This window comes from Gordionus sp. m RMFG-2023, chromosome 3, assembly GCF_954871325.1.
Source record: "Gordionus sp. m RMFG-2023 chromosome 3, tfGorSpeb1-WG-v2, whole genome shotgun sequence".
Lineage (NCBI taxonomy): Eukaryota > Metazoa > Nematomorpha > Gordioida > Chordodea > Parachordodidae > Gordionus > Gordionus sp. m RMFG-2023.
Genome location: NC_088777.1, coordinates 18,717,357 through 18,789,445, shown reverse-complemented (window position 1 = coordinate 18,789,445; position 72,089 = coordinate 18,717,357). Strand labels below are relative to the sequence as shown.

At 26.7% G+C, this 72,089-nt stretch overlaps 2 protein-coding genes across 2 annotated transcripts; one reads left to right on the top strand and one right to left on the bottom strand.

The window, feature by feature from the left end:
* The first annotated feature begins 42,473 nt into the window (after positions 1-42,473).
* Positions 42,474-61,410, top strand: LOC135926346 (DDRGK domain-containing protein 1-like). Its single transcript, XM_065462189.1, has 7 exons — positions 42,474-42,624; positions 42,667-42,798; positions 42,838-42,992; positions 43,161-43,262; positions 43,306-43,428; positions 44,505-44,600; positions 60,704-61,410. The coding sequence occupies exons 1-7, from the start codon at positions 42,510-42,512 to the stop codon at positions 60,899-60,901; spliced, it is 921 nt and encodes a 306-aa protein (XP_065318261.1). The 5' UTR covers positions 42,474-42,509; the 3' UTR covers positions 60,902-61,410.
* Positions 61,411-62,880: 1,470 nt separating this feature from the next.
* On the bottom strand, positions 62,881-63,413 carry LOC135926782 (uncharacterized). The gene is made up of 2 exons (XM_065462714.1): positions 63,179-63,413; positions 62,881-63,068 (listed from the first exon to the last, which is right to left on the bottom strand). Exons 1-2 carry the CDS (start codon positions 63,411-63,413, stop codon positions 62,881-62,883), a joined length of 423 nt encoding a protein of 140 aa, XP_065318786.1.
* Between the last annotated feature and the right edge of the window lie 8,676 nt (positions 63,414-72,089).

Genomic DNA, 72,089 nt, shown 5'->3' with positions numbered 1-72,089 from the left:
ATTATTACTTGAAAACAAGCTTTTATCAATATTTAACTAGACCCAATTGTTTACTAATGTTTATTAAACTCGATTACCAAATTAATTAATCAAGGAGGCTAGGTCAAATATCGAAAGCAAATAAATCAATACGATAGATCTATATAGGCAATTTTATAAGTAAACATTAGAAACGATTAATTATAATCATAATCTAAAATAAAACAACCAAAATTTTAGTTATTAGCTTTATTGTTCAATTTTTTAAATTGCAGAGATATAATAGTTTTAAAATAGGGGATATATATCCCACCTAGCCAATGGTGTACCAACTAGCCTCTTATTGTTAAATCATTTTTTAAACAAACTTTCTAAAAAAATCTTTTGATAACATTGTGATGGTTTACTTTTGAATAGATTTTTAGTTTAAATCAAAGTATATTTAGGGCTATGTGCAGGCTATTGTTGCGGATTGCTAGTGTGGTAAATAGTACCATGGTAAAAATCCATTTTAAGACCCATAATATATATTTTTTTATTTTGAAGCTAACCCTACCCCATATATGTGTTTATAGAAATCAAGCAGATGAGACAAATAATATATATCATAAAATAAATTTGAAAAATTGTGAAATTTAGCATTGTACATTTAAAGCAAGATCTGATCAAAGTCGGGCTTTCACCTATTTTTAACCAACCTCACTCAATTTTAAATATCATTTTATTGTGAAACTATTTACCAATATGGTGTTCTGAAACAATAATCTTATGCGCAGCTTTTACTGTATAAATCTCAGAAGTGATTAAACATTCGCAGTGTTATTAAATAATTTAAACAAATTGGGGGCTAGACAATGACTAAAGTTAGAAACTAGACAGCATATAATTATTTACTAAATAACTACCAAATTTTATAAATTATTATTTAAATATATATTAATCCAATCCTATATCAGGCGATAACCATAAACCTAACCTTGTCCAATATTGGTTTTAAAAAAAACCTCCGAATCGAACCATTACCTTCAGTCTGAGCTATAGCCATTCAAAATATGACGTTTTTGTATATGCTAGATTTATCATATAGATTAAATAGATTTAACTCTAGGCATATATTATTACTAAATATCACTTGACTAAAGATAGAAATTGATATCTCACATAGGCATTGGTGGCTAAAACTAATAACGGACCTTGACATGAGTTTCTATATTATTATTAGTTGTAAGAATATTTTATGAGTTATAGTTTCAAATCACTAATCGAACAAATTCATTTGTTGTTTTTTTATAGAAGTGACCTCAACTACATTACTAAAAGTAGCGCATCTTGATGAATATTTTTTTTAACTGTTTAAATAAATAAGTATTTTGTAATATTATCTCGGAACAATTTTCCTTTTAATTATTTATAAATAATAGTATGATTAGGTTGTATTTTATGTTTTCAAAATACGTTTATAATGATATTTGGAATTTGCTATAATTTATTTTAAATTAATAAAATACAATCCTATCCTTAATTTTCTATTTCTATAAAATCATCACAAGAATCACCTCTATTTAAAAAGTATGCGAAAAAATGCTAGTAATTTACGAGTAAATAATACTATAGGCCAGATTGTTAACAGTCCTTTATAAAAGAGGCTAGATCCCGCTTACCATTTCAAACGGAGCTAGCTCCCGCTACTGAGTTCTTACAAGGAGCAAGCTCCTGCTATAAATTTAAAAAAAAGGAGCACCACTTTTTAGCCGCTCCTTTGATTTTACTATTTAATTAATATATACATAAAAACAAAATTATATTTTTACATATTTATATTATTTTAATCAAAGAAAATAATGAAATTTTTATTTGCTTTTAGTAATAAATTTTATAAATTTGAATCTGACTAGTAGACATGTTTCTGTTAAGCAATACTAAACACGCGCTCAACTGGAGTGCTAAAGAGAAGAGGGATATTGTATTTTTTAGAATATTTTTCAAATCCTTTATAATTATCAAATACATATTTTGTAGTATTGTTTGTTAAGAAATAATCGTAGAGTTTATTTTTTTGACAAAACAATCTTCTAAATCATTAAAGGATATTTTTGGTGTAATTGTAGATATTGTTCGGAATTTATTTTTCCATTATTCGAATGCAGGATGAATAATAGCAGCAATGATATCACTATTATAAATAGTTGAAAATCTTCAGTAAAGTTTAAAAATATAGAATTTATTTAAAAGTATATAATATATCTTTATAACATTATAAACCTTTTATCAAATCCGCGTGTAAAGACTCTATAAGAGATTGGCGAACTCTAAATCTGCCAAATCATTTAATTTTGAAATGAGTCTGAAAAATAGTTGGAGTTAAAAATGATGAAAATCTTGCACTTTTAGCCTAATATTTTATCTAAACAATACCATGGAAATTATAATATAAATTCCTTCTTGTGGTTTTCTGACTTATCAAATATTTTTCCAATTTTTTAATTGTAATATCAGCCATATTTGTTAACAGGTCAAAATTTGGTTACAAATAATTTTTCGCATTATACTGGTTATGACACTCTTAAATACTAAAGCACAAAACATTGTATATAATTTTAGTTGTTTTACAATTGTTCAGCCACTTTAACTGAGATGATATAGAGACTTTTAATATTCAAAAAAAGGTGAAATGAAAATAGCAATAGGAAAATCCAAAACACATAATCCAAATTTTTATCCCAAAATTTTTCGTGACCCCCCACCCATCTTTTGAAATCCTGGATACTAGTCTTTGTTAAATCTTATTCAAGTAAATTCAAAAATATATATCAAATACAGGTTTAATAGTCTATTATATGCTTTAAAGTTAGTTTTTACCCTTCAGACTGGGAAAATTTAACAAATTGACCGAAAATCTAAATTTAACTATATGGATCTCATCTTGGATCAGGCAGTTATACTTTTAATTTTCCAAAATGAAATTCAAAATTTAGTCACGATTTTTTAAATTTATAACTATAATTAATTGGCTTTCACTAAGGAGGGAGGGTGAAATATTTATCTCTGAAAAATTTGTGGAGTAAGATTATATAAATACATTTTTAATTTTCAAATTTTTTTATTTAACCCGAACTGGTTTCAAATTAAAAAATTATCTTAATTATACTATTTTATCAACGCTTTTCTAAAATAATGCCATGAAAATTTATAAATATTTTTAATTTGTTTTCCTTCAAAAAGTCAGCTATTATTTAAAATTTAGCTAGTTGCTCGCTATTTGTATTTATCTGACAATAAGATATTCGTATCAAAAGATTTTTTAAATTTAATTGTAAAACACATTTTCAAGATAAAGTATCATTGTCTAATCGGGATTTTCCAATCAAGGTATTTGAAGCGATTAATTTATATTTTTACGTATCCAAAATAGTCTCCTATGTTTATATAGCGGACCACATAGCAAATAATTTATAATCAAAACCTCTTTTTTTAGATTAACCCAACTGATCATTTCGGTCTTTCTCTTTAACCTTTAGTTTAGCTAAAAATATAAACGTAAAAATTGAACCAATTAAAATATGAACGCGAGATATTTTAATAACCAACCAGACACCAATGCTTTTGAACTACAGAGATTATTTTAAATGGTGTTGTAGATTCATATAGATTCTAAGTAAATAATTTGTTTTTATGCTCAATATTTATTAAAATAAAATAGCACTCTCAAAGATAACCTTTTAAATTTGGCATTAACTGCTTGGTAATCTTCGACTATGGTAGAAGCGTTTTTACCCAAATTCCTAACACCCTATTAAATTTTTGAACCTATTAAATATTTTCTTAAATGCTCTCATCGAATCCATATTTGGAGTATATTCAACTATCACTAAATACTTAATGCAGGGGGGCGTCGCTAGCCTTTACAATCTCAGGGGGCTCAAATAAAAAAAATTTATTGGGGGCGAAGCCCCCATATTCTTCAATTGCGGGGCTTCGGCCCTCTTTTATATTAATATATTATACATTTTTAAAATTTGTTAACTCTGAACAATTATTCTGAATATATTTTGTCATTTAGTATATTATGCATACAAAATAAACTGGCATATAAATAATTAAAACAATACAAGACTTTCTAAAAATAATATTTTTTAATACAAAATCTATTTATTACAGTATAAAATATTTTCGATTGCTGATATAAAAAAAATTTGCTTCAAAGGTTAATTTATTCATACATATGCCTCAATTGATAATAGTTTTTAAAACCCAAATAACTCTGTTACCATTTTAGACAATGTTTTATAGAATGGACTAATAAAAAAAATTTTATATGTCTACACCAAATTAACAATTTTTAAAGAAGAGAGTATAAACGACCAATATAAATCATAAAACTATGTGGTGGTTAGAACTTCCTCTTAGATGTGATGGAAGCTAGATAAGTAATAGAGAAAATTATTGTGAGATATTAAATTTCTAAAAGATTATCTTCTTAATGATATATAACGACTACACAGTTGACCATTATTGTTTATCTAAAATATGCAATATAAGCTCTCAGCAACTGTAATAATAATCTTAAATTACATAGCAACACAAATTATAGATGCTGGTTAATTTGCAGTCATAGCTATGACACTCACGATGTAACTAATATCAGAATTTATCATGTTGGATAAATTGATAAAATAAAAACACCAAAAATCTTTGGAAGAAATAATTATGCAAATATATTGAAGCCTTGAGTTATTTACACGGCAAGGATGCCATATTAGAAATGAAACATTTTCTAACTATAAAATAAGGACCAGAATGATATAATGAAACAATTAAGATTTTATATATTGTCGCACCTCTAGTTGGTATATTATATCTTAAAATAATAGAAGTTTGTAATAATATCAAAAATATACTTGTATGAAAATATAACTCAAAACTGTTTTAAAAAAAAACACGTAAAAAATTAGAAGAATGGATATCTAATATATTACATCCATTGTAGGATGAATAATAAAATGTTTTATTTTTAAAATTATTTATATAAGATAGATGGCGTTAAATATTTAAATGCAAATTATCACAATATTTATTATCAAAAGCATTTATTAGTAAAATTTATTATAATAGTAACTGTAATATATCATGCAACTGTCAAATACGTCTATAAAAGTGGCATTTTATCTAATATTTTATAACCAACTGTATATAATAGAGGATTGTAAATTTTTATAAAGAAATCTCATATACTTATTTGGACCTTGAATATTTTTAGGAATAGGTGTTACATGTTAGTAACTATATATTTTTTTTATCGATATATTCGTATTGTATTAATATACTTTTTATTTTAGATAATGAAGGTTTAAGGCTATCGTTTGATTGATATATTATATTATGTAAATTGGATAATGTTATTTTATATGATATATATTACATGATTGATTTACCTTGGATATAAAAAAAGATCTTATATTATAAAAATCATCAGTTAACTTTTTATAAATAAAATTTGTTTTAAATAAAATTCTTATTCCCTATTACTAATTATTCCTTAAATTCTCTCAAGATCGACATCTAATATTCTATTCTTTACAAGACTTTTCCCCTCTTGTCAACAATAGGATGATAATTAAATTTAAAAATAAATATACAGTTGATTAGTCATTTTGAACTCGGCTAATTACAATATTAAATTTGTTAATTTTCAATAAATAAATGATTATATTTATTTAATTAGGGTTATATAATAATTTAACTTCAACTGTTAATGCTAAATTAATATTTAGTGAGTGTTATTGATATTCTATTTTTAACACAGAATTAGATTGCAAGCTGAAATAGTGAAAATATAATTTATATGTATTAATCTAATCTAATATTTAAAATTTCATTTATAAAATATTAATTTTTAAATAATAAAATAAATTTATATATTACTTAATAATTTTAAAATAAATCGTTCAGGGGGCAATCAAAAAATTTATTTTTAGTTCAAGGGGTTAAGATTCCATTAAAAATTTTTTTTTTGATTGCTATTCAAATTTTTCAGGGGGCTCGAGCCCCTGCGTCCCCCCCCCCCCCATAGTGACGCCACTAACTTATTATAGTAGTGGTTACTAGCAGTTGGAAGGATTACCGACGTTGACCTCTTGTCAGATGAATAATTAAGAATTTCCATAGGCCATCGAATTGGATGTGATATTGTTTACAAACATACATGAACAAAATATAAAAAGTTTATTGACCTCAAGGGGGATATGTTTAATTGAATATGCAAGGTAACTAGGAATTTTCCCCTGAGTGGTACCGGATGGAGGTATTTTTTGGAAAATTTAAATATTGGCTAAAATTACTAGTATACAAACTCTTAATGCTGGTTCAATATCACATAATTTGTTAGAAAGAATTTTCAGGAATTGTAAATACTTTTGATATACAGATACCCATTTAAATGTGAATTAGTTAAATGCAGTATTTTTTTGCAAAAAAATTGACCAATTTGAAAATATTGCTTGAATAAGTTTTTCTTATAAAATGAAAATTTGAATATAATTACAAGTTAATTTTAAATACGATATATAAAAAATATCGCATAATTCATAATACTGGATAGAGAAAAAAACGAGTTATTTACCCCAACACTTCGAAGTTAAAAATTTTATAAAATAATTAATGTTAAAAATATTCTAATAATGCATATTCAAGTTCTTATTATATTTTACAAATTTTGCATGGTGCCATCCAAATTTATCTACAATCTAATCAAAATATTTTTCTATAAAATAATCAGAATACTAATTAAGTTAATGATATTTAGAACTTAACCAGGACACTTTATATTATATGTCTACAGTTACACATTTAAAATAGTATATTATATAAAGCTATTTTAAAGATTTCATCTGGGGGTCTAAACCGAACCTTAAACTCCGAATCAAGATTTTTGAATCAAGCAAACACTGAGCAGGAAATAATTTTTAATTTATCCAACTCAGACCCTGGAAAAGATGTTGATTTAAATTCAGTTCATACAGATAAGATTTATAAATAATGCAAAGGAACATAATATTGCAATTTTTCCGTTTCTTGTTGTTTGTATTTTATTAAAATTTGCATTTTTACAGCCAATTTTCAGTGCATGGCAAACTCTTCAATTAATATTTATAACAATTTTTTAAGATCACTTATAATAAAAATAAATAAAATTTATTTAAAAATATTTTACATTATTAAAAGGTAGATAAAAAAAATACTATTGTAAAATTTTAGAAAATTTTAATTTTAAAAAAATCACTTTGAACATAATAAGCCATAATTAAGACTAAAGCTCTTTCTCTTTCAAAATCTTAAGCGCAGAAGATTTTTAGAACTTTGAAATAGTTTTTTTATTTTATTATAGTTCCACATAAAAAGAAATATTATAGAAATTGAAAAATGAACCAAATTGGTCTTGGCGAATGTTCCTAATACTAACCATAACCACGCCCTCTAAATTTACAAATGTCATTCATAATATTCTTAATCCTCTTTTATAACTTATAAAAGTTGCCAGATTATAAAATTAGGTTAGAAATGTCTTAGAATATTTTTATTGATATTTTTTTAATTATTTATATATTTAAACAAAAAAGTTTGCAATTATTTTTCGCTACTTTTTGCATGCTAAATAAAAAATATTTTTCCCTGAAAAAATTAAAATGCTTTATGTTTTTTAAAATCTTTTCTTTTTCAGCGTTTAATTTTCATTTTTTATACAATAATAGCTTAAATTTTACTAAGAGGGGAACCCTATAACCAATTTGACTGGGTCTCTCTACCAAATTCTTATATCATATTGAGAAACATAAATGTCTGGTATGAAATAAAAATGTGAATGACAATATAAATTTAGATCTCTGATAATTAAACAAATAATATTTTGGATTAATTTTTATCGCCTTTAACCTATCTCTGGGTAAGCGATAGATAATTCCCTGGAAAACCTCCTTCAATTGATCTGGAACCCGGTAAAAATAAAAATGGGGAAAAATCCCTCAATTTTATTAATTTTATTAGTTCAATCATTAGATTAATAATATTATATACCTTAATTTTAATTCATCTTCCAAAAGAATTAAAGTATCTATACTTTTAGGATTTGATACGAAGAGTAGAATTCAACCACTGATTTAATTGCAGAATTATTATATCACATTTTTAATTTAAAGAAAATATTTAATATATAGTTTGTTCATCATTTTTAATAATTTTATTTGAAAAAAATATTTCAAACGATAATTTTTTATAAAACATTTTTTGATCATAAAAATCTAATTATATAATATATTGATTTATTTCTAAAAAGAAATATCTTACCATAAAAATATTAACTTTACAAATATATCTATTCTTACCATTTTTTCGATGTTTAGTTTTTTGTATATATAATATACTGAGCACTGAGGTTAAAGTATATTTAAAATATGCACATTTTATAAGATTTTGTAGTTAAAATAAAGTTTTTGAATATGTCGATATTTTTTTTCGAGATTTAAAAAATTTGAATTTTTGAATAAAAATGTCTTTGTAATAGGATGTAATTATTAAAGAATAAGTTTTTTTGAAATAAATTTATTAATTAACGGATATAAACCGTGGTTTAAATTTATTTCTTTAGATCGATAAAATGATTATACAATAATTTAAAACCACAATATACATGTCACTTATTAAATAAGCCAAGCAATTATTATTGTCAATCAACAACTGATCTTCTTAGAAGATAAATTTACTGGAGCTCATGACTTTTAAAAAGTTTGGAGAGAAGACCCCCCTCCCCGCCTAATGAAGATAAAGATTTCCTTCCATTTTGATAAGATACATTTCTTCTTTCAATCATCAGATAATTTCAAAGAAAAACTGGTCACAAAATAATAAACAATCCAAGCTTATCAAGAACACTTTGGATTCCAATTTCTAATGGTTCTCTAGCCTCTGTAGATGTCACATTCTTGACAAGCTAAAACTAAAACACCCTGAGGGCATTTCTTAATCCAATCTTCCTAATTCGCACCCTTTAGAATTTACTGAAATTGATATCCTAAATGCAATTAATCTGATTGATAAAAATTCCTCATGTGACCTCAATGATCTCCGCCATATAAATTTGCAATTCCTACTTAAACCATCAGTGTCCTAGTTCCTACCTTAAAGAAAATTCTTATTGGTAAAACGACCATCTCAATATTCTTTGGAGCGAGTAAAATATACTACTTAGTCCCAAATTATATACAACTACTTACTGAGACTCAACCTAGATAAATGTGAAAGCTCTTTCTCGTAGATCCCACTCTCCCTTTTAAGATTTCCTTCAAGATCATCGATCATAAATAATAAATTTGCTTTGGATCTACAGTTAGTGGTCCTAAAACTATTCTCTCATTTTTAAATAGGGGAGATCAAGGATGGCTGGGACACTTTTCGTCCAAACCTAAATAAATTTTAATAACTATACTTATTTAAAAATTGAATCTGAAAGATATTTTTTTGGCTCGACCATACCATACTCTGGTTGGGACACCTATATGTGACAGTTGGTCCACACATGGTCTCTAAATATATTTAAAAAAAATTTGATATTGTTATATTACTAGAAGCTTTAAAGGATATTAATTTATTGATGTAAGAACATTAAAATAAATTATTATTTAAAGTATATTAAAAATTAATATTTTAGATTGATAAATATTTATTGAAAATTAGACCTTTGTTTTAACCTAAATAAAAATAGTGGATTAACGTTCCCTGTACTCAACTCGGTTTCCCCTACACTTTAACTACTGTTGGACCTAAGGAACTTATTAACAAAACTTACTGCTCATAATGCCTTCTCTTAATAAATAACTTTCTTTGCATCCCAAAATTAATACGGGCTTTACAAGTCTTTTAATGTACCGATCTCAATTAAATCATGAAACAAGAAGTATACATTGAAGAAATTCCAAACCTAAAATATACATCTCTTTCTTGACTACGATTTTCACTTCTTTCCAAAATAGTGGAATTCATTTTTTATTTTATCCTTTAATCGCATCTTTCCTATCTTCAAGGCTTTTAACCAAATCTTTAATTGCCAAGTAAAAATTTTGATGTTAAACACGCTTTTAGGGATATAAAATATTTAGAAAATAAGGAATTTTTTTTAGCTCTAACTTAAACTATTCCGACATCATTTTCATTTGGTCTATTTGTGTGTTACATTTTTTTTAAATATGGCCCATAGTTCTTAGGTTTTGTCCTCACAATTTTCTTTGTAATGAGTTGATGGACATAAAGAAAAGGGTATAGCATAAATTTTAAAAATTCAAGAGAAAAAATTACCCAAATCTTAAATAAGGAAAGTTAATTATAGAAAAAGATAAAATAAATATTTTTATAAAATCATATCCCATTCAATTTTAAAGGATATTCTTGTTTTTTCCCTCACCCGATAGTTGCTTTGATTTACAAATCCAATAAATAGGTTAAGTAAAAGTTATTAATAAATGAGAAAGCGTTATTGGAAAGTTGTAAAAAAAAAATCTTAATAACAGTCTGATGGAAAAATGTTATTTAAATAAAAAATATCAAATAAAATTTAATCTAAGGATATTAGATGCCTTTTTATAAGAATGCAAATAAAAAATAAAATGATTTCTTGATAAAATGTGTATTCTTTTAATTTGAGAAGCAAATATCATGAATCGATAGTGGAGATTCAATAATTTCATGCCAGCTTTTTACCTTAACGGCTTTTGGCTATATTTATGAAAAGTTGTAATAAATAATTATTAACAGTCTGATGGAAAAATGTTATTTAAATAAAATATCAAATAAAATTTAATCTAAGGATATTAGCTGTCATTGTTTTCATAAGAATGCAAAAAAAAAATAATTCCTTGATAAATGTGTATTCTTTTAATTTGAGGAGCAAATATCATGAATCGATAGTGGAGATTCAATAACTTCATGACAGCTTTTTACCTTAACGGCTTTTGGCTATACTTATGGAAAGTTGTAATAAAAAAAATCTTAATTATTAACAGTCTGATGGAAAAATGTTATTTAAATAAAAAAAACAAATAAAATTTAATCTAAGGATATTAGATGCCATAGTTTTCATAAGATTGCAAAAAAAAAATGATTCCTTGATAAAATGTGTATTCTTAAAATTTGAGAAACAAATATCATGAATCGATAGTGGAGATTCAATAACTTCATGCCAGCTTTTCACCATAACGGCTTTTGGCTATACTTATCTTTTACATGGTTTTCATTGCAGTTAGTTTAGGTTTACAACTTTTACTGTGTTACATAGTTTTCTTTGTAATTTTTCACACTTCTTCTCATCGTTTAGTTCATCTTAAGATTTTCAATACAGTAATTAATTTAAAAGGTTATTTATTTATTTATACTTATCATTTTAAAAAATTATTATAATTCATTTTTAATTTTTTGGGGGAAAGGAGGGGACGGAAATTTGCCGGATCTTATAAATAAGATTTTAAGCTAATAAAAAATTTCTATACAAACCCCCCCCCCCCTTGAAAAAAAATATATACATAATACCACTGTAAAAAAGAATTTGAAATAAAAATAAGTAAAAGTTAATAATTAAAATAACGACTATAACTTATTTATTTTATTGAATTTTTTTAGAAAAAATAAAAACCAAAATTATATTTTTAAGCTTACAATAAGTGGACCTAAAGACTCCAATAAAAATTATTGGAAAACTCCAATCTAATAGTGCCCTACACCCTCCCTGAGCAAAATCTCGGCCATGCCTATGTGGGAGGCAGAGGGGATGTTAATTTTATATTTTTGCTAAAAATTAAAATGATATAAAATTTTGCAAATTATTTATAAACGGTATTTGAAGCTATAAATATCATTCACGGTTGAGTTGAATCCAGTTTGTAATTAATATGAACAAATTTTGAAATGGTCATTAAATATATAAATTTTAAATTTTAAATTTTAAATTGCTAAATTATTTTTAGAATTATTATAATAAATAACACGGCAAAAAAATCAATAATTCTTTGTTAAGCGGTATCTTAAATGTTTCTGATTATATGATACTCTAACTATAAATTTTAATTGCATACAATATTTTTTTTAGATAAGTTTATATACACAAGAGAATGACAATTAAAAAATAAATTAAACCAAAAAATATAACATCTTATAAAAGTTCTCAAAGAGCTAATCATAAGTTTAGATTAACCTTTTTTGGTTCAAATAAAATGCAAATAAAATTGGTAAAATGCAATCGAGGAATAAAATAATAAGAATTGTTACCTTCAAAGACCAATGGAAACAATAATATTAAAGAACCGAGGTTTAGCTATTTCAAGACTTCTGATATTTTCAAGGATATTTGCCTTATTTATTTATATTATTTCTAGTACACTCAACACAATAATAGAGAAAACGCGTATTAATGCAATAGGACAATATTGTTAAAAAGGACTACTCCTATAATTTCCTATCCCATTTGATTATCTTTATCAAGTGTAGGCTTCAACTATATAAATTTTTATAGATATTGCGATACAGGTTTTTACATGGATGAACATCTATTCATAATATTAAGAAATATTATAAAGATATTGTAATGTACCATACAACAAGAAAAGAAGTTTTGTTTAGTGCTATATAAATTATTTAAAATATCAGATCAAAAAGCTACCATTGTCAGGAAAACTTTCTTTATAAATTTTCTGTGGGTGCATATTTTTAGTATATCTTGTCACATAAAGACGGCTACTTATGTAAGCACCTCCCTTTGTTCTTCTTTAAAAAAACTGGCTAATTTTCTTAATAATGTATATAGTTTCTTATTTTAAATTTTTTTGGGATGTTCCCACCCCCATTTGCCCTATGGAAAATTTTTTGTTTTCCCAGTTTAATTATTTTTTTAAATGTATAATCTCTTTATATTATCTCAGTTAAAGTGGCTCAACAAATAGAAGCACTGATTATAAAATCTAGGCCAATATTTTTTGCCCTATTAATGCCTATGAGTTCTTTAAGCATTATAGACCGTATAAAGGAAAAAATTATTAGCCACAAAATTTTGGACAACCTTATAATTAAAAAGCGACTGAAACAATTATTTTCTAAATTTTATAAAAGCTATGAGTGTGTCCTGGTTCGTCTTAATACTAAACAGCTGGTTCTTTTCCCGACTATATTTTTTCGACTAAACACCTAAAAACTAAGAAAAAAAATTTAAAACAATAAAATGAAATAAAATACTAAAAATAACAATGTCACTTCTCCAAAAACTTAAAATAAGCCATAGGGTGTCTTAGGTCAAAAGCTAATTAGCCCGGGTAAAAGGAATAAATATAAAAAAATAAGTTGACCCAGGACACGCCCTTAATGCTTAATTGTATATGTGTTAAGAAAAAAATCTATTAGTATAATAATAAAAAATTAGCATCAGGCCAGAATGGGATAGAAGAATAAAATATCTGATTTGTGCTAATATTTAGTGGTTACTAGTATTTATTTATTTCTCCATCAGTTTTACGAAATAGAAAAAAGAAGTCGAGTTATCAATAAATTAAAAACTATAACGCCGAGCCATAAGCGTGAAGTCACCCAAATTTTTAGTAACACTTTCTGAAACTTACATCAAACCATAAAGTAGTGCTTAATTACTATATTTTATTGCTTTAATCTGTTTGGGGGATGATTTAAAAGACGATAAGATTATTTCAAAAAAAATAGAAAAAATTTTTCAAAATTAGCATCATTCTGAACGGAGAATGTAGAAGTTCTAAATATCTGGTTAATATCAATATTTAAAGATTTATTTATTAATTATTCAAGTAGTTTCGTCATAGACGTAGCCAAGGGAGAGGGGGACAAAAAATCCCTTCTCGGTTATTTTAAATTAATAAAAATTTTACCCTCTACACAATAAACTATAACTTGGGGGAAAAATAGTGAAAGTTACAATTTTTAAAACAATAACTATAATTAAAAATTTTTAGAAAAAATACATTTTTTTAAAAAAAAGTGAAAACTCAAAATTATTTTAAAAAATGTCTTCTTTTCTCCAAAGAATATGTTAACTTAAAGACCTCCAATAAAATTTGAAGAACAAACCAATCTAATAGTGCTTCCCCTTTCCCTATGCAAGATCCTGGTCATGCCTATGATTTTTGCTGACCTTATAAAGAAACAGAATTATAAGTAAACTCAGTTGCAAATGTTTACTGAGGAATTTTTTAGCTCCAGATTGGGTTCGAATCCAGGAAAGACTGGTTTTTTCCGAAGCTAACATAGGTATTCCCGAGCTACGAAGTATTATATCTAGCTGATATAAGGCCAGGGCATGATCTGAACTGAATATTCATCTTTTAATATAAATATTAAAAATGGGTTTTGTTTAAGGATATAAAAGGGAACGTTCCAAACACGTTGCGAGAACGGAATTGTAAAAATAATGTACGCTAGCGAAACTAGAACGATGATTCCGGAAACGTTTACGGAATAATTATATGAATATAATATTTAATGGCTTATTCAAAAATATCCGTGTTTCTTATTTCTTTAAATTGAAAAATCTAAGCCAGGCTAGGTCTCAGAAATTGACCGCAACAGGTCTTTTAGATATATCGAGAATTGCCCAATATAGCAGTGTTTCTAATATATGATAATGTTTTTTGCGATATTCTATTTATTTAAGGCCCTTATTTAATTGCTGTATTATGACGAATTAAATCAAAGACCTGCATAGACACTATTTAAAAGGTCCGACTCGATTACATTTATTTTTGCTTTTTATAGCTAATAATAGCAATTTAAAATATTCGGTATTTAAGGCCCGGCCTGGGGGTATTTAAAAAAAATAAAAGGGCCTGCGGGCCTCTCAAATAAATATAATCCTTAAACTATCTGTTGGAATTTGTCTAATAAACTAGGTATGGACTAAAGACTGACACAAGCTATGGATCTATAGGAGGTGCCAATGGTTAGGTTAATGTTCATTAATAAATTTACTTGATTTTGCTTGTTTTTTGCAAGAGAGAGCTTATATTTTGCCCTCTCTAGGCAAGCAGAGGCAATGTCTATAGTTGGGGAAAATTATCATCGAAAACAGCATACTGATATAATAAATATTTGATATGAATTGAAATATGTAAAAGTACAAAAGCTATCAAGCAAATGTATAAAAAAATTAAATAATATCTTTTGGATATTATAATTAGAATTTAGCTTAAAATACAGTTAAAGATTTATATAATTTCTCGAAAATATAACAGGTAAAGGTAAAGATATAGGGCCGAAAATGTCACCATAAAATTCATATAAAATCAGAGACCTGCAAGGTCAAGGTGATAAGCCCAGGATAAAAAATTTTTAAATTCATTTTTAAGTTGATTGTTATTATTATGAAAGGAAATTGAAAATATGAGCTACCAATATTTTCTAACTGATTAATTGCTATAGTTAAAAAAAATTTAGTTTCTAGGGCTCGGTTATATAAAATTAATTTTCAGGGTGGGTATGGACAGGGCTTTGGTCAGGGCCTTCAAGTCTCTATAATATACAATCGATCACAACGATATTAAATAATAGTGATATTATTATTGATTAATTCGTATTTCGTAAGGACATTTCAAATATTAACTCGTTTATTTAATGAAGTGTTTCGACTTCATTTAACTGAACTATCATGTAGATCAAATCATAATGTTAATTTAATTATCAAAAAATGTTTAAATTTAGAAAATTCTTCTAAAACTATTTATTATATATTTTTATTTTATTTTTCTTAAAAACTATATCATTTTAGTCTAATAAAATTGATATCTATTGGGAATATTAATTTGAGATATAAATATTTATTTTTTAAATAATATTTAACACATTTTGTTGAATAATACATATAATAAAAGTATAAATTAATATGAATTGGAAGGGGCTCACTCACTATTAAAAAAATCTAAAAAAAGTAAATCCAATCTAAAGTACAAAAATCAAATTTCAAATAGTGCAAATAAATTTTTCGGGATAATCACCAAATTTTATGGGGTTACTAGCCCTTTCGCTTCCAGCTATGTTAGTGTATAATATCTAAATAAATATTATAAAATAGTAACAACATTTAATGTTACTTTCATTGATTTATCATGTTATAAAATTGGTAAATATATGCTACATAATAAGTAATATTAAAAGAATTAATGGCCTTTGAGACAGGATGTAATATAAAAATTTACGCATAGGAGTAGGGGCAGAAGTATCGTAAGGGTTCTATGTAAAAATGGGCCTACACTAGGTGGCATCAATCAATTATATTACCGTTAGTGTTTCGCAATTGATAAAGGTAATCGTCGGATTTTGAGAAACTCTGGTATAACTACCTTGTTTGCAACTTATACTATTTTATGAGGGAAGGCACACTTTAGAGGATTCAGTCATTCACATTAAAACCCTAATCAGGTCGTTTTCTTTCCATATCTCTTCAAGCACGCATTATCTTCGAAATTTTGTCATCCCGTTTATGAAATATAGGAATACAGAATTGAACCGAAAAATATATAAATATTTATTGCAACATAGAGCTAATAATTTGAACATGATGAGATTGACTTTCTCATTCCCTAAATACTTTCCTACTCCTGGCTCCCTTAAAGATCTACCCCTAGAAAATATATGGAATAGATGATATTTCTCCTACCCCCCTGTTCGTGTAGACCTTTAGAGAGACAAAGTTATAATGCTATGCAAGGATATATATGAGCTCGAAAGAGAATGAATGCTTGATGGGTTAAATAGAAGGAGACAAGGGAAATTTTGTTGATTAACGGAGTGCCTCGCCAAGGTAAGAGTACATATCAAATGACCGTGAAACCAGGAGGTTTTATATGAATCTGTGTATTAGATAAGTAAGAATATGGAATATAAGGCGACAGATGTTATGGGAATGCATAGTAGATATTGCGAAATATAAAGTAGTGTATAATATTTTTTCCCTAGGAATTTTGAATAAAATAAAATATTATCTATGTGTTTTTTTTAAATTTTTTTTATTTAAATATTTGCCCCTGCCCCACCCCTCACCTTAAGATTATTAAATAATTCACAGTAAATTAAAATGCACTCCTAAGATTCCGGGGGCGTTAACTTCGCCTTACCCGTCTTTCCGTGATAGGAGACTTTGTTTCACATTTAAAATTAATAATAAAAAAGTTTATATAAGAACTGGCACTGATTTTTAAAAGATGTTTAAATTTATTTATATACAATTATTTCAAATTTTCGAATTATACATTAGCATTAACTCCAAATTAATCGTATCTTATTTTATATCCTTTTTTATTGCTAATTAGTTTTGACTTCAGTTTCCTTAAAGCCCAGGGAATTTTGGCGCAGGAGGGGTGGGGTATGACGAACATTGGAATTGGAGAATGTTAGGGGGTGAAGACTAGGAGAAGGGTAATGATTTGGATTTCCTTTTTTTTGATAATTCTAATCTGATAAGGGGCTAGGTGAGGGTAGGAAGTAAGATGGGGTGGGATAGGGATGTCTCTCTGGCAGTCACATAAAAGTTATATAATAAAATTCGAATTTAATAATAAAGAATGTTTAAATTTTTTCACATTCTGTTTTATTTTTAATGAATATAAATTATATTTAATTATTAAGAAAACCATTTTATTTTTCCTCAAAATTTAAAATATTCTATTTTTAAATTGTTAAATATTTTGGGATTTTTCTCTAATATTAGAGTTAAACCTCATTTATAATAATTATTCAACTTAAGGAAATGGCCGTTAGAGCAGTTGATTTATTTAAATTTCAATTGGTCTATTTATAATCACATGCCGTTAAATTTGATATGCTTTTAATAAAAATGTTAATTTTTCTTCAAGCCTTTAATTAACCCTAATCCATATCTATCTAACTTTAATCCTACTCTTTACTTCAAATATTTGTTTAATTTTAAATATATTTTAACTAATTAAAAAATTTTCTTTTATATATTCCTTGAGTTGAGCATTATAATTTTTAGTAACTTCGAAAATAACGACATCCGATTAAGCTTAAATATCAACAAATAATGATAAAAAATACATCTATGCTATTATCACATCGCTTAACCATGGAAAAATTTAATAAGGTAATTTTAAATTAATTTTAAATTGTATATATTTATCATTTGTTGAATTTTTATAAATATATCATTTTTATTTTATGTTTGCAAGAAAGATATATAATACTCTTGTTTTTTAATTCGTTGTCATTGGCATATGCCGAAACGAGTTATTATTTTTAATATTTTACAATATGAAGTGGAAACTGGAAACAAACAATAAAAATCACTTTGATCTTTTTATATTTATTCGAATTTTTTTATACTATTTTGAATTTTTTTTATTATTTGTGGTTTTTAATATTATTCGAGGATCTACGCGATTTAATTACTCGAAGAATTTTACTTGATTATTTAATGAATTATTTTTACTAGTTATTTTATAACATCATGGATTGTCTTATGATAGAATCAATGGCTAAAGTTTACTTCTAGGGAAGCAAATTTTTTTTTAATTTTAAAAACTATATAAAATATTAAGTTTTAAAATGAGCAGAATTTAATTTTACTTTTTGAGTAAAATACTTATTTAATTCATAAAACTTGGTGTTAGATTTTAAAAAAATTGCATTTGAAATTCTTATGTTTACAGCTTATTTAAGTAATTTTAATTAGCATCCTTTTTTTTGTTATCGAAATTAATTAAGCAATTTTAATTTTTCCCCTTCCTTTTTTTCAAAATTAACTAGCCTTACAAAATTCCAAAATGATAAACAAGTATTCATTTTCACTTTTTGTAGAACAAAGGCTGTTATTTATAATCAAATTTATTACCATATTGAAATGGGTAAGTACAGTGGCCCCTACACTTTTTGAGCGAATGAAGCAGAATACCCCCATGAAAAGTACCCCCTTGAAAAGTATCCCCCCCCTTCGAAAAAATGATAATTATGACCCCATAAATTTCAAAAATAATTTTTATTGCATCAATTTTTAATATATAATATAAATAAAATGCAAAAAATATAACTTTATAAATATTATTTTTAAATTAATAATTTAGATAAATTAGGGGAAGAGAAAGCGAAAGAATTTATAATTTCATCAGTATTTAATTGTTTAAATAAAATTTTTCCATTGATAATATGGTTAAATTATTGAGAAAAGAATCTTTCATGGTACTGCGCAGTCTTGTTTTAATTAATATTTAATTTTACTCATGACTCTTTCGGCAGTACATGAGGTTGTGGGAATGGTTAATAAATATATATATAAAATTCTTAAATTAGGAAAAGCAGAAAAATTTAAAAGTAAACGATAAGCAATCTGAATCGTAAGTCCCTGAATTATCATCATCATCAGAAGAAGCTAAATAATGTATTGGTAAAAATATTTTAATTAAATAAATTTACAATTCTCAGAATCTGACAAATCTTTAAATTCTTGAACCTCTAGGTCATGAGTAAAAATTACATTCCCCATTTTGGCCATCTTATAAATATTTCTAAACTTCAACATTTCTTCGAAAATTTGACTTGAATTTAAATTGTAAAATTCACAGATATCCTCGATATCTTCTTTAATAATTGATTTTTCTGCCATTCCCTTTGGCGTAAAAAATGATGTTTGATGTTAAAATTTCATGGAATCATCATTAAATCTTTCGTTAAACTGCATAATAATTAAATTGAGTGCAGCATAAAACACACCTATTTTAAAGCTAAAAAAAATTTCTATATTTAATGATGAAAGTATATATACCTCTCCTTTTTGGATTGTAATGTTTGAAGTCTAGAACTTTCAAAATCAAAATGTAGATTTCTCTCCTTCATAAAATCTTGCGCCTTTGAAAAACATCCAAAAATTCAGTGTTATTATCAAAAAATAATTAAGACAATAATTTATATTATACTTCTCAAATTAATCAAGCAATCTTTTGTCAAATTAATTTGATTTATTGCATACCCTATACCCTTCGAAATGGTTTGCAATTTTGTACAAGCCAAACTTGTTATCAACAATATTTTATCCAAAACACAAAGTGATAAGATAAAATCTAATTTTTCTATTCTAAAGACTATAGCACTAGCCATAGTGGAAGTGGCAGGATCTTCAGAATCCTTTAAATTTGTTAAAGCTGCCCTCAAGGCATCATAAAGTTGAAAAAAATTTACAATAGCTTTATATGACGATAGCCAGCTTCTAAATAAAAAAAACATTTAAAATTTAAATAAATAAGGAACTATTACCAAGTGGTATTCTTGACGCGTAGAAATCGTTGCGATTTTTTCAGATCATTACACTGAAATTTTTTGAGTACCTCATATCTTTTTACACCATTAAAATAGACATAAATCTCATCTAGTATTCCTAGAACATTTCGAAGTTCTTTAATTGATTGGCATAATTGAACAACGATTAAATTTAATCGATGACAATAACACCAAATAAAAGCTGCCTTTGGCGCCTCTGCTCTAATCAAGGCTTGCACACCATTGATTCTTCCACTCATGTTTGAGGCGCCACATAACTTTGCCCAACTAGATATTCAAGAGGTAAATTCATCGAGCCAAGTTTGGATATTATATTATGCTTTATATCGAGACCTGTGGTATTTCCCGTACAATATATGTCAATCAGTCTTTCAACAGTCGGCGTCTCACTATCAAAGCTATTGCTTCTGATTTCGAAACATCGTATGTGCCATTAACTATGATTGAAAAGCACCTGTTAAATGTAATCTCATTTTGAATTTTTTTTATAACCATATTTTTCATGGTTTCAATGAGAATGTTTATGTTATTATATGATAATAGGTTTGAATATAATTTTTTTAATCCCTTATTTTTTTTATCCTTTTTTCTTTCTTCATTTTGCTGTATATACATTTTTAGTATAGGTTCAGAATCTGCAATAAGCTTAATAAGGGCCATCATATTGCCTTCTTGCTGCCTGTTCCCCCAGAAGGCTTGGTTACGAGATATTAAATAATCTAAACATCTTATTATTTTCAAAAACCTCTATATCAAACCATATCCCATAACACAAAACAAACCATAATTTCATAATAATAAGACTCAAATTTATTTATTAAAAACATCAACAACAATCTCTATACATTAACACAAAAAAATATACCAAAATTTAATATAATTATTATCCATTTCTTCATCTCCCAAAGGTTCACAGCTGACATCTTATTCAATATTTTCCCATCTCCCACTAGGGGTTTTTCCTAACAATGAAATACCCCCGTGATCATCATCTCCTCTTCTTCCCCCAAGGAAAACTTAATACCCTGTCAGAAAATAACTGACATCTTATGTATTATATTAAATTTATTTCTTCTTTTTTTCAACAATTACAACACGCCCACCCTTCACAAGCCCAGCGTCCCTCTCTCTGTGGTGGTGTTGTATCGAATCGCCCCTTTGAATTGTATCGAATCACCTCTTTAAATTGTATCGGAAAGCCTTGAAGACGTTCAGGAGATTATCGAATCATCTTCCCGTATGATGATTTATAATATAATAACTCCATTATATTTCAATATAAAATCGCGAAAACAGACATTATCAATAATGACATGTATATTAAGGTTCTGCATTTATAATCTACGGAACATTAATATGGACAATGTAATATCCGCAAAACATAATAATTTATTCATTTTAAGACATTTGGGAACTACTAGCTATAATATACATTATTAGGGTATGATTCATGGTAATTAGGAAATAATGATTTTACATATAATAATGTAATGTGAAAACATTGTCTATGTGTGAAACGCCAACACATGTAATTTTCATTCTATCATGTGAAAAAAAACAAAGCTACATCTTTATAAATATTTCCTAAAATGAATATAAAAATCCATCCTTAGGTATTAAAAATAATTGCGAAACTTGGCCGAACAAAGATTATAAATAAAATTACAATACATACGTATATAAATACATTTAATATTATATATGAAGGAACAAATATATAATATGTAGAAAATACAATATTTTCCATCTAGGAATTACTCAGTATCCTAAGAAAAATATACCATTTCTACCTAACTCTGTCATCACAATTAGCACAAATTCACAAAAATGTAGAATGCAAAGTAACAAAAATTGATAATATAATGGGCTATATGGTATATATGTAAAGAATTTTTAATATACCTTCACAATATAAAATAATTTGAGTCTTTTCTTTAAAAATATGTTCATAATTAAATAGTAAAATGTGATGTGTTATAAAATTATTAAAAAGATAAAAAAAAATGTATTATGCAGCATAAATTTACAAAAAAAAAACTTTCCCCAGTATGCAAACTAAACAATATTTTCACCTCAAGGCATACCCCTCAACACGGGCTGACCTTATCTGTAAAAATATTTTCCCTTCACATCATTGCATACCACACAAATAATATAATAATTGCAAATAAAACTTCTTATAAAAATTTATAATTTAAAAAAAAATATATATATTAAATATAAAGATTTCATAATTTGAAAAAAAAAATATTATACACCATCTAATGTATCATATAAATTCCTATCCAATTTATATATACACTAAATGCAAACACTAAATCAAAATAACTATCCACATCTAACATTATAGATATTATTCTGACTTCATCATACTTCAATTCCTTCAAATTTTCATTCATAATTAAATATATCATATGTTACCTATACAATATATTAACATTATAAATAATAATTCATAGTTAAATATATCATATGTTACCTATGCAATATATTAACATTAATTAATAATAAATTATCCCATACATATTCATCCCTTTACAAACCCAAAATGCATAATTAAATAATACACACTTTATTACAAAAGTCTATATCCATATATATTTTCATAAATTTCACATATTTAAATATTTAACAATCCTTTCTGTCCTGCTGTTCATGAGGTCTTTCAGATTCCTATGACGGAATACCTATAACACCATTCAATGAGTTTTAAGGCATACCAAATAATGATCAAAATTAGATGTACCATATACATCTAGACATAAGATAATATATCAAATATTACTGTCTTAAATTCCTGATCTTATTTCCATATTTCTGCCTAATACTCATTACCTACTTTCAATCTTACATTTTTTTAAAGTTAAATATAAAAGTATAGAAATTTTTAAACTCACGTATCTGTATAGTTTTTAGTACATTGCATGGTTAAAATTTTTCATATAATATTTATACAAAAATTTTGTTTTTACCTTTAAAATACCGAATAACCCTGGAATCGAAACTATCCTGGTCACGGCACCAATTTCAAAAACCTCTATATCAAACCATATCCCATAACACAAAACAAACCATAATTTCATAATAATAAGACTCAAATTTATTTATTAAAAACATCAACAACAATCTCTATACATTAACACAAAAAAATATACCAAAATTTAATATAATTATTATCCATTTCTTCATCTCCCAAAGGTTCACAGCTGACATCTTATTCAATATTTTCCCATCTCCCACTAGGGGTTTTTCCTAACAATGAAATACCCCCCGTGATCATCATCTCCTCTTCTTCCCCCAAGGAAAACTTAATACCCTGTCAGAAAATAACTGACATCTTATGTATTATATTAAATTTATTTCTTCTTTTTTTCAACAATTACAACAATTATAATTCTTATAATAGAACGGTTATTATCTACACATTCTTTCTGAGGTGTTATACATTTTAATATCGAATTTTTATTATGAGAAAGCTTTCCATAATCGACCATCATATGTGCCTGTGAAGATTCATGCAGAATAATATCACGATTAATATTTTGCCATTTATCTAGACCTTCACATGTCCATTTTGTATTTGCGTGTGGACCACCAAATAAGAGATATGTTAAGCAAAAAACTTTATACATTTTAATAATATAAGTAATCCAATTTCTAGGAATTTTGCTATTGTCTGTCAATATTGGTTAATATTTTTAGGCATATTTTAAAATTGGAAAAATAATTTATGACAAGAAATTTCGGATAACAAATTTACTAAACATCGACCAAAATTTGCGTCAATATATTAAATTAAATATTAAGTGGGGGGGGGGGGGTCTTATTGTTACATTTATAAACCAGAAATCACATGATCATGATGGATGTAAAAAAAAGGACCCCCACTCAAATTTACTGAAGCAGTTGCTTCGGACCCCCCCCCGTTGTAGGGGCCCTGGGTAAGTATAGGACATTTGATTGGTTTTTTGAAAAGAACGCCTAACATGATTGGCTTGAAAATATGTGGCACATACCATCGATCAGAAGCCTGTAAAAGAACCAGAATATTGGTGAGTCATAATGTTCTTCATTTTTACATTTTTATGTCTCTTTAATTTTTGATAATATCTATTTTCTAACTAATTAGGTTAATAATAAAAATTGATTACCCAATATATAGTTGTGGATTACGTTATAAAATAGAAAGATATAACCTGACTTGTTTCAAATACTGTGTGCCTTAGGTCCTCAACCCCCACCGTTTACCCTGGTTTAAACGATTCCCTTAACCTAAACCCTGAGCTAGCCAGCGCACCAAATCTGATGACTGCTTTTGTCCCCTCTACGTCCTTTACTCTCAATGACCTTAGGACTTCGAATACAACGAAATATACTAAATTAAATGATCAATTATTTATCCTGTTTCTAAGATAAGTTTTTATTCTTTTTAAAATAAAAACTCTCCCTCTGAACGTGCAGTTGTTGGAATTGGAATCCAGTTAAGATAAAAAGTTTCGACTTTATATCAAAATTTATAGAGCTAGAGGAATTCTTAAATAAAATTTTAACAACACTATTCATTTTAAATTAATTCATTTAAATTAATTCATTTAAATTAATTCATTTTAAAATAATTATTTTTTAAAAGAAATGATTAGGGATTTTTTTATAAATTACTATCAATATTTTTTTCTTATTTTATTTATTTAAAGCATTTTTTTTATTTTCTTCTTCAATAAATTTAATATTTATTTAAAAAAATGAAACATTGGCTCCCCTACATTTATTATTTTAAATAATAAAAAAATATATCAAAAATATTTATCCTTTATTGGCTATTTTTTAAATTTATATTTATTTTAAAAAAATTTATATACTTTTCAATTTGCTACCCAATACTGAATGTATATTCTTAGAGGAAATAGTTTTAATTTTATATAAATAGCAATAATGTATAAAGTAGTATGATAATAATACAGATAAATTAATGTGGATAGTAATTCGTTTTATTGATGCAATGCATAGTTATATATAAATCATAATTATTTTTACCAAATTGACATAATAATGTTGTTATAATATAATTATTTTTACCAAATAGACATAATAATGTTGTTATAATATAATTATTTTTTTCAAAAAATAAATTTGTCAGGCAGAGAAGATAAAAATAAACAAATATAAAAATGACTTATAAATATATTATTTTGTAAATAAATTTAAAAAAAGCATTAATGTTTTGTAAAAAAAAGAGACTCGCACGATGCCCACGCTCCCTCGATCACTAGCCTTAAATAGGCGGTTTGGCGATTTTTTATCATCATGTATTTTACAATATTCCATTTATATTTTATGTTCATGGAATATTGTTACTAAGCCCCTGCAAATAAAAAAGTCTATAACTTAATAAATACATTTTATCTTATCAAATTGACGACTAAAATAAATAGATCAAATTGAATTCGAGCTATTAATATTAAAGAAGTAGGAAGTTATATAAAATAGATAAAGAAGGAGGTCCGGGGGGGGGGGGGGGAAATAAAACCTGGAATTGGATCTAGATACTTTTGTTGGTGTATAATGATTTTTAGATTTAAGGCATAATTATTGATATTAAATGGGTACATATTTTTCAATTCTTTAAATTATATAAAAAATTATTTTAATTTTTCTATTTATATGTTAATGGAAATGAATAAGACTTAAAATTTGTGTTGAGTTTTCATATTTATTCTAAAATTATTGTCATATAAGGTCACATTTAGTGATGTATTTATAGAGACATTGCTCGTTTATTATCTTTTTCGAATATAATCTATCAAACCAAATTTCAGATTGCAATGAATGAGTATATATATTTAACAAATGCACTCCCCAAAAAGAGTTTATGCAAGACAGGATTATGAATTACATTAAATATAAAATATATTAATATATAATTTAACATTTATAGAAAGTCTGAACCCTTTTTAATAATTTGAAAAATTCCAACATTTATGGTGGCTAGATATAATTTTAATTATGAGTAGTAAAGTTAATGCTAGTAGGGCTTGCGAAATTACACTACCTTGAACCTCTCATATATCATTTTAAAAAAAATTTTTAAATTTATTTTTTATCCAGGGGAAAATTATGGATGTAAAAAGCCGAAATAGTTTTGGAACATTCCGAAAATGAATATTGAAAATTTAATTTATTAAATAATAATATGTAATGGCTTAATCATAAATATTCGTTTTTATTTTCTTAATTCAACTTTCCTAATTAAATTGCATTGAAAATTATAAAAAAAAAGTGGTACCTAACATTTATGAGTAATTAGTCTATTTCACTAAGTTTTGTAAATATGCAGGCAAATCAAATTCCAAATATTTCAAATAATTTAAATTACAATTACAATAATATTATTAGAAACTTGAAGAAGTACCAAATGGATGGCCCGACCTGGTTTGTAAAATAATATTTTTTTGGCCCTGCCCAAATTATTTTAAAAGGTATTTTTCGGCTAGACTCGAGTTTTATATTCTCAAGCCTTGCCTATATTATCATTTTTAAAAGCAATTTTGGCTTGGATCGCTAATATAAAATTTTTTACGGCACGGATTTAATTTTTTGCCTGAAAAAATAATATCAATTTGGCATTTTATGGTTCGCTTTTCATGAAATCATTTAATATAATAACTTTTAAAATTATATTTTTTATTCTAAAATGAAAATTATTTTTTATATATCAAAGAAAAAGAAAGAGTGCATTTGTTGTGTTCATTATTGGCGAAATATATTTCACTTTGTAAAGTTGTGTGTTTGATTGACTAAAAACAAAAATATAATTAGTCTCTAAATTAATACCTACTATGTATTTATCTAGTATAGTAAAGTAAATAAGATTGACTTAAAATGATACGATTGGCTATATTGGAAACTATTTTTTAATAATCTATATAAAAAAAATTACCTAAAATATTAGTTGGATTTATATTATATTTTAATTGTTTAAATAGTTACTATTTCTTTCTTTCTTTCTTTCTTTCTTATAGTTTATAATTTTTGTTAAAAATAAAAATGATAAATTAGTCTCCTTAACTATTTTAATTATATGACAAATTAAAATTGGTGATTTAACCAAAAATATAATTAGGTAATAATTCAAAACAATTTAATTTATCTTTTATTAACTAGTTAATTCCCTCTCAAAATTTATAGATTCTACTATAAATGAAAGCTATCAATCCCTTTATTGATATTGAGAGTAGAGAGAATTATTATATATAATTTTATTAATGTCTTTTCTTCTTCCTCAGAAATATCTAAATAAACATCTATTTAACTCTTATGTACTTTTGCCTCTCTGTTTTCAGGGTTACTATCTGCAGTATCTGCTCGATAAATAGTGCAGATAGGAACCCTGAAATCCCTGTTTCCCAATCTCATAGGATTTTCTATCCTAAGTTTATCATTCTTCTCATACCAATAAGGTATCTCCCATCTTTTAGGGTAAGGGGTACCATTTGTAGAGTATAGTGAAGATAGTGTTATCAAATCAAGTTCAAATTCTTGAATAAAATCACTATTATTTACAGTAATAAGCGGAAACTTAAATCATAATAAGGTAAGCTAAAATTCAAGCTTATGGGTTTAAACCTCATATATGATTATTAAATCCCTTATAATTTTTACTGATAGGATTACGGATGATGCGGCTAGGAAGTATTGTGTTATTATTTAGTTCAACATCATTTATTTATTTTTGACATTTAGCATTAAATTTGGTCCTATTTTTACTTTTAGATAGAAAAATATGTGGGCTTATTATTGTATTATATTATTTGATAGAAGGAACTGCCAGCCTCTTATTTTTGATATAGTAGAGTATATGACAAATTAAAATTGTGTGATTTGACTAAAAATAAAATAATAATTTAAAACACTTTTACTTATCTTTTACTAACTAGTTAAGTATTTTCTAACTTGAGTTATAAATGATTTTGAAATGGAAATTAGAATATGATAATGAGAAGTGAGTGTATATTTATATTCTATGAAACAATTATTAAATACATTAAAAAAATTATTATTTATAATGGTCGAAGTTTTAAAATATTCGATCCGGTCCGGATTTATAGAAAAACCATTTAGGGCTGGCCCGGTTGTTAAAAACAGGCCCTCCTCCTGTTTATTTTTTCTTTTAAATTTATGCGGCCTAGCCGGGCTTTGATTTGGACTTACGAGTCTCTGATAAATATTAATATCTACATATAATAATTTGGGGGTCAAGTGCCCCATCTTGCCCCCTGTGTCAATCCTAGTGCAAATAATTAAGCTGATACGTGTATAAAAAGAATCATTCTACTAAGATATATTGTATAAATTAATATGTTAAAACAGATCATTTTATATTCTATTTGCTAATAGCAATAAACTAAGCTGAAATATAATTTTGAAATAGAAGGAAATTTCATTCTTTATTATTAAAAATTTTTTTAAACTTCATTTGATAAACAATAATTTTTATAATGGTTATAGAAAATTTTTACATTTTAAATATATTTAAATTTACTATTTTAAAAAAATTATTAATAAAAAATTTGCATAAAAATTGATTGAATTTTTTAACGCTTACATTAGTTCTTTCTATTTGATTAATTGTTTGAAACAAAAATTTGAACAATCTATATTAAGAAAACAAATAATTATCTAAATTAATAAAAACAAATAATTTTTTATAAAATAAATAAATTTAAAAGGAAATCTATCTTGAAAATATCACTTGGTATTCCTCTTTTTACTAAAGAATTTAGTAGATTTTCGTATAAATCTCCTTTGAGAATATTTTATATATTATTTATAAACATATCTTTGTAACATTTAGCACACATTACTTTGGTTCCACGACTTTACAGGCAAACCATAATAGAGAATAGATTTTATAAGAATGCATATGTAAAGGATTGTTTTATGGAGAATGTAGTTTATAGAGAAGACTTTTAGTTAAATAATGTTTTATATTTAGAATGAGGTTTATAGGGAATCAATTTATAGAGAATGATTTGAGAATGTCGTTTATAGAGAATGGTTTCATAGAGAATGATTTTATAGAGAATGTAGTTTATAGAATTTTAAAATATAAAGACAAATAAAATTTTATTAAGAGAAGAATTATGTATAATGTCAGGGATGAGAAACCCAAACCCTCCCGAACCCAAACTAAAACTCGAACCCTTTTTTATAATTTAGGGTTCAGGGTCCAAGCCTTTTTTTAAAAAAATTTTTTTAATTTTTAAAAAAATTTATTTTTTTTATAAACTTTCGTTATATTTAATTTAATTTAATAAAAATAGTATAATATAAAAAACTTGTAATTTACGATTTTCATTTATAAAAGATTTCCTATTTAAAAAGAATTCCTATATAAAAAATATTCAAAAAAAATATTAATTTTAAAAAAACATTTTTTGATTATTTTTTCGTGGAATCATTTTTTTTATATTTAAGAGTATGCCATTTTTCGTAAAAATTTTTAAATTTTACCCAGCAAAGCAGATTTCAAAAGTTTTTTTTTATAAATGATGATAATATATAATAATGATAATGTTATTTGTGGATTATTAAATTAGTAAGAACTTGAGAAGTACACAATAACAAGTATATTATAATTATAATGATAAATTATTTTTATGGCAATACTAATTAAAATAAATTTTAAAAAAAATGATGTTTCTGTTTGTTTTAACTAATTTTAATAAGTCATTATTTTCCTGGTCTCGGAACCCTGAACCCGAACTGGGTTCAGAGATTTTTCACTGAACCCACCCATTTTTTTAGAGGGAGGGTTCATGTTTAATGTTTATATGTTATAAATAAAATGAGGATTATAACTTATGTACACTGGTGGGGGGGGGGGCATCGCGAATTTGTCTGTTTCCGTAAATATCGTTTAGAGCTAATAAAAATTTCCCCTACTCACTCCCACCCCACTCTCCCAAAAATTTAGACAATATAGCATTATAAGGAAGAATTTGAAAGAAAAATTAGTAAAAGTTGATAACTTTTTGAAATAACGACTATATTTCAAAATTTTTAGAAAAAAGCTTTAATAAAAAAAAATGTGAAACCCAAAAATTATTTTTATAAAAAAGGATGACAAAATATCATTTCAGAAGAAGTTGTTATTTGTGACTGTGAGGCCTACTTAGACGTGAAAACTGTATATTTTTTAATATAGTTATTTAAGTTATTTTAAAAATCGATTTATTATAAGATAATTATAATCATATTAGAAAACTTTTTAAAATAAAATTACAAAAAATCGTTACCATTATTGTATAAATTATTAATGAAATCGAAATGGGTTTGCTAGGTATAATTTTTACATTTTATTCTTGTCTGGTATTATTAATGTTAAGGTATTATGATGCTGAGTTTCTTGATTCTAAATTTTAACTTGATATAATTGACATCCTCCCCTAAAATTTATATACTTTTAGTTAGCGCTCTAGTTCTATCTAAAAAAGGTCTCTATTGATATGTATATATTATTTTTATGAGTGTCACAAATTAGGCTATTGATTGATTAATTAATTAATCACGTAAACATCCCATTCAACCAAATTCGACTGTAAGTTTTTTATTCCCCAACATCAAAGAATATCGTGGCTTTCTTCTTTTTTTTGCAAGTAGTAATCATTAATATGCATTTACCTTATATATTCAAAAGGCTACTTATGGGAAAATGTCACTTAAAATGCTTCTTTCACCCAAGCAACAAGACTAGAACTTATCTTTAACATAGAATTCCGTAATTTTTTTTACGCGAATGCTGTGCTTCGTCATTTTCATTTCCCTACAAAATTAAAATGCTGATGCCAATTCACTTAGGCTTTTCTTTTCTTTTAAACATCCCGAAATTCCCCCCAGAGTATGAATGTCCTAAAATCATTAGTATAACATTATCAAGTTTATGCTTACTTCGTGCAATCGGTGCAAACTCGCTACGAGTAGAGGGGGGGGGGGAGGGTCAGTGGAAAAAATTATCCCGTAAACGAAAAAGACACACTATTTATGAAATATTTTTAAGGAATATAAAAGGTATATTATTCCTATTTCAAAAAGGTTATATTCTATTTAAATAGCCTATTTTGAGTGCCCTTGTAGAAATATCAGAATGGCTTGAATCAGATATTTTATCTGAAGCAGATAAATTATTTATTTTAATACGACAGCCGATTTTTTTTGCATTGGAATATATAAATTATTTAGTAATACAATCTTAATTTCATATTTTAAAAAATGATGATTGGGCAATTGCCAAAAGCCATGAGAATCTCTGATAGTAATACAACCTAAACAAGTAAGAGATCATATAAATAATTTTAAATATGTATTTAAAAAAATATAGATTTAGAGTAGAATGTACATTAAAACTGTGTGCAACTTTTATAATTATAAGGAGCAATAACTTATATTATTTTTATTCAAAATAGTTTTTTTTAGACAATAAAGGAAAAAAGTTGGCAATTTAACAGTCAATATTCTTAATCGCCATATTAAGAAGGTTGCTGCTATAATAAAAATTTCAGTGAAAACGTTTACGATTTGAAAGATTTTACTGCATTTAAGTTGAGTAAAAATTTTAAATATTCATCGAATTAGTTCTTTAATTTTTTATATAGAAAATGTAGAAAAAGTATAAATGAAAATTAAATAAATAAATTTCCTGTGAGATTTTCATATTATTTACCAATATATAAGATTTTAGGATTGGAGTTTACTTATTTCTTAAAAAATATATAATATTTTACAGTGGCGTAATAGGGGGGGGGAAATAATTTTTGGGGGCTTCGCCCCCAAACCCCTTTTAGCTGGCCTTCGGCCAGCTTTTCCCCGGCCTTCGGCCGGGTCTTATTTAGCTATTCTATTAAATTATGAATAATTTAATAATAATTATATTTCTATTTTTAACTATTATTTACTAATTCGTGCTTATGGATAGGATATTACAAGCCTCTTTTTTATTATTTCAAGTTAGGTATATTATATTTAATAAAGTTTTTTTAAATGTAAAGGTTTTTTTAAATGTAAAGTTTTTTAAATGTAAAGGTTTTTTTAAATGTAAAGTTGAAATAAAGTGTAATGTCATTTTTTATATAAAATTTGCTTTAAAAACTAGCCTCAGCTTAAATTCTCATACAATATAAGTAGAATATACTTTTTTATTGAAAATACTAATAGTAGTTTAAAATATTGACTAGAAAATAATTAAATTAACAAGTTTTTTTAACTTCTTATCAAATACAAGATTTTTAATTATTTCGTTTGTCGTTGGAACCAAATCTCTGTGTATATTTAACAGAGCTAACCCATTTAGCCGAGATTCAGTACTTCGTAAATATGTTTTCAACCTTCTCAAGTTAGAAAAAGTCCTTTCATTCGTACATGTTGTAATAGGCAAACATGCAAGAAAATAAAACAACTTCGAAATATTAGGAAATTGAGCCAAGGTTTCTTTACACCGATTGAGCGCATCAATAGCATGCTCAGGTAAAATAGCTAAACGTATAAATATTTGTACCACAATTCGAATTCCCTGATTAAATTTATTTCAGTATCAATCTCATAGGAATAAAATTTTTCTAAATATTTAATTTTACCAATAGTGGCATTTGAAAATGAAGAAGGATCTTTGGGTAATAAAACTTGAAGATTGCTAAAGACTTGTTTTTTATCTAAAACCCGTACTTTTATTTGCGATAAAAAAGTATCTAAGAATGGGATGAAAATGGATATTTTATAATATTCTTCAGTTGAGCCAATATTTATTTTTATCTCAATAATGGCCTAGGTGCTAGACGAGGTTTAATTAGTATTATATCATAAAATTTAGCCTTCGATTCAACGTCTAGATAAATATTATGAAAATATTTATCTACATTCATTCTTATTGTATCTACCTGTTCATGTATATTTTCCGCCAAATCAATAACCTAAACCAAATCTAAATTTGGTTTTTGTAAATTTCTACAAAGTAGTGAGCTAAAAATAATTTATTGATGCAACTAGCAGCAATGATAAACTCTGATTGATCAATTGAATTCAATAATGATTAACGACACATTACTTTTTTTCATGCTCAGCCTTATTTATAAATTATCGTTTGATTTCAATCTCTTTGACTAAATATTTTTCCATTTTATTAATATTTTTGAATAATATGTTGGAAAATTGATATTCAAATATTTGTAAAATTTTGATTGGTGGGGGGGGGGGAATCTGGGGGGTGGGGGTAAAATTTTTATTAGCTTAAAATGATATTTATGAAAATAGTCAAATTTGCGATGGGGGGGGAATTTCCCCCTTTCCCCCCCATTGGTTACGCGCCTGATATTTTAAAATAGAACTAATTAGAATAGCACAATTATTTATTTTTTTTACTTTGAACATTCTTTTATTACACAATGATATTTTTTTTAAATAAAATATACAAATTAAAAAAAAACAGTTATAAAAACCAAAGTGGGACTACAAGTTCTCAAATTGTTTGGTATATAATCTTAAAAAAATATAAAATAATTATGAAGATTAAAATTATTTTAAAGCTTTTTGCAATGAACTGTCACTTGTTAGAAAATAATTTTTAATATCTAATAAAAAAAGATTTATTCATCTCCTGCGACAACCTTGAATTTATATACTATAATTATGATATTTTGTTAAATTCTGATAAATTTATTTAACTTAGTTATTATATATTTCAAGAATATATATAATTATTTTTTTACATAAATATTATTTAATTTCTACGATTAAGATGAAATGAAGATAATTAAAATTTCATTATTAGTTATATATATTATTATAAAAATAGTGTATTGAAAAATTATTTTTTCTATATTTTATATATATAAACACGAAAATAACGGTTATAATAAAATTAAAATATATATTATAATATCATACTGATCAACGATCTTATAAGTTATAAGGTAAATATAATAAAAATAGATGATATTTTAAGAAATTTAATAGTTTTTATGATCATAAAATATAAAATCTAATATTATGAAAATATTAAAATTATTTATTTAGTGATTAATTATAGAATTGAATATCTCTTGGTAAGAGCAGGGTGTCTGCTGGATTTTACCGGGAGGGGAAAAGAGAGGAGGTATTCGAAAAGTGAAGGATTTTTTTTGGTTAAATAATAATTCGAAACTATAAAATTTTTATTGTTGTATTTAAAATATAGTTTTAAATTTATCACGATAATCAAAAATTAAACCTAAAGTTTTCAACTTCCGCCTGGAAGAATAAACCTGCCATAAATCTGGCTGAATTAATACCCGCTCACCCTTGTGCTTATCTATAACAGCTTTCACTTTATCCAGTATTTGCTTTCATAATTCCTCGATCCCCAACTGCTCACAGATGGATGCCAATCATGATTTGCCTAGTGACAAAACATTAATTAAAATTATATCGACAAAATTATTTTTGATTTAAATCATATAAAAATAAAAAATATATGTGAAGAGAATATTATAAATAGTTATACTAAAACAATATTGAAATATTTTGTAGCAACAACCTTAGGCAATTCCGCCGCTGAAGAGGGGGAGGGTTGGACAGAGTTCGAGGGTCCGTGATTTTCGGTGAGGGGGAGCAGATTTTGTGGGTATTGGTTACTAAACTCTAGCGGATCATCACGGTCGTTTAGAAGGTAGTAAATAAAATATTTTAGGAGTTTAAATAGAAAAATTAAGATTATATTGAATTTCGAATGTTCGTCGTGGTAAATCACAAAAAAAAAAATTCATTTCAAATTATGTACAATCAAATTCGACATACTAAAAAAAATCAGTAATCATGATTGCATAATTTACACCTATTATATACTAAAAATTGGTTGAAAACTTGTTGTCATAATAAAGATTTTATACATATTGGCCATCCTTAAATCTGGCTTGGACCAGTTTCAAGGGAAGAAAATATCATAACAAGGTTTTATAAATTGTAATGTCGTGTAAAAAAATGTAAAAAACAATGAGAGACACAAAAATAAAAGAGATAATTAATGGCAAAAACAACCTGGGGAGACTTCGAAAAAAAAATACTATTATAAAAGATTCTATACATATTGTCCATCCTTAATAGCGTAGTCCAGTTTCAAGTGTAGTATATATCATAACAAGGTTTTTTAAATTGTAGTGTCGTGTAAAAAAAAAATTAAAAGTACAAGATAATGTAAGACAAAAAAGAAGAAAAAAAAATTTCTCTAAGACAAACACAACACACCTCCCCACTTAAACATTGCTATCTGGTAACCGTCGCACCGCTGGATTAGGGAGAATTTAAGTTCTACGTTAATTTAATAATAAAAAAAAGGAACGGCATTAGCCGCACCGCTGGATTAGGGCGGATTTACGTCTACATTAAATTAAAAAATAAAATACAAACGGCCTTCGCCGCACTGCTGGTTCAGGGCGGATCTATCACTTAATTTAATTTAATAAGAGAGAAAAACGGTTTTCGCCGCACCGCTGGATTAGGGCGGATATATGTCCACATTAAATTAAATAGTAAAATAAGAATGGCCTTCGCCGCACTGCTGGTTCAGGGCCGATTTATTACTTAAGTTAATTTAATAAAAGAGAGGGAACGACTTTCGCCGAACCGCTGGATTTGGGCGGATTTAAATCCATATTAAATTATAAAGGTAAAATACGAAACGGCCTTCGCCGCACCGCTGGTTCAGAGTGGATTTAAGTTCTAAATTAATTCAATAAAGAAAACGTACAGAACAATGATACACACACAAAAAAACAGGGGATAATTAATAACCCACCACCCGACCTCCCCCCACCCTCCCCCAAAAAACGGGGTTTCTTTAAAAGATATACTTTAAAGAAAACAGAACACAGGGAATAATTAATGACAAAAAAGCGAGAGGATTTTTTTTAAAGAGCAAATATTAATGTGTTGTGCTGTATAAGTTTCTTGGGCTCAATCAATATAGTCTTTTACAATTATGTATCTAATTATTTTTGTTAAAAAATCTAAATTAATTATATCATTTAATATTATATTGGATATATTAAATCAAAATATTTCTTGTTTTATATTCTTAAGTTTATAATCTTAATTTGTATAAAAAATAAATAAATAACAAATTTTATTAAAAATAATATTTATTACACATATTAAAAAAATATAATAAAAATATTAATATATTTGTTGAATATATTTATGTAGCCCACATTAGTTCTTACTATTTGAAATTAAATCATCGTTAAAATGCTTATAATAAAAATATTTTATTATAAACAACATATTTTAAATGAATTATATAAATCATTTATTATAATTTAAACTTTATTATATCAAAAATGGCTTAAATTTATTTTGAAAAAATTCGTATGCACAATGGTAATATAAAATTACATTAATATGTGTGTTTCTTTAATTATTGGTATTATTTATTCTTATTCTAACTTTTAGGGATTTTTCCTTAAGTTGGAAAATTTTAAATAGAAATAAGTAATATAATTTACACTATTTTTATTCAAAATAACATTAACATTAAAATTTGCTTAAAAATATTTTTATAGGAAACAATTTAGATTATATATTTAATCAATTTTCATTATATCAAAAATGGCTTGAATTTACAAAAAATACACTAATTATAAAATTTTTGATGTATAATATATGTGAATGTAGATAAAGAAAACTACGGGTGATTGTTAAAATGCTAACGGACACGATGGAGTCTTCGACGTTAAGTTTTACAGCTTTTTGGATCTAGTAGAGTATATTTTGATTGATTACCTTTAGAGAAATATCAGAATGGTCTGAACCAGATATATCTGTAGCTATTACATTATTATATTCAATAGAACAGCCTATTTTTTCTACTCATCATTGGAATGTATGATTAAATTATATTATAACAAAACAATTTTATGCAATATTTTTCAAAAAATGAAGTGGATATTTCTGTGGTTTTATATTATTATGTTACTACTTAGAAAACTAAGAGATAATATCGAGAATTTTACGAGATTTATGAGAATATTGGGCGAAAGCGAAATTTATGTGAGCTTTGAGTGAAAGCGAAATTATTTCGAGATTCGCAAGTCTCGACTTTCATCTAAGCAAACAATCGTTCTAATATTAATGAACACAGACAAGAATTATTATAAAATAACCGTTATTATTCCATTTTTGGATACATTTTTGACTCACATGAACGATTTGTGATTTATTATATAGCTCTGTTCAATTAAATCCATCTTAGGATATATTTAATCTTGATATTACAATTAAAGATTTCGATCAATTTTATTATGAAGATATAAATTTATCCGAAGGCCATATATGAGAATTTATATCTGGGTATGAAAAATTAATTTAATTAAATAATTCTCCAAGAAAGGCCATAGAAGCATTGCATACTTTAAAATATTATTTGTAATTTATTCTGTATCTATTAAAATTACTCTATAACATGGCAGCAAACATGTATAAGAGTGGATCCTTCCTTCATAACGGAGAATAAAAACCTATCTCAGAAATACGTCATCTGAAAATCGATTGAATGAACTGGCTTTACTTCTTAATATATTTAGAGATTTAAACATTAATTACCAAACAAATTATGAAAAATTGGAGCAATCGCAAAGAAGATAAAATTTCTATTTATGAACCATATTTTAAATAACTTTCGAAATCATAATATAAATGTTTAATTCTATATTTTATTGTAATTTATGTAGCTATTATATTTTTTTAACATTATTATATTTTCTCTAATAATATTTTATTATTTATGTTCGAAATCATTATTTTCTATATATAATAGGTTCTTATAAATTTTATAGGATGATTAAATTTTTATGTTCTAATATAAATTATCCCCCCCCCCCGTAGAAAATTCCTAACTACACGCCTCGTCAGATGCCATATAACCCTTTAGAGATGTCTATCGGAAAAGAGTATGTTGCTTCTGAAAATTTTACCATGATAAATACCACCGAAGTTTGTGGATAAAACCTGATCAATATTTATATTTTCAGGGTGCTTGTCAATTTGTTCTTAGCACTTCATCAGAGTCAGGAGCTCTTAAATCGTTGTGAGAAAAATAAGGCAGAACCGCTTTACATTTAGATGTGTTTAAAGAAAAAGGAATATAAACAGTTTTTCTTTCGAAATCTCCCCAACATTGTTTTTATCATTAATTATCACTTTTAATTTTGTATATCATTTTGCTTTACATTCTCTTTTTTTTACACGACATTAAAATTTTATAAACCCATGTCATAGGCGTAGCCAGGATTTTCCTATGGGAGGGGGGATTAAAAAATTACTGGGGGTTTCGTCCCCAGACCTCATCTTGGGCGGGCCTTCGGCCGGGTTACCTTAATCTATATATAGTCATAAAATATTTTTACAGGATAGGAGGTTAATTTTAATAAAAAAAATAATCTGGAACAAATATGAAATATATTTTGTTTATATAAAATATAATAAATTACTTGTATATACATTAATACAAAAGCATAGTAATAATTTATTCCAAACAAATATAAGAAATTTATTTATAAAAAGTAGACATATAGTTGATATTCCTCTATTATATAGAATTAGTTACAAAATACTTGGTAAAATTCTACTTTTACTATTTGACAGTTAGAGAATATATTACAGTTAATATTTTAACAAATTTTACTAATCAATACTCTTGATGATAAATATAACAACAATTCGCATTCAAATATTTAACGCCATCTATTAATTTTTAAATAAAATGATATTAAAAATTAATCTTTATATTATTTATCTTACAATGTCTTTAATATATATTTTCTGATGTCATCAATATTTTATAGTTTTCTGTAAAATATATAATTCGCTATGGTAAAAATTACTTGATTGTCATATGATAATCGATAAAATTAGATATACTGTAAATCTACGACATATAATATTCCACTGTTTGTATTGTGCTTTAATTTTTTTATTTAATTTATGATTTAATTTTATCATAAGTTTAATAATTATATTTTAATTTTATCATGAGAAATAAATTAAAATTACTCACTTTATAAAAAATTATATTTGATATATATTATTTAGTAATATTATGGATCTATTATTAATAATTATAATTCATTTCACTTTTGTATTAAGGCTTATTTTTGGCTTATATTCCATTTCTTAAAAACATTTTTGGTTCACTTTTTTTATATATAAATGCTTTTTTTAAAAAATGTATAAATTATGATAAATTTTTTTATAAAAAAATATCAACTTTTACATTATTTCTTTCAAATTATTGTTTAAGATATATGCAGAGTTGGGCAGGTCCTCTTGAAAAGAAATCTAGATACATATACAGATTCTTTGTGAAAAAATGAATCTTAGATACAGATACTAGTATTTTTTTTAAAATATCAAAAAGATACAAGATAAAAGATTTTTGTATCTTTTACTTAATTAGAGTATCTTAAATACAAGATACTTTTAAATTATCATTACCAATTAAATTAGAATAGCCTATTTGTGAAGAACATAACATAAACATATAACACAATAATTTATAAAATTTAATGACGAGTTAATTATAATAATCAGACATTTTACCAATTGGAGTTGAAATATTAATTTGCAGAGTATTTAAAATACATTCATTATAAGACAATCAAATTTTTCAAATAATTTATCATCAGACCTTTGCCGTTTCGGCATACTTAACATTGTACCGACACTAAATAACCCTAATGCTATTGAAGGTATTACAGTATTACATGTATAAAAAATTTTCCTTAATGGAAGGATAATAATTAAGCATTTATAATATATTCTCGACTTAATATAATTTAAAACCTCCAGCTCAATATTATTTGTATCATTGAACTCAGCATCATTTGTTTCACTAAAAGAAAAATAATCATCGTTTGATCTTGATTATATACTCTGATACTACATTCAGGGCTTCTTTTATTAAGAAATTTTGAAATTATCTTTTTTATAATCCGACTCAATCGATAAGTTCTTAAAATATGGATGTGATTTTGATATCAAAAAAGCCACATTATATTCGAATCATAGGAAAATATTTTCTTAAAATCTTTTGCCCATACCATCTAGGCAGCTTTTAATAAAGGTAGACAATATTGTAAACTTGAATTTTTAAGATAACCTATGCCCCCTTTTAACTACACATAAATAATATACTTTATTATGTTTAACAAAATTGTGTTTAATTTATCATTTTTTTGTTTATACAGGTTTTACATCTAGCCTGTAAATTGTCTTTTTTAACTTTTATTTTAAAAAAATTTCCAAATTTCAAGATTGGGATATAATTCAGGGGAACTTATTTCTATAAATAAATTTCACACCATGAGTGGTAATCATCCTACAAAATTGCATAAAATTGGTAATGATATTCTATCGAGGTACATTTATATATAAAATATAATCTATACTTATTTCGTTTTGGTGTTATTTTTTATCTTTCTACCTTAATATGAGTTGTTAATTTTACAGAAAAATGTAACTGTCAATATATTAAAATATGGCAGAAAAAAATATGGAAATTAATACAAGATTTTCGAAGAAAATAAAATATATACTGTGATATGTAAAATTTTAAACATGAATATTAAAAAGAATCTGTATCTGTATCTTTAGTCAAGAAAATGAAAAAGATACAAGATTCTTTTCAGAATAAAGGATCTTAGATACAGATACAAGTATCTTATTAGAAATGTCAAAAAGATACTGAGTACAAGATACAAAAGGATCTTGTATCTTATATCTTAGATACAAGTATTCGCGGTACTGCCCAACTCTGGATATATGCATACATTTTTAGGGGTCAGGGAGTGGTGGGAGAACTAAGGGGGATATTTTTTATTAGCTTAAAATGATATTCACAAAAGTGATAAATTTCTGAAAGGGGGGGGGGAAATTTCCGTTTGCCTTGCCCCCTTGGCTACGTCTATGACCCTTGTTATGATATTTTTATTTTTCTCTCGACCAAAAGCCATTTAAAACTGGTTCAAGCCAAATTTAAGGATGACCAATATGTGTAAAATCTTTTATAATAGTTCTTTATTGTGAATTGTTATTTCTTTTCAAGACAATAGTTCTTTGGTATATATATATAGGTGAAAATTATGTAATCATGATCATGAATTAATTCTTTTATATAAACTACGACAAAAAAAAATTTATTTTAATAAATTCACTAAATCATTTAAGACTAGTTTTTACTTACCCGATATACGATCGACCGTGGCGACCATTGATTAGGCAGATTTTAAATCCACTCTCAATCCTGAGTGAGGCGAATGCCGTTCCTTTTTTCTCTCTTTTATTTAACCAAAGTTTTAAATCCGTCCTAATTCAACGTATGCCGTTACTTTTATTTATCAAATTAATTTAGGACTTAAACCGCTTAAATCTTGCAGCGCGGCGAATGCCATTCCTTATATTTTATTTAACTAAAATTTGAAATCTGCCCTGATCCAGCAGTGCAGGGTATGCCGTTCTTTATTTATCAAATTAACGTAGGACTTAAATTCGCCCTTATCCAGATGTGCGGCGAATGCCATTCTTTATTTATCAAATTAATTTAGGACAATCCGCCCTAATCCAGCGGAGCGGCGAATGCCGTTCGATATTTCCTTATTTAATTAATTGTGGACTTAAATCCGCCCTATCCAGTGGTGCGGATGTTGCCGTCACGGTCATGGAACGATCCACTAAGGGACTGTGGTCGCCTTATATTGAAGTACCGATGATATTTACCCTTTTCTTTATTTGTAGTCTTTAGTACTATAACCATGCCCACAAAATCTGGTCTCCCAGTCACCCTCTCCGAAAATCCCGGACCATCGAACTCAGATGATTCTTCCCCCTCCCCGACTTACGGTCTCTAACTATTTCACAATTAAAATTATTAATTCTTAGAAATAAGTTTCACAAATTTTTTATCAGTAGATTATGTTTTTAAAGTAGAGTAGTTTTTTGTGATTTAAGTCAGATCTTTATTCAAAAATAGATGATACTGTGACAGCATGCAATCTTTATCCTTTCCTTTTGACGGAAATTATGTTCCCTTCATGTCAGTATTTAGTTCTGACAGCGTCAGGTCATGTGAAAGATGCTAGTATCAATTGTCCAAGTATTTAAATTTCTTACATTTCAAAAACATGAAGAAAGAAATCGGGATTGATTCCTCAGTTTATAATATTTTGATACTTATCAGTTTATCTGTGGTTATATTGGCGATAATATTAATAAAATTTGTATTGAACAGTTTTAAATGTAATATAAATTCTGTAACTTATTCTATATTTTATTACATAGCAAATAAAATTTTATCAGTTAACAATGATGTTGAAGAAATTGATCAAATTCATACATTAGTTCGTAATAGAACCAGAGGTAGGGGCTTGCAACGTTTGAGAACAGGACTTTCAAGAATCGAGAATTTTGAGAGTATTTATTTTTAATAAAATGTTATTATTACTTATATAGTGGCATCTAGAAGTAACCTGAACACATGCCAAGAAAATACCGAAAATGACACCGATATATCCGAAAATGAAGATATCATGGCTCCAAATAAAAAAATAGGGACTAAAAAAATGAAAAAATTAGAACTTAAAGCTGAAAAAAAAGCTCAAAGAGAGGTTTGCATAAACATTATTATTTGATGTAAATTGTAGTTAATTTTAAATTGACAAATTTTGCTGATTATTTTATTTATGCATAGATATAATGAATAATTTTTGTATTGTATATTTTAGTCAAATTTATATTCTTCATATTTATAAATGTATATTTTTTAATATAATTAGCAAGAAATTTCTGAAAGGGAAGAAAAGAAAAAACGGGAGGCAATATCGGAGCAAAAACGATTAGCTGAAGAAGAAAAAAACAAGCAACTTGAAAAACAAATTGTAGGCTAACATTAACTTAACTGCTTTATATTTTTATTGACAGGAATTAGAAGAAAAAAGAAATTTGGAGGAGATTAAAAGAAAGGAAGAAATTGAATATCAAAATTGGAAAAAAGAATTTGAAATACAAGAAGAAGGTTGTGATGAAACCTTGGATTTTGATAAAGTATAATATAATACAAATGTATTATTTTATAAATCATAATATACTATTTCTAAATATAACATAGAATTACTATATAGTTTTATTAAAAATTTTGAAAATTAGCAGAAACACATAAATGGCCAAAGAGGCATACTAAAATAGGAATTTACTTAAATAATTGCAATATTGGGTATTTAATTTTTGTATATTTTTGATAATTTTTTGGCTTGGAATCTGGAATTCTTAAAATTATATTTCAAATAATTTTGCAATTTATATCAAAGGGAAATTGAAAATACAAGCAGTAAATGAATATTAAACACTCTATTATATGGTTTTCCAACTGAAAATTATTTTTTGCCTAGCCCAGATTTTTAAACCCAGCCCAACCTGTTAATAATTTTAAAAATTTTTTAAACAGGCTTGGATTTTTAAAATCATTATATTTTTGGCCAGCTTTGGACCAGGCTTCTTTAAATAAGAAATCATTATCCATTTTGGCTAATATATTTTTGAATCAATTATTAGATTCTTTAAAATCATATTTTCTTAAATAAATTAATTAATATTTATTGAATTTTTTAAAAAAATTATTAACAAATGTGCAAATAAATTTAAAAACTTAAAAAGTTATACAAGGAATGTGTCAATCTTAATAATTTTAGATAATGGAAAACTATTATTCAAAAAATATTTTTATTATTATACCATTAATCAAAAAATATCAATTGAATAAGAAATAATTCATTCTATGTATATATTTATATTATTTTTGAAATTTTAAGAACACTTCCATACAATATAAAAATAGGCTAACCCTAGCCCATGCCCTTAGACTATATTTAGTTTAGTTATATCAAGCAATGTAATGTTTAAAAGTTTTAAAAATGATTTTTAAATTCCATATTAGATTAGATAATCAATTTTCATAATGAGATTTTAGATGATATTTTTTAAGTTTGACGTTTTAAAAAAATAATTATTTTAGCCTCATTGTATGTAATCTAACAAAATAAAAATATTGTGTAAATTTTTGATAACATTCATTGAAATTTTTTTATAAAAAGTATAGTTTAACCTTCTTTTTAATTTCATAGAATGTGAACTTGCTGCAAGACTTTATTAATTATTGCAAAGAAAACAAAATTGTTATATTGGAAGACTTGGCATCTCATTTCAAATTAAAAGTTCAGGTATTTATTAAATATATGTTAAATAAAACATAGCTATTGGATCAATAATATTGGTTTATTATTGAGATGCACCAATATGAGTGTTGGTATAGGCTCAAATCTTTACTATTTTGGTTAGTTGGTGAATTGGAAAAGATTGGTCGTCCATCCTAAAAATCGGTCCTCTGTTTTATAATGCATCCCAAGGACGTATCCATCTTAAGACCAAAAGACGGATTTTTTAATTATAATTATTAGGCATTCATTAGATAGTGTTATTGTGATTTCCTTAATGATTTTTAAATTTTTAATAGACATAGAAGAGGAGAATATTATTGATTATGCAGAATGAAGATGAACGTGAAAATACAGATTAAAAATTAGAAGAAAATAGTTAATTCGATTATAATGGATATTTTACTAAGAAGAACAAATTGACCATATGCAAAAATTGTGGTTTTAATTTTTCAAAAAAATCCTTATCTAGTAAATGGCAAATATTTTTTAATTTAAGGAAGTGTATATTGTTTTTCTTAATTTAATAAATTTCTAAATATAAAAAGCATCATAAGTTCTCACTATTTATAATAGTTATATATGTTAGATTTACTAAAAAGAAAAGAATTTTTTTCTAGCTTTTAAAGCTCTATACGAGGATTTGAAACCTGGTAATTCAATATTATCAAATAAATTTTATTAATTATTTTGTATTGACCAGCTATAAGTTTATTTGCCCTATAATCTATATCCAATTAACTATATCTTATTATAAATTTGCTGCTTTTCCCTTTTAGTTGGAATTGCAATTGATTATTTATCTATGCAAAACTTATAGGTGTTATGTTAAAGAGTTTTGACAAAAGCATTAGACATAAGCAAAAAAATTTAGAATATATCTCGAAAATTGTGCAATGTTTAATAACGTTCCTGAATGAAGAACAGTTTTAATTTCCAAGTAAATCATAATTGATTGAGAAGATTTATTTCATAATATCATTTGTTTTATATCTTATATTTTTATTTGCCTGTGTTTATATATATTTAAATGATATTCGAATATTGTTCATGTTTTTTATTATTTAAATATGCTTTAACACGCGTTCTTCCTAAAATTTTCGTTAGGATGCGTCCGGGTTTTTAAATTTCCTGTCCTAAAAACGGTTCATCCCAAAAAATAAAAAGGCTAGTGACGGACGAACCGTTCTTATTCACTAATCTCGGTATCTGTCAATATTTTTTATTTTTTGCCGATTCCAAGTTCTTTAACCCTCCAAGTCAGTTTAATAACTTTGATTGATGCAATTTTCTACTAAACTAATTTATATTTTCTTGCAAAATGCATTAAATATTTTTATAATTTAATATTAAAACTGTTAGTTTTTTTAGAACATCTTGAATTTTTTAGAAATAAAATAATTTAAAAAAAAGTTGACCTTCTTGTGCTTCCATGTTTTTTTTATTATCACCTTTTCGCTTTTAGGAAATAAAATATATTTTCTGTCTGACTATCGCTTTTCTAAAAAAGGAAACTAACCACGATCCAACCTAAAAGAAAGAAAAATCTCAAATTCATAATATTTATTTCATCATTGATACATTTCTTTCTTTCTTTCTTTTAATATTTGATATGTTTTCCATTTTTTACGAATAATCAGGTGTTAAAAAATAAGAGTTTGATCTTTATTTAGTTAAATGTAATCAAATCTAAATGTTTGAAATGCTTTACTAATCTTTGATATTTTAAGGACGCCACCCTCCTCACCAAATTATCAATAATATTTTAATTTTTTTAATGTCGCGATTCCTTTCCAATTTTTAATCTGTTAAGATTTTTACATAAAAAGACCAGACGAAATCTCACTTATCCCCTTCTCTAATGGCTTGCACCTTTGCGGATTACATCTGCATTAATTTCCCTGTAGCGTTCAAGTTACTCTTATCAGCCATTGAAATTTATTTTTATCCCAGTAGTAACCGATACCCTTGGTGCTTTCGGAGAAGGTGCTATAAAATTAATAAAAGGGATCTGTAAACTCTTTGGACTGATGACGTAGGAGCTCAATGAGACCTTTACAATCTATCGCAAATGTCATATGCAGAAGTATCCACATATCCATAAAGTGTTTTATGAATATTGATCATTTTAAAAAAAATTGATTAAATTATTGTATATGTTTTTTTTATATGAGTATCAATGGCATTGGCCCAATTCCCAGCAGTATCTAGGTATCGGCAAATAAAATGGCATTGGTGCATCTCTGGTTAATATATATATATATCCTATTGTCTGGAATTTTTACTATTTTATTTTTAAAAAATTGTGTAAAATTATAGATATAACGAGATCCATATATCGGGAATACCGATTTTTATTGCAAATACTGAACTGAGCCCGTGTTTATTATTCTAATATTTCCGACAGAAATCACCTATTCCAACTTCGAGCATATAGATTCTGAGGGAATTTTCATAGAAGGGCCAAAAAAATATTTACAGTATATTATATTATGGTTCTAGACTTTTAGACATGTTCGGTAGGATACTGGTCTTGGATTTAGTCTGGTCAATATTCAAATCAAATTTTTTTAAGAGTAAATAAAATAAACGTCTACATGTCATTTTGACGCACGATAAATCGGCTTGCGATTATTAGTCACGGTCATTTGGGCCTAGAAATACTTCAGCATTGTCATTTGGGTGAATGATAATTGGGCGCAGTTAATTCGAAGCAAATTTAATTAAGAGCAACATTTGTTGTCTTAATTTTAATTGAATATATATCACTTCTATTTAAACATAGAAACTTCCACAGCCGGGTAATTATTTTTTTTGTTTATTTATCAAAAATAAAGTACTTTAGCAGAGACATATTAATAATTTAAATAAATCATCCCTATAAACTTTTCTGAAAAGCTTCGCCTGAAATAAAAAAAAATTAAAACCATAAGATTTAATAAAACAAGCAGTGCTGTATTTTGTTTTAATTTTAATACAGTACCTACTCTGAATTTAAGACACTTTCGCCATAAATTTTTATATATTTTAATTTATATGTGAAAAAAATATATAAGTTATTATAAGTAGTTTGAAAGTTCACGGCAAAATTTTCAGTATATGTATGCAAATAATTTAATTTTAAAGAAAGTTTTGGGTTTAAATAAAATTTCTAAAAATAATGATGACCTCCTACATACGCACGCCACAACCATAATACAAGTGAACCAGGCTAATTTAGGGAGTCTATTGGCTGATTCCTGGTTAGATAAATGGTTAATACAGCAACAAAACATGATTACACCCAAGCCTCATTTTTCAATAAATAAACAAACGAGGGGCTCCGTACACATTACCTACGACAAACAATTATAACGCAATTATGATGGTAGAAGAAGATGATTTGACTCAGTATTCGATGATGAGAGAACGATCACGAACACCTTTAAGCAATATCCAATGTTTTCTATGTGGTAGACTGGGGCATAAAATAGTAGACTGTCGGGCGAATTATGGACCGTTACCGAGAAAAGGGGTATGGAGAGTTCCTAGTTTCGCGGCAAAGGGAATTGTTTCAAATCCTAGTACGAGCAACTTAATGAGACAGGTACCAGGGGAACCTAGAACAATTTTTTCTACAGGATCTGTGGTAAATGATCACCTTATAACGTCAGAAGCATAAGCGTCATTAAGAGAAATACAAAAGATAGCATGCTATTGGTAAACCCTGAGGATGAAAATTTAGGAATTAAGTCTATAATTCATCCCAAATGAAAGGGTGAGATGTTATGAATAATTATAATTAATTTTTTTTTTGATTTCGTTTTTCAAAAATTATTTTTTTTTTATTAAGAAATGATTATTATTTTATATATATTTTTTTTTAATATATAAAAAGTTTTCTAATTTGTATATTATTTTATTTTTATATGAGAAAATTTTAAATAAAAGAATAAAAATTGTTTGCGTAATTATTTGTGTTTAGTTAATTGTTCCATCAGGTTCTCATATCAGTAAATACAGTAATTTTACTGTTTCCTCACATTCAAATTGTTGCGACTGATGCTATGGGAATTTAAGGAAACAGTAAAATTACTGTAACTACGGATATGAGAACCTGATGGAACAATTAACTAAACACAAATAATTACGCAAAGCATTTTTTATTCTTTTATTAAATTGTTGCGATTAATGATATGAGAATTTGAGGAAACAGTAAAATTATTGTGACCACTGTTATGAGACCCAGATGAAACAGTTAACTAAACACAAATAATTAAGCAAAACATTTTTTTATTAAGCCTATAATTCATCCCAAATGAAAGGGTGAGATGTTATGAAATAATTATAATTAATTTTTTTTTTGATATTGTTTTTCATTATTTTTTAATATATAAAAAGTTTTCGAATATTGTTGCAACTGATAATATTGGATATTGCTTAAGGGTGTTCGTGAGTGTTCTCTCATCATCGAATACTGAGTCAAATCATCTTCTTCTCCCATTATAATTGCGTTATAATTGTTTGTCGTAGGTAATGTATACGGAGCCCCTCGTTCATTTATTGAAAATTAGGGCATGGGTGTAATCATGCCTTGTTGCTGTATTAAATACTAACCAGGCATCAGCCAATGGAATCCCTAAATTAGCCTGGTTCACTTGTATTATGGATTGTGGCGTTCTTATGTAGAAAGTCATCATATTTTTTATTTTTTTTAGAAACTTTATTTTAAATCCAAAACTTTCTTTTAAATTGAATTATTTTATTTAAAATTAAAAAACCAAAACTTTCTTTAAAATTAAACTATTTTATTTAGAAATAAAAAACCAAAACTTTCTTTAAAATTAAATTATTTTATTTAGAAATTAAGAACCAAAACTTTCTTTAAAATTGAATTATTTTATTTAGAAATAAAAAAAATTTTTTTAAAAATATTTTTTATTTCTAACCTCTTTTCAATTCCTTTTCATAAAATCGCATTAAATAAATATACTTCTATACCCTAATTAATAAATACCCTATTTCTTGTTTTTATTTTTACTATATTTTTTCTTTTAAATCAAACTTAACCTCGAAAAAATACATATTAATTCAATTTCAATAATCCCATGCTGTTTCTTATGAGTTAATTATAAGATTTATTTTTTTACATTGACCCATCCCAACACCAAAAAGAAAATTTAACCTAGCGTATATACCTATCAACTAAGTTTATTTGCGACATTTTAACTGATCTCTATGGCGACGCACTTCCATCATATCTTCCAATCTGATTTTACATAATTTTTTACCTAAATTTTCTATAATTATTTCCCTTTCCCATTTTTTACCACTCCCATACATTCTAACCCAGACCATTTGATCAACTATATATTCATATTCCACATTATTTTCAATAATTATTCCCCTTTCCCATTTTTTACCACTCCCATACATTCTAACCCAGACCATTTGATCAACTATATATTCATATTCCACATTATTTTCAATAATTATTCCCCTTTCCCATTTTTTACCACTCCCATACATTCTAACCCAGACCATTTGGTCAACTATATATTCATATTCCACATTATTTTCAATAATTATTCACCTTTCCCATTTTTTACCACTCCCATACATTCTAACCCAGACCATTTGATCAAATATATATTTATATTCCACATTATTTTCAATTTCTAAAATTCTCAAAACAGGTTTCAACATATCTAAAAAAGTATTAGTTTTTCTTCCCAACATTTTTTCTGAAGGAGATTTACCATCCCTTCCAACCCCATTATTAGAATATAAATGAGCAATCCAAATTTCTTCTTTGCCTTCTTTGACTTTTCTCAACCAACTCTTAACAACTGCCACCAATCTTTCTGCCTATCCGTTAGAACTAGGGTGATACGGTGGTGCCAGTATATGTTGCACATTATTTCTCAAACAAAAACTTCCGAACATTTCACTCACGAACCCCGGACCACCATCCGAAACCACCCATTTCGGAATGCCGAATCTAGACCATAATTTCCAAATGTTTAATAACAATTCCCGTAGTTAAACCATGTACCTCTTCTAATTCAATCCACTTTAAAAAAGCTTCTACATTTAAAATAAATTTTTTATCATTACATTCAAAAAAATCCATATGCACTCTTTCCTAAGCTCCATTTACTTTCGGCCAAACACTTTTCTTATCCCGTTACGGCAGGTTTGCCCATGCGTTACAGACTTCACAATTTTTTCAATTTCCCCATTCATTTCAGGCCACCAAACATATTCCCTTCCCCACTGTTTTATTCACAAAATCCCTTGATGTCCAGCGTATAATATTTCCAGAATTTTGTCTCTCAGCTGACTCGGTATAACAGCTCTATGCCCTCTCATAATGCAACCGTCTACCACCGTTAACTCAGTTTCAATACATTTGAATTTGTCCTCACCGACATTCCATGGCTTTTTCCCCATTATTTGCAATTTTAATAATTTCATTTTCTTATCTTTTAACGTATAATTTCTAATATCCTCCCATGTGGTGGGACCGCCCCTTAAACCACAAGCTAAAGTACAAATTAAGGCCGCATCACCTTTCCTATCTCGACCTGATAGTTTCTCATCGGTCTCTTCACCAACTCCCAATCTCTAAAACATCTGGCAAATGATTTTCTTTTCCTTGCCTATACTTTAATTCCAAATCAAAACTACCTACTAATAATAACCACCGTTGAAGCCTATGTGATATCATCAATTCTCTATTGTCCTTCTTAAATAAATAAATCAACGGGTTATGATCCGTGTATACCACAAGTTTCCTACCAATTAAATATTCTCACATTTTTTAAGACCGAAAATAACAGCTAATGCTCCTTGTTCACTCACCGAATATCGTGTTTCTACATCCCGAAATACTCTCGAAAAAATAATACAGGTCTCTCAATTCCGTCCATTAAATGTAACAATGATCCACCCACATCTTTGCTGGATGCGTCGACCGATAAAATTACTTCTAATTCATTATTAAAACATATCAAAATGGGTTCCTTTCCCACTTTCAATTTCAATGCTATAAACACCATTTCTTGTTCATTTTTACATTTAAAATGTACATTTTTCTTTAATAATTCATATATTGGCGCAGCCAATTTAGCAAATTCCTCTATTAAACGATGATAATAATTTACCATACCCAAAAATGATTGTAGGGGAGACCAGGGCTAGTCGGCGCAAGGGGCTTGTCGGTTCAAAGGATTTTATTTTAAATCCAGTAAAGATTAAAATTTGAAATTTAATTCTAAAATAGAATTCTATAATATCCATAATTGGGGATGAAAATAATTTATAATATTTAGCTATTTAAATTTTTATCCGTTATGACATGTTTTTGACGTAATTACAATATTTTCACTTTATATTATTAGGTTGTATTAAAAAATTAAAAGTTTAAACATGACAAAATGAACATTATATGAAAGTTAAATATCTATTTTAATATTTGGGAAAGTTTTAGATTGATATATAATGCTTAAATATATGTTAAGATCAAATTAGTAATATTACCACCATTGAGGTTAGTAGAATCGTGGCTAGTCGGCGCAATCAGTCAATTTTTATTATATTATTATGGTACCCAATTATATATGCAAAATTCAAAATAGAAAATTTTTTATTAAAAAAAGATTATGAAGAAACTATAAAACTGTATGAAAATGATATCTCATTAAGAACATTTATTACAGGTTAAAATATAATATTTTATAAATGTAATATATTAAATAATAATTATTATATTATATAAATTTATTAATGTGATTGATTATTTCAATTTTATATCAGAGATAAATAAATATCTTGCAAACTAAAATCTTCATATACATATTGTGATAATATATTATATATTGTACAGATAATCATAATATAATATTTTATAAATGTAATATATTAAATAATAATTATTATATAAATTTATTAATGTGATTGATTTTTCATAATACATTTCAATTTTAATATAATATCAGACCTATATAAATATCTTGCAAACTAAAATCTTCATTTACATATTGTGAATATATATTATATATTGTCACAGATATTATATATATTGCATATATAAATTTTAGCCTGATAATAAGATCAATTTTTTTTATTTCTTTTCTTTTAATATTTTTTATCGTTATAATAAATTTAATATATTTAAAAATGTTTGAAAAATATATAATAATACTATTAAAAAAAAGAACGGAGATGGTGTGATGCAGGGAAACAAATATGAAAAAGGGACGTAAGCGTTGTCTATGATAGCTCTTTGGCTAGAAGGCTACCATAGAAACTGATATAATTAGCTTTGTGAATCGCTATGGATAATCGTTGACGAAGAAAAAAACCCTCTCGGGGTTCTTCTGAGAGTTTGCTGATTTGTGATCCTAATTTTTTGGAAAATGCTAAGCCGAGTTTGCCGAAGGTGCCAAGAGTGGTTGATATGATTGGGATGAAGCAATGATCGTTTATTATTTCTGTGTATTTAGAAATTTTAAGTTGTTCCTTCTGGTCAAGGATGTTGATGGCGTGGTTGGATGGGGCCAAGGGGTCAATACAGGAATAGTCTCATACCAAAAGTTGGCCTCTCCTCCATGGGATTTGAGAGATCCCATCAGGACGTTTACCGTCAGATCTAAAAAGACCCTGTGGTTCTAACGTGGAAGGAATTTGGGCGGATTTCAGAGCATGTTGGATGATTGTATTACATTGCTTGTGTCTGATGAATCGTCCATTGCAGGAGCGACAATGTAAACTATGTCTACCCTTCGAGTCAACTGGCGAGTTGCACCCTGAGCAGATGTGGGGGTGAGTGATGGAACAATTTAGACGAATGCCGATGGCATGGGTAAATTCATTGTTGGATAGTTGAAGCTGAAGATTGGTAGATGGGATGGCCTCAAGAAACTCATGTCCCGTACCATTGAGCAAGGAAGAAAATAGGGTGCGGTCGGTAGATTGCATGCTAGATAAGAGAGTTTCAACGCAGCGAGCAACCACTGGTGCATCCCAGTCTTTCTGTTTATGGGTTGTGGGGGGATGAGAATCAGCATTGATCCTTGTTTTCCAAATATCCATAGCCACGATTAAGGAAAGGTCTTCTTTAGAATTATGGGCGGAGGTTATTGGCTTTGTCAAGAGACTACTCGATATGAAAGTAGTTGTTGCTAAGTCAAGTGGAGATCTGATGCCGAGACCACCAAATTTGGTTGGAAGAGTTGCTTGGGCCCAAGCAGTTTCGTTGAATCTGATATTTACTATTTTTTCGGTTAAGTCCTTTATTCCTTTTTCGTAAGTTTGGAGAGGAATAGGATATTTAAAAATTGGAGTTGACCGAAGTGCGTAAAGAATCCTTGGTATAAAAAAGAAATTTTTTAGCAAAAAAAAGGACTTGTGTGATGGAAGAAGTGTAAAGATGTCCTCCAGTTTAAGGAGTATGTCAAGTGAGGAATGAAGAAAGGTGCTTATTGCCTCGTGGATCCTAGATGTGTTAATTCAACGCTTGATGTGAATTTGAAATCGTGAGTGTTGGGAGCATTAGAATTTAAAAGTGAGAATTCAGATTTGCTCTGGTTAAGCGAAAGTCCAATGGCTGTGCCCATTTCTTTAATTATGGTGACTGCTTTGGCAATTTCACTACTGGGACCACTCAAGATTCCATCATCAATATACCAAGCGTGGAGCGATAGAGTACATGAAGAGTTTATTGATTTTATCATGTCATTGATTCCAAGACTAAAGAGAAGGGATCCGAGAGGGTCACCTTGTTGGATACCCTCAACAGAAAGTATCTTTTCTTTGTTGAATTGTAAGATTGTTGGTGATTGGTAGCAAGAGAAAAGAAATTTGGTATAAGCTGGGAAATGGAAGCAAGTTGAATGTAGGAACGTGTTGCGCGAAAGAGTGTTGTAGGCGTTAGAGAAGTCAATTTTTACTAGGGATTCGTTTTTTGGGTTATTTTCAAGGTGAATTCTTGTTAAGTGAATTTATTATAACGATAAAAATATTAAAAGAAAAGAAATAAAAATAAAAATAAACTAAATTATTATAAAAATAAGATCAATTAATTAAATTAATTATATCTAGCAAACAAATATAATATATATATTTTTTTTAATTGACAATATAATATGATTCAAATTAATACATTTTATTAGATATGAACATTTTAGCATATAAATTTTAGCCTGATAATAATATCAATATATTTAAAATGAATTATACCTAACAAACAAATATTTATATATATATATCTATTTTAATTGACAATATAACATGATTCAAATTAATTCATTTTATTGGACATGAACATTTTAGTTATCAGATTATATTTAGCCTGATAATAAAATCAAATGATGTTATATATTTAAATATAGAATTAGATAAATTTTGAGTAAATTTATTATTAATAAATATAAACATTAATAAAAGATGTGTGTATTATATGTAAACAGTATTATAAAAGTTTTCATAATTGTTTCAATGTAGAGTAGTTCTCTGTCAAAAAAGATTGTTATTTTATTTGTTATAATTATAAATAGAATATTATATAAATAAAGTATCATAGTTATATATAAAAATCTGCGAAAATTTTTTTTTGTCCCATAAGAAGCCTAATAAACCACTTGATTCGACTAGCCCCATCGATGATCCGACTAACCACGGGTTCGGGGCTACTAGGTTCAAAAAATGACTTTTACTAAAACCTTTCTAGAAAAATAATTATTAAATATTTAAAAAATATAACAGTATATATTTATAGGTAGATGTTTAAGGTATCTATTGGTTTGTAAGATCTTATATGATCATTATTTTCGGAGCTATGATGATTTTGACACAAATTGCGCCGACTAGCCCTGGTCTCCCCTACCTCCGTTTTCGTAGTAGGTTTATTCATATTTGCAATACTCATTAAGTTTTTATCTAAGGGCCTTATTTCGGTCCCATTTATTTTATGTCCCAAATATGTAACTTCAGTTACTCCCATAATACTCTTTTCACGACTCGCTTTTAAACCTTTATCTCATATTTTTATGAAAACTTCCTCCAATCTCTGATTGTGTTGCTCAACCGTTACTCCCGTCACTAAAACACCATCCATATAATAAAAAATTCCTTCCAAACCCTGAAAAACTGCCGCCATAGTGCGCTGAAAAATTGGGGCTGAAATACTTAACCCAAACGGTAACCGACAAAAAGTAAATAATCCTTTAAACGTTGTTATTGTCAATAATTTCCTTGTACATTCTTTCATAGGTAATTGTAAATATGCACATGAAAAATCTATTTTAAAAAAATTTTTTGCCCCTCTTAAATTCGCTAAAATTTCCTCAATTCATGGTAACGGGTATTTTACTTCAACTACCCATGGATTTAGAGTAACACGAAAATCCGCACAAATTCTCAACTTTCCATTGGTCTTCCGCATCGGAACAATGGTGTTGCCCATTCATTATTACCAATAGGGCAAATAATTCCATCTCGTAACCAATTATTTAATTCACTTTCCATTTCGGCCCTCCATTCGAAAGGTACCCTGCGAATTGCATAATACTGTGGTATATATATCCCTCTTTTAAACGTCTAATTTTTCTTCAAAATTTTTTTCATATTTAACCCCTAAATCGTATTTCGTAACCTTTTCAAATTTTCATATGACTTTTTTTCCTTTAACATATCTTCGTTTTCCATTTTTTTTCTTACAAATTTCGCCGGGAATTTTAGTGATACAGGCAATTTTTCCCGCTCTAAATTTGATATCACATTTTATATAACTATTTTCTAACTCGGATTCTTCTTCAAATTCCTTACTATCAATTTCCAACTTAAAATCCTCAATATTAGCTTCCAAAACATTGTCGATTTTCAAATCCACAATTTTATTCATTTCATTAATATAATTTTCGTCATATTTAATATTTACAATTTCAAAAAAGATCGGGTTTCTCCACTTATTGCTTTTACATTTTTCTTTAATTTCCAAAATATTATCTACTAAATTTTCAATTTTATCAATAATCTGAACTTTATTTTTTACACAAACGATTTCTCCATTCCTTACATTTCTCTCATTACATTCTAATTTGATTTCTTCTTTCATTATTTTATTTTTAATTTTCAAATTTTTAAAATCATCATCAGTTTTTGAAACAATATCTAATTCCAAATTATGAATTTTTTTAATTTCCTGATTATTATTCATCAATATTTTATTTTCAATATTTTCTGAAACCATATTTTTTACCAATTTATTTTCTACGTTTTTAGTATCTGATTCCTCTACGGACATTTTCGGTATTTTTATATTTTCATTAACTTTATTTTTTACTTGAAACATATCCCAAAAATTATTCTCTAACCCAAATTTTGATATCCAAGCCCACCCCATAATCGCACCATTTTCTTCCTTAAGTATCCATAGATCCAAAAAATACACTGTCTCTTTAATTAATACTGGTAAATTTACCTTTCCCAAAACCACAATTTCAGTACCATTTAATTGTTTTACTATCATTTATTATTTGCTTATTAGGCCATAATTTATAAACTTTAGGTATTACATTATTATATTCATTTTTAATATTCGTTCCTGGTAACCCATTTTTAACAAGTGGAAACGCTACCGATGGAAACGCATTGATACCTGTTTGTTCTCTTCTGAAACATTTATCCTAAGTATGTCCTGTTCTTCCACAATTTAAACATGACCTTACGCTTTGTATATTTTCTTCTATTTTAAAAACTGAAACATAACATTTTTCCGTATTATGACCCGTATTTCCACATCTTCCACAAACAATTGGTAGAGCTTTCTGCATAATTCTTTCTTTACAATCTCGGCTTATATGACCATATTTTCCGCAAATAAAACATGGTTTATTTGACCCTTTTATTATCTGTCGATTTCTGCCACCTTCTCTTTGATAAATATTTTCTCTTTTATTATCCTCATAAATATGTTCAGATTCATTTTTATTCCCATTTTCTCTACTTCCAATTTAAAAATTTCCTTCTCCATTTTTTTTCCTCAACTTTATCCATTTCTTTTTTCTTTTTATTTTCTATTTCCTCTTCTTCCCTTTTTTCACGTTCAAAATCTTCCCTCAATATCTTCCTTATTTCCTCAATTTCCTTTCTTTTCATTTCTTTCTTTTCTTTTTCATTTCTTACTATTTCCAATTTTAATTTTTCCAATTCATTTATTATTACTTCTTTAATTCCCCTTTCCTCTATTTTAAAATTTTCTATTTCATTATTCTTTATTTCCATTTTACTTGTTTTCACCCCTTTATTTTTTTCTTCTCCTATTTTTCTTTTAATTTTATCCATTTCCCACATTAATTTTTCAAATTTATTTTCTTCTACAGTATCTAACGATATTAATTTCTTTTTTAATATCGCTAATGATATTTCCTTTCCATATTTCCTTTATGTCACCTTTAAATTTAGATATATCATCAATAATTTTTTTTCTTTCATCAATTTTTTCATTCATTATAATCTTTTCCTATAATATACTCTTTAATTTATTTTTTCTCCATACATAAATTAATCCAATAAGTACAATTAAAATTATATAAAAATAATTATTACTGCATTCCACATATTTAAACGTCTTTATATTTTGTTTACGATAAAACATGGTTAATAAAAAAAAATTTTTAATTTCTTTTATACTTCAATTTTTATATATTTTATTAGTAGTTCTTCGTAATTGGTTTTATATTATTTTTATATTTCAATTTTTAAATAACTTTTATATTTATGATTTTTGAACAGATAAAATTATAAAAAATTTATTAAAACCTTTATTAAAACCTTTATTAAAAATATCTTTATTTTATTTTGAAATGTACTTTTGTATAACAGTAATTATATCTAAATCGCTAAAACAAAACTCGCTAAAAATTGGGAATCTGGCTTATTTCTCTTAGAAAATTTTAAAAGTAAATTTGAAATGAATATTAATAGATGCTATAATATTAATAGATGCTAGTGGAGTAAACTTACTCCACTAGCATCTATTAATATTAATTTCAAATTTACTTTTAAAATTTTCTAAGAGATATAAACCAGATTCCCAATTTTTAGCGATTTTTGTTTTAGCGATTTAAGAACCTATCCCCCCTACCCTATTACATGTTGGAATACTATTCCGACAACATCAGGTCTGCAAAATTTAAACAAATTAATTTATAAATGATTTAAGTTTTGAAGATTTGCTAAACCTCTACGACATAAATACCCAAAAAATATTTTGAAATATAATTAACATATTTTCTAAAAAATATCAAATTTTGAAAAATTCATGCACTAACAAAATGATTTTATATTAAATTTAAAGAATATTGACATAAAATTTAACTTTTATAGCAAGGTTTAAATCCTCTTATATATGAATTGACATGCGCTGAATTGTCATTGCGCCAAATTGACGTTATACTAAATAAATACTAATCAATTATACTATAACCGCGATAAGAAATTTTCGGGAAATAACATGATAACTTAACGGCAAATGCATTTCGCCGAAAAAATGGTTGGGTTGCACTCATCCTATAGCTATTTCGCGAGGTTTCTGAATAAAATTGATAAATTCTACGTTCTTTTTAACATGGGCATAGATTCTATGGGAATATTTTAAAGAGGGGTGCCAAAATTTAAAGTAAATTCTTATCGCCTGTTTTTAGGGCCGGTCATTTTATGGAACTGGCACTACAATCCAAAAGATTTTGTGCCTGGCTTTCCAATAGCCGGTGCATCTCTAATTTAAATGTACATACCTATATAAAATGTGAGGAAAATTAGTATTTTTTAAATTTAATAAATCTAAAGCTGCATTACAGTGAAAAATATATTATTTTTTAATACAAATGGAGGATTATTTTTATAATGATACTAAAAAGGAGTTAGTAAATAACTAAAAATTGCATTTTGAAGTTCGGAATATTTATTTTTTAAGGTTTCGACTTGGCCCAATGCAAAGTGTTAATGACCAGTTGGGAACTCAATACAAGTTAAGTCCCAGGCTAGGGGAAGGACTTTAGACCAAGTATTAAAGTAATATCTGATTTTTTAAAACCATCATTGAGGAGATCTACTGGTTCGAAATGTATATGGTATGCTAGCCCTTTTGAAAGCTTGTAATATAATGTTGGTGACGACTTTTTGGCGGGGTTGGCGTTTGCGAAATATTTTCAATGTACAGGGTGGGGGTCTTTACTGTCCCATTATTTTTATATTAGCATCGTTAACGCAATTATAAAGTATTACTGTGTAACAGACTAGGTGGAGTGTGATAAATTTTAGGGAGGGCAATTCCTTGGGTATTTTCTCAAGTCATTCACAGCTAGTTTTCGCTTCAAAGATGATTCATTTGAGGTTGATTACAAGATGACTGTTCGTAAGTCGAGGTACTCAACGGAACGGGCAACAAGTGGAGTATATTTGTGTGTATGGTAGGTTAGTCATGAGATAGTGGGCAATTTTTATCCCGGATGTCTAGGGCTTCGTTTGGAGATTGATGAATTTATAGCAAGAAAGGTTAGATAAAAATTAAGGCCGATATAGATAATCACAAGGGTAGGCGAATGGCGATGCAGCCGTATTTACATGGCAAAGTGGCTTCTAGCCAGCCGGAAGTCGAGAACTTTAAGTTTAAAAGCTATTCTAATAGGCCTTTAATTTTAAGTTCATTCAGCCAAAAGATTTTCATTTTTGAAAATGGGTGATCTATTCGCATATTGAATTTTAGGTATATTAAAGAAGTTTTCTAGAAGAAAAAGGTATGATGAACAATATGCACCTTTAATATGTGTACTTTGTTTATGATGTTGAATGATTAGTTAAAGGATTTAAACGACACCCTTAGATGAATGAAATCATATATGAGTTTAAAATTAAGAAGATTCTTTGTTTACTTCATTTTATATTAAATTAAAAAAACATACTTTTAACAGTATAATATTCCTATGGCTCATTTAAAAAATAATTTCTTGTGTTTTATCTTAAAATTATGTATTACGAGAATTTTTAAGTGGTTATTTTTGATTGGATTATGATTACTAAAAATATTATTTGTATTATATTATACTTTTTTGAACAATGTAAAGGACGTGATTCAAAGAATCGAGGATTTGGTTAAAGTAGGAACCATGAATGGAGTTTTTGACGATAGAGGCAAATTTATATACATCACCGATGAGGAACTATTGTCCGTAGCCAAATTTATCGAAGACAAAGGCCGCGTTTCTATAATCGATTTAGTTCAACACAGCAATCGCTTAATTAATTTGGACCAAAAAATTTGATCTTTTTCTATTATATATAACCTCATCTTTCAAACGATCCACATAAGTCGCTAGTTTCTGTGTGATTTTAATATATGTACTCGCACTTAAATTAAATTTGGGATATAATTTATATGGAACATCTTATACATTCAATCAATAAATTTATATCTATATATAGTGCAATCATTAAGTTATAAATATTTATATTTCTTCCGTTATTTTTTTTAGACCGATTGGGATTTAGCACTACCTGATAATCACCCTTAGATTTTTCTTTATAATAATATATAGTTTTTTAATAAACTCAATAACTCCATTTTCACGCCAATCGTTTTGCCAACAATGGGATTTTTGCTAGCAACATTCAAATTTTTATACCAGCACAGATATTTTCTTTTTCTCCTTCAAATAAATACAATTATGGTTCCACCTTAAAGTTGATCATTATATTTTGTTTGTTTTTAAATAGAATATTTAGTAATTTTGTAATATATATTAAATAAATTGTTATGAAACGTCAAAAACAAGACTTCATTAGTATTGATTAAGTTATTTTGAAAAGTAGTCTTCGTTACAAGTTACATTCAGTTTTATTTCAAAGGTCATCAGTTATCTCGCAAGTTATTTATATAATTCATCAATTTTTATAATACGCCATTTAAATAAAGAAATAATTGTATTGAAAAAATATCACAATATAATATTTCGCACCGGAAATTTATATAAATTACCCGATTCGGCTTAAATTTTTATTCATCTTCAGTAATAAATCATTTCTAAAATTCATGTCTAAAAGGCATTTTAGTTTCCCAAAAATGCTTCCCTAGTCTAAAATTTCCACAGGAGTGCCTGATATAAGTTAAACATGATATTTGGGAAATAATCATATAAAGATAATAAATGAGATGAATATAAATATTTAATATATTGAAAAAATGCTACACTAGCTACAATTATATTTTTACAGTGTATAAAAATTAATTTGAATTATATTACGATTTGAATTAATTTTTTATTTCAATCAAACAATTTCTATAAATATTTTTTAAATATTATTATATATTTTTAGCAGCTTAAGAAGTGAAAATTATTTAGTGAACTTTCCTAAGCTTAAAAATTTAATTATAATGGTACATTTTTTCATTAATTTATTTGATCTTTGTACCAATAATAAACAATTGCCTTTTAAATATAGATTTTAAACAAAACAAATAAACATGAAAAACTAATTTTTCTAGTCTAAAGTTTCAATTTGGATTAACCTGTGCCAAAAGCTAATATTCCTTCTTCAGAATCTGTTACACCAAATAGTTGATTGAAGACTAGAATTATTTCTATATTTCACTGGTAGAAATTCTATTTTTGGATCATTTCCACAGGCATATCCATTTCCTGTAGGGCACTATTGGTCGAGTTTCCCAACATAAACTTTATTGAGATTTTTAGGTTCATTTATTGTATTTGGCTATATTGTATATTTTTATAAAAATAATTTTGAATTTTTATTTCTAAATATTCTTTATAATTATTATAAAAAATAATTAATTTTTACTTGTTTTTCTTTCAAATTATTGTTTATAGTGTTATATTATATATATTTTGGGGATGTGTGCAAAGGATAGGGGGGGGGAGGAATTATTAGCTTAAAATAATATTTACGAGAACAAACATATTTCACATGGTGTTGGAGGGGGGGGGGGGGTAATTTCCCATCCCTTGGTTACGCATCTGCCTCCTGCAATATTTGAGACATTATAAAATAAGGTGTAAACATTATTTTACCAAACATTAGATTTGGGTTGGTGTTTAATTATTAATACTGGGTATTTTGTTCGGGTAATATTATATTACGTTAGTTCACTTTTTAAACAACGACCAAAATGAAATACGGCCCATTTATTTTTTAATATATATTAACGGAATCACGTGGTCCGGTGTTATCAAGTGTTTGTCCCTTTTCTTGAAGAAAATGAGGTGATCAAATGCTTGGGCAAATCTCATACATCCTCTCCTTCGTTTACTTCTCTATATCTAAAATAGCCGTGGTATTTGTACCCTTCTCTTGTCATTCCCACATGAGCATTTAGATCTCCGCCTATTATAACTATGTTATCTTTCGGGATTTCCATCATAGCTTTTTCTAAAATTCTCTCTTCGTCTTTGCAGCCGCTTTGAGGAGTGTATACTGAAAAGATGCGTAGTATTGATTGGCCAACGCAGAATTTTATTATCGTTAATCTATCGGAGATTCTCTTGACTCTTTCACTGTCGAGATATCTTAGCTACAGATGATACCAACGCCATTTCTTTTGTTCACAAAACCATTGTAATAAAGTTTAAAGCCATCTACAAGTAGTTGTGTTTTTTGACCGTACCATTTCGCCTCCTGTAAACATGCAATATCAATCTTTCTTTTGACCCACATTGCAAATCGTGTCTTCTTAGATTTAACTTTTGTTTTACTTTTCACATGATGGAAGTCTACATCGTGCGCATCGTTTGGAGGGAACGCCCTAGCTTTCATATTCATTTTACATTTTGTATAATCCATTTTTGTTGATCGGACAAATATCCTAGCACCCGACTGCTTGTCGGTGACAGGGGTGCCATTTCAAAGCTCAGTAAATCATCATAATTAATAAACCCTGTTGTAATCATGTTTATATGAGAGAGGGATATAGTGATTTATGTTAGAAAGTGTTTGTATTTTGATAAATTAATAACGTTTTAATTTATTATTATTTTAAAAGAGAATTTAAAGAAATAAAAGGCGATTATTATTTTTTTTATAGAAAGATTTTGATATAATTTTAAATTTAATAAAAGAAACCTTTGTATTAAAGTATTAGTTTGAATTCTGCCAGTGGAATCATATATTCCATGTTTTATAAATTGAACTAATAACTCTTACTAGAAATCTACAGCCTAATATTTTTCAAAAAAATTCGGGCCGGGTCGGGCCTTAGAAATATTTTTAAATATATCTAAATTTTCAATTTTATGATGAATTTTTTCTGTAAAATAAAAATATTTATTTTATTTATAGGAAAGGAACCCATAAACATATATCATATATTTTGAATAATTATAAAAATTAATTTCTATATTTTAATAAATTCGGGCCGGGTCAAGCCGGTAATTTTTTTCAAAAATATTCGGGATTTGGCTGGGCCGGCAAAACTTTTTAAAAAAAATTTCGGGTTTGGGCCGGGTAAAACTTTTTTTAAAATATTGCGGGCCGGGCTGGACTTGAAAAATTAGGCCCGATGCAGATCACTAGCTCTTACTTCCTTTTATCTAAGGAATTACTATAAACCCACTACATTCGGTACAATCTAACAGATGGCGAAGCAGCCAATAAATTTCTGTTAGACCGAACGCGATTCAGGCTAAGACCTGATTCCATACTCGTGGCCCCTGTTGACGGTTAGCTTATGGCTAGTGTTGTTACTCGACTTAGTCGATAACTGAGCCAAGTTTTGGATCGAAATAATCAACCCAAACTGACTTAAGTTATGAACTTGGGTCGTGAATTAAGCCCACTCTAGTGGTAAACTCAAGTCGATTTGAGGCATGAACATGAGTCGACTAGAGGACGAATGTTTCAAATTATTTTTAATTATTAATTAGCAAAACAATTGTTTTTTACTTTATACTACTAATTTGATTCGTGAATACGTATTATATACTTGAGTCGACTAAAGGACGAATAGTTCTAAGTACTTGAGTCGACTAGAGGACGAATATTTTAAATGAGTTATTATTAATTATATTTGTTCTGTTTTTTTTTACATTTTTAACTTTAAACTTCCAACTTGAGTCTTGAATACGAATTATATACTTGAGTCGACTAGAAGGTGAATAATGAACTTGAGTCGTCGTCTACAGGAGAAATATTTCAAATTGGTTATTATTATTTAAGATATTTGTTCTGCTTTTTATATTATTTAACTTTAGACTTCTAACTTGAGTCGTGAATACGAATTATTTACTCGAGTCGACTAGAGGACGAATAGTTCTACGAACTTGAGTCAACTAGAAGACGAATATTTTAAATTAGTTTTCATTATTAATTAACAAAACAATTATTGTAGTCGTGAATACTCAAAATGATATAGAGTTCAATTTTGCATGTTATTTTAGGCTAAAATCAGTGTTGTTAAATGACTCAAATTTAGCCGATTTAAATTAACATTTTAGCCAAAATAAATTGTATACTTCATTATCATATTCCACATTTTTTTATCAAATAATTCTTATTTACATTTTTTGATTGAATATAGTGTATTCTTAATAATAAAATATTAGCAGGTATCTGAATATTTTGAAATTATATTTAAACCATTATTTAAATTTTATATAGGAAAGGCAGACATGTGATAATAATCAAAAATTATATACTTCATTAAATTTTTTTATGAAATATTATTGTTTTTTAAAAATATCAAGCATAAATTCATTAGGGCCAGGGTTGTGCATTTGACCGGTCAAATACGGTCAAATGTGGTCAAATTCAAATATATTTTTTTTAAGTTAATATTAACTTTATTTTTAAATATAATAGTAAAATGAATCTATAATATTAATTTTTTAAATTCATTGTCATTCAATAACTACGTGTAGCTATCTGTATCAAAGTCTTGTTCTGATTCATATTCAATATTATCATTTTCTTTAATATTTTTTAATTAATTTTCCTGATGTCTTAGATCTTAAATCGATTTCTATTTTCATAAAAATATTAACCCAAATCGACCAAAATATTTATAAAGAAAAAGTAGAACTAGGAATTGTTAGTCTCTTAATGGGCAGGGTAGACAAAGTTTAATCTATTAACTTGAGGTCGGAATTGATTGTTTCTGGAAATTACTACTTTCCACATAATTTGCTATATTAAACATGCTGTTTTTGCTTCTGAAATTAATTATATCACTTAAAATATTTTGGTCATCACTACCTTGTAAAATAGCTAATTCTTGAATTATATCACATACTTCATTAATTTCACTACTAGTGAGTTCTCCTCTTGATTGTGGACCCAAAAAATAAGCAAACATTGTGATCACATGTATTTACATCGTTTTTCCCTTTTTTAAACATATTTTTAATTTATTTTTTCTTTAAATTTTTTAGAGTATTTGACCGTATTTGACAGGTCAAATACTCCTCCGGTCAATTGACCGACTTGCCAACCCTGATTAGGACTAATAACCATTTCTAATACACAATTTTAAATTAATGTGAATTATAAAAAAAATTCTATGTTAAGAATCACTTAAATGACCCAAAATAGAAATTTGAATTTTTTGAGCCTTTAAAATTTATATATAAAGTATAAAAAATTTAAATGTTAGAAATATAAATTAATACACAAAATGTTTCTTAGGAATAATTGTATTTTGTATATTATATATTTACAATATAAAATCCAATCTCCGTTGGAATTGAGCTAATTTTTCAATTATCTCATCCATGCTTCTCGTCAAATGCCTATGAATATTCAATAGATCCAAACCTTTCAATCTACTTTCAGAAGTTGTACTTCTTGGTGTTTTTCAGAGACCGGGGCAGGACCGTATTTTAATTTTTTAAATATACCCGGGCTGGGCCCGAAATTTAAAAAAAAACACCCAGGCCGGGCCTAAATTTTTTTTAAAAATATCCGGGCCGGGCTGTATATTTTAAAGCAGCCTATATTTGAAATCGTTATTATTAGCTATAAAAATCAAAAATAAATATAATTTATTTTTAAAAAATCTGGGTCGGGCCTGAAAATTTTATTTTAAAAACAGGCCATGGCTCATAATTTTTTTTAAAAAAACCCGAGCTGGGCCGTAAAAATTTTTAAAAAAATCCGGGCCGTGCCCTGAAAATGGTACCTCTGCAGGGCTCTGTTATTCTTCCTAAAAAGAGAATGTTCTCTCATTAGTTTATTTACTAATGGGAAGAGTTGCTAATATATATAAACCCTTTTATTAAATCGGGAATATAATCTAAAATGTGTTTGTAATAATGCAGAGCATCCATAGCATTTTTTGAGACTATAACAACCATAGTCAATCTTATAAACATAATTATTCAGCTAATAAGGCATCATAAGATACTTTAACATCTTCTTGATAAAAATCCAACAAATATTTTTTTTTCCACTTTTATGGAAGTAATAGCAGATTGGTAAGTGCTGCATGATGAATTAAAAACCATTCATTTATTTGGGTTATAAATGCATCTGTATCTAAGATATACACTTCTACTGATCCTATATTAATGTTTTAACTATGAGCTTACCTTGCTGCAAGTCGAGGGAGACAAATATTAAACACGTATAGCTCTGCTTTTGACTTAACAATAACATATAAAATATGAAATTCTTCATCATCATTAGCCCTAATTTCCTTGAATTCTAATAAAATGCTCTCCGCTATTCTCTTCTCATCTTCTCAATCAAGTCAATTTCATGTTTTTGAAATGTAATACATAAAATAGTTATATAATTAAATAATACATTCTAATGAGAAAAAAAATTTGGAATAAGCATTGAATCCAATAATTTTCTTGCTTCTGAGGAAATATTTCTTTCAGGCCATTGTGATATTTCAGTAATAGCAAAAAATCGGCTCTTCTAACTCCATAAAAGCTGTTACTGCTTGATGGCGGAGACTCTATCTCGTTGGACAAGTTGCAATTTCTTTCCCCCTGTTGGACAATTATTGTTATTTGGCTAGAAATTTGAAAATGGTAGATAAATATTACGCCACTAAAATTTTGAAAATAATAAGATAATATTACGCCGGAAAACTTGAAATCGAAATTAATTGATAAGATAACTTAGTTGAATGTGATAATAAATGTAATTAAATATATATATTTAATATGAGATAGGAATAAATATTAACAAATATAAATTAATATAAACAATAATATTTTTGAAAAATATATCCGGCATCTGCATTTTTTGGCTTTGCCCCGCTGCTTGCACGTCTGTGTATTGCACAGAATTGTTGAATAATTAAATTTTACTAAACCTCAATTTATTTTTATTATTTTTATTTTGGAAAAGCCTTTATGTTATGTAGCTATTCAAATATATTATAATAAATTTTGTACATATACCGATGATATTTTGTAAGTAGTATAGATAATAAGAAATAATATAGCGCGCTACCGCTATCGCTATTTGTTAGAAAAAGTAGCGCGCTACCGCTATCGTTATTTTTCAAAAAAAGCAACTCGCTATTAGCTACTTTTTATAAAAAAAATTTACAAACAAATTTTTTATTTTTTGCTTATAATGTTAATGTATAGTAAATATATAAAAATCAACATTTATAAATATTAAAATATAGTTAGTTTTGATTATAAAAAAATTTATGTAATAAAAATAAATATTTATGGTAATTTGTAGCATTTTAATAATAAAATCATTTCAATATTATCATACCCAAGGATCAGAAAGTATAAGTTTTGCCTTACTAAATAATCTCTCGATACTAACACTTGAGGGTAAGGGCGCATTTAATCTTATATACATATTTTTAATATAAGATAGATTATCAATAATTTTATTTGCAAGTACATCGTATGTCTGGCATCCTATTATCATTTTGAGGGCTAATGCCACAGATCTTTTTTTTAAAGTCCTAGGGTCTAGCCAATGACCTGTGATTCCCAAATAAGCTCAAAAATTAATCAAATCAATTTAGAAATATAAATAAGTTTTTACCACCTTCTGTTATGTGTCCAACTATCTCCCGTGGTACATATATATGATATCTCTGATAACTCTACTTTTAGAGCATCTTTCATCATTTTAAAGTTATCTAATATTTTATTCATTAGTGTCTGGCGGCATAAAATTGTTGTACCAGGGGGATAGAGTTTTAATCATCATGGTAAATGATAAATTATCAACTAAGGACCAGAGTTGTTAAAGTAGCGCGCTATTTAGCGCGCTATCTTTTTTGGTAGCTATAGCTAAAAGCGGCTACTTTTATTAAAATTATTTAATTTTTCAGCGCGCTACTTTTTTTTAAAGTAGCTAAGTAGCAGCTACTTAGCTACTTTTAAAAAATATAATGAATGTAAGTATAAGCACGAAAATTTAAATATAATACCATAATTAATTATAATTTTTATGATTTATCATTTAATTTTGAAATTGAAATATATTTTCAATTTGTAATTAATATTTTCAATTTGTATTATAAACCTAAATCACCTGTTAATAATTTAAAATGGCATCGCATATGGATATCCAAATCGTTGAAAGTGATTCAGAGTCAGACAATGGTATTAATGAAATGGAAGATACCAGGGAAGAAAATAATATTCAAAGCAATACTTTTCCATTCTCTAGATTTCAAAAATTTTTCAAGATAAATATTAAAACAAAAACTGGCTTTCAAATTTATATGTTTAAAATGTAAAAAAAATATTTCCTCAAATAAATCCAGTAGCTATAACCTTTAGAAACACCTAAAGGTAAATTATCATTTTTACATAAAATAATAATATTTATTTTATAAGACTGTTCATGCTAATAGTTTTAAGAAAATTGAACAACATTTAAATAAATTTGACATAGGTGAATCTACATCCAAAAAGACTAATTCCATTCAGACAAAATTAATTAATAATACAAATGCTAATATTTCTCAGAAATTAACTGATAAAGTTATTGTGGATTTTATAATTGATACAGATCAGCCAATGTCCTTGGTTGATAATCCATCATTTACCATGATGATTAAAACTTTATCACCTGGTACAACTATTTTATGTCGCCAGACACTTGTGAATAAAATAGCAGATAAGTTTAAAGTGATGAAAGATGCTTTAATAGTAGAATTATCAGAGATATCTCATATATGTACCACGGCAGATAGTTGGACACATAACAGAAGGTAAACACTTATTTATATTTATAAATTGATCTGATTAAATATTTTTAGAGCAGATTTGGGAATCACAGGCCATTGGCTAGACCCTAGGACTTTAATAAGAATATCAGTAGTATTCGCCTTCAAAAGGATAATAGGATGTCAGACATACGATGTACTTGCAAATAAAATTATTGACGCCCACAAGTCTTTTAGGATTCATAATAAAGTTTGCAAGATGGTGCCCGATAATGGGTCCAATTAGCTAAAGGCCTTCAGTATTATAAATTAATTTTTAAAATATTTAGAGTAATAAAATTAAATCAAGTAATAGTTAAGTTATTAATTAAATTTTTCAGTATTTATTTAAAAGTTGTTTAATATTTCACATTGTATATATAATTTTTATTAACTAAATACATTCGTATTTTCGTAATATTATATCATAATTTATATCAAATTATAAAAAATTTAGTGAATTTAACTAATAAAATTTACAACAGAGATGGATTATTTTATTAGTTTTTATTGCACAGTGTCATTGAGCTTAACATTTAATATGATATGGTTATTGAATATTTTATGGATGATTAGATTTTTACTATATTTATTTCTTATTGATTAATATCCATCAATTTATATACAGTACAGGGAATTCAATGTATTCATTTGATAAAATATTTTTACTTAGTTACATCAGAATTCCTGAGGTTTAAATTTAGAATAGCAACCTAATGATTTTACCACTCCATTTTTGATAAATATCACTACACATTTCTATTAAAACCGGGATGAATAATTTATTCTATTTAATATGAATATAGAATATTTGGTGAGGATAATGCTGAAGGTGAGACACAGAGAGATTATTTAGTAAGGCAAAACTGATACTTTCTGATCGTCGCTCTAGACTTGGGGATGATAATATTGAAATGATTTTATTATTAAAATTCAACAAATTACCATAAATATTTAAAATTTATTACATAAATTTTTTTATAATCAAAATTAACTATATTTTAATATTTATAAATGTTGATTTTTATATATTATTTACTATACAATTACATTATATGAAAAATAAAAAATAAATGTTTTTAAATTTTTTTTATAAAAAGTAGCCTAAAAGTAGCTAATAGCGAGCTACTTACAATTAGCGTAGCGGTAGCGAGTTAATTTTTTTGACAAATAGCGATAGCGCGCTACTTTTAAATGTAGCAATTAACAACTCTGCTAAGGACATTGGCTGAACTGTATAAATTATAAAATCAACAATAACTTTATCAGCCAATTTCTGAAAAATATTGTCATTTGCATTATTAATTAATTTGGTTTGAATTGAATTAGTCTTTTTAGATGTAGAGTCGCCTATGCCAAAATTATTTAGATGTTTCTCCATTTCCTAAAAACTCATGAACAGTTTTATAAAATAAATATTATTAGAATGTAAAAATGACAATTTACCTTTAGGTGTTTCTTGAGGTTATAGCTACTGAATTAATTTGAGGAAATATTTTTTTTTACATTTTAAACAAATAAATTTGTAACCAGTTTTAGTTATATTTATTTAAAAAAATTTCAAATCTAGGGAATGGGAAATTTGTATTATAGCTATTAAGAACATTTTCCTCCCTGGTATCTTCCATTTCATTAATATCATTGTCTGAATCACTTTCAACGATTTGGATATCCATAGGCGATGACATTTTAAATTATTAACACGTGATTTAGGTTTATAATACAAATGAAAATATAAATTACAGATTCAAATTATATTTCAATTTCAAAATTAAATAATAAATCATAAAAATTATAATTTTTCATGTTTATACTTATGTTCATTATATTTTTTAAAGCGCGCTAAAAAATTAAATAATTACAAAAAAAGGAGCCGCTATTAGCTATAATTACCAAAAAAGTTAGCGCGCTACTTTAACAACTCTGGTAAAGAGTTGCTCGTAACCAGTGATGCCATATTCTAATTAAGGCGGAATTCACCTAAATAAACAGGTAAATAAACAATATTTTTATATATATTAATTTTAATTTTCTATTTAAAATTAATTCAAAATGATAACGCAATGTATTGATTGTGGCCAGAAATTTTTTTAATAAATAAGTTTTGAATTCTTAGTAAAACAATTTTTGTAAGATGATTTTTATAGGAATTATTAAAATTTTTAAAGTAATGATAAAGTTGGTAGATAATTTAAGAATAAATTTTTCAAAATTAAATTGTTCAAAGATAAATATATGAAAAATAATTAAAAAATATATATGTTGTTGAAAATTAGATATATTTTTAATTGTTATATAGGTAACTTTAA

Excerpts from the sequence above, each read along its gene's own strand:
- LOC135926782 (XM_065462714.1), bottom strand. The coding sequence starts at position 63,413 with ATGAATATGAAAGCTAGGGCGTTCCCTCCAAACGATGCGCACGATGTA. Across the intron at positions 63,069-63,178 it reads GAACAAAAGAAATGGCGTTG|TATACACTCCTCAAAGCGGC; the intron begins GTATCATCTGTA and ends GCATCTTTTCAG.
- LOC135926346 (XM_065462189.1), top strand. The coding sequence starts at position 42,510 with ATGAAGAAAGAAATCGGGATTGATTCCTCAGTTTATAATATTTTGATA. Across the intron at positions 42,799-42,837 it reads AAGAATCGAGAATTTTGAGA|TGGCATCTAGAAGTAACCTG; the intron begins GTATTTATTTTT and ends TTACTTATATAG. Across the intron at positions 44,601-60,703 it reads ATTTCAAATTAAAAGTTCAG|GACGTGATTCAAAGAATCGA; the intron begins GTATTTATTAAA and ends AACAATGTAAAG.